General features: G+C 35.8%; 2 protein-coding genes across 3 annotated transcripts; both read right to left on the bottom strand.

Moving 5' to 3' along the window:
* Positions 1 to 14,887: 14,887 nt before the first annotated feature.
* On the bottom strand, positions 14,888 to 16,247 carry LOC131162506 (uncharacterized). The gene has a single exon (XM_058119073.1). It carries the CDS (start codon positions 15,953 to 15,955, stop codon positions 15,167 to 15,169), a length of 789 nt encoding a protein of 262 aa, XP_057975056.1. The 5' UTR covers positions 15,956 to 16,247; the 3' UTR covers positions 14,888 to 15,166.
* An 8,546-nt stretch (positions 16,248 to 24,793) lies between these two features.
* On the bottom strand, positions 24,794 to 63,655 carry LOC131162611 (GPN-loop GTPase QQT1). Of its 2 annotated transcripts, XM_058119222.1 has the most exons (13): positions 63,346 to 63,647; positions 61,413 to 61,484; positions 35,737 to 35,893; positions 35,555 to 35,599; positions 35,375 to 35,454; positions 34,998 to 35,072; positions 34,710 to 34,813; positions 34,423 to 34,579; positions 34,224 to 34,311; positions 26,120 to 26,192; positions 25,908 to 26,038; positions 25,145 to 25,247; positions 24,794 to 25,037 (listed from the first exon to the last, which is right to left on the bottom strand). In XM_058119222.1, the coding sequence occupies exons 3-12, from the start codon at positions 35,826 to 35,828 to the stop codon at positions 25,187 to 25,189; spliced, it is 906 nt and encodes a 301-aa protein (XP_057975205.1). In that variant the 5' UTR covers positions 35,829 to 35,893; positions 61,413 to 61,484; positions 63,346 to 63,647; the 3' UTR covers positions 24,794 to 25,037; positions 25,145 to 25,186. The 2 variants fall into 2 exon arrangements, with proteins under 2 accessions (XP_057975205.1, XP_057975204.1); XM_058119221.1 differs by lacking the exon at positions 61,413 to 61,484 and having other exon boundaries at positions 63,346 to 63,655.
* Between the last annotated feature and the right edge of the window lie 8,434 nt (positions 63,656 to 72,089).

Here is a 72,089-nt window from a genome sequence, read left to right as displayed (position 1 = left end):
TAATTACCCTCACTTATGGCGGAGGAATACCATGGTTACATACAATGTCTCAGGAGACTACAATAACCATACAAAACTCTCCCAAAGACCATCCATATCCTAAAATTAGATTCTACTGACAAACCAAACAAACCTACTCTAAACACTATACATATATGAAAAAAAACACTTACCTGTGTTCTCATACTGACCTGTCTAGCGTTGAACCTCTCTGAAAAATTGTGGATACTTCTGACGTAATTCTGTCTCTAATTCCCATGAAACTTCCTTGACTACGTGATTACGCCAAAGTACCTTTACTAGCGGAATCCTCTTAGTACGTAGTTCCTGTTCCATATGGTCTAGAATCTAAACTAGTATCTCATCATATGCCAAAGTATCCTTGAGCTCCAAAGACTCGTAACTGATCACATGCGAAGGATCCGGAACGTACTTCCTTAGCATGGATATGTGGAACACGTCGTGGATCCTAGACAGTGCTTGGGGTAATGTTATCCTGCACGCCACCAGACCAACTCTCTCCAAAATCTCGAATGGTCCGATGTATCTAGGGCTTAGTTTACTCCTCTTTTCAAATCTCATCACCTCTTTCATCAGAGCAATCCTAAAAAATATCACATCGCCTATCTCGAACTTCAGCTCTTGCCGGCGTGTATCCACATAGCTCTTCTGCCGATTCTGTGTTGTTTTAATCCTTTCCCTAATAAGCTTGACCTTCTCAGAGTTCTGCTGAATGAGTTCTGGCCCCAAAATCTACTGCTCACTAACCTCATCCCAGTACAATGGAGATCGGCACCTTCGACCATACAGTGCCTCATACGGTGCTATCCCGATACTGGCTTAATAACTGTTATTGTATGCGAACTCAACTAATGATAGATATTTAATCCAACTACCCTCGAAGTCTAGTACACATGTCCGTAGCATATCCTTTAGAATCTGAATAGTCCTCTCAGACTGTCCATCGGTCTGTGGGTGAAATGTCGTACTGAAAGTGAGTTGAGATCCCAATACTTCCAGTAGGCTTTTCCAAAATCAGAAAGTGAACCGCAGGTCCCTATTTGAAATGATGGACACAGGCATCCATGCAATCTGACTATCTCCTGAACATAAAGTTCTGCCAGCTTATTCATGGTGTAATTGACTTTAACTGAAACGAGATGAGCAGTCTTCGTCAGTCTATCAACAACTACCCAGATAGCTTTCTGTCTATGAAGTGCCGATGGCAATCTTGATATGAAGTCCATGGAAATATGCTCTCACTTTGACTTAGGAATGAGAAGTGGTTGAAAAGGTCCTGCTGGCCTCTAATGCTCGGCCTTCACCTGATGACATATCAGGCATTGCTCTACAAAACGAGTGATCTCTCTTTTCATGTTAGTCCACTAGAAATATTCTCGTAGATCCCTGTACATCTTTGTGCTCCCTGGATGCACTGTAAGGAGTGAGCGACCTTTTACAGGATGGTTCATTTAATCTTAGCGTCATTCAGTATGCATATCCTGGTGTGAAATCTCAACACCCCATCATCTGAGACATTGAAATCTGCTCAATCCATTTTGTACTCCATTCACAATCTCTACCAGCTCTGCATATTTTGTCTGAGTTGTCCTTATCTTTTCCCGTAAGGTCGATTGCACTACCAGGCTAGCAGTGAAAGCCTGGTTATTTCCTTCCACTAATTCCATATCTAACCTTTCCAGGTCCATCCTGATCCGATGCTGACCTACAACTGCTGAGACTGACACATCCATTGATTTCCGACTCAAAGCATCAACTACCACATTAGCTTTTCCTGGATGGTAGCTAATGGTACAGTCATAGTCCTTTATCAACTCAAGCCATCTCCGTTGCCTCATGTTCAACTCCTTCTGGGTGAAAAAGTATTTAAAACTCTTATGATTAGTAAAAATCTCACACCTTTCACCATATAGGTAGTGCCTCCAGATCTTTAATGCATAAACTACCACTGTCAATTTCATGTCATGCATCAAATAATTCTTCTCGTACTCTTTGAGTTGGTGAGAAGCGTACGCAATAAACTTTTCTGTCTACATTAAGACACACCTGAATCCTTTATGAGATGCATCACTATAGATTACGTATCCACCATCTCTTGATGGAATGGTCAACATTGGGGCAGTAACTAATCGCTGCTTTAGTTCCTGAAAACTATGCTTGCACTCACCATTCCACTCGAACCTCATGTTCTTCATCGTAAGTCATGTCAGAGGACCTGATAGTCTAGAAAATCTCCTTACAAATTAGCGGTAATATCCTGCTAAACCCAAGAAACTTCTAACCTCATGCATGTTTTTCGGTATCGCCCAATAAAGTACCTCCTCAACTTTGCTTGGGTCCACTGAAACACCTTCCCTGGACACTATATGTCCTAAAAATGCAACTTGCTCCAACCAGAATTCACATTTCTTGAGTTTAAAAAACAACTTATTTTCCCTAAGTACCTAAAGTACCAACCTCAAATGAGCTGCATACTCCTTAGGGCTCCTTGAATAAACCAGAATGTCATTGATGAACACAACCACGAGCTGATCTAAGTACTCATGGAACACCCTGTTCATCAAGTCCATAAATACCGCAGGAGCATTGGTTAATTCGAAAGGCATAACCAAAAATTAGTAGTGGTCATACCTAATGTGAGAAGTCGTTTTTGGTACCTCCTTTGTTTTAACCCTTACCCGATGATACTTGGATCAAAGATCGATCTTGGAGCCCATTGGGGTAACGGATACTTGTTCTTCACCATCACTTTATTAATTTCCTTGTAGTCGATGCACATCCTCATCGACCCATCATTCTTCTTTACAAACAACACTGAAGCTCCCTAGGGTGATACGCTCAGTCTGATAAACCCTTTGTCAAGTAGTTCCTGTAGCTGCTCCTTTAACTCCTTTAGTTCAGATTGAGTCATTCTGTATGGAGCTTTAGAAATAGGTGCTGTCCTTGGAATTAAATCAATGGCAAACTCCACCTCGCAATCAGGAAGCAATCTCAGTAAGTCCTCTGGAAAAACATCTGAGAACTCCCTTACCACGGGGATATCTTCCAATTTAAGTTCCTCCCTCAGTGCTTCTTTCACAAATGCTAGGTACCCCTAGCATCCCTCCAGAAGTAGCCTCCTTACTTGAATGGCTTAAGTTTGTCAATGCTAGAATTATTTTTCTTTAAGTGCAACCCAATTTTTTTTGCTTCTTCATTTCCTCCTTTTGACAACAGTAAAAAGGGCCATAAAAATTATAACTTTAGGCAATGGGTAAAAATTAATTTTATACACAATAAGTTTGGAAAATTTTTGAAAAATTTTGGTAGCATGCCGTTTGAAAGTAGGACATTCCAAAAAAAAAAAAAGTATAAAAATGACCTGTTTTGATCTAATAGTTTATCCACAACTAGGTAAATCAAACAGTTCCAATATGAACAAGATATAATACATAGGTGCAATTATCATCATGCAGTAGATATGAGAATTATGCATTGCAAACCATAATCAATTTTCATAAAGTCTATACCAATAAAAAGATATCAACAATTATATTAGTTGTTAGACTTTTAAAAATTACTTGAAACTCCCCCTAAATTTATGCAAACTATGAAATATCTAGGAGGCATCTCTAGTATGCATGAGACCTAATTCACGTCTAATTTTTATGAACCTATCTTTTGGAAGTGGTTTAGTGAAAATTTTTTCCCACTACTTATTGGTGCATACAAACTCAAGAGCCACATTTCCTTTCTGCACATGATCACGAAGGAAGTGATGTCTAATTTCAATGTGTTTAGTTCGTGAATGTGAGATAGGATTTTTAGAGATGTTGATTGCACTAGTATTATCACATTTAATCGGTACTGTATCGTAGTGCAACCCAAAATCCATAAGTTGTTATTTCATATAAAGAATTTGAGCACAACAACTTCCAGCCACAATATATTCTGCTTCGGCTGTGGATAAGGCAACTAAGTTTTGTTTATTAGAGAACCAAGAAATGAGAGATTGTCTTAAATAGTGACAAGTTTCGCTGGTACTCTTTCTATCAGTCTTACTACTGGCAAAGTCAGCATCAGTATAACTCACAATCTCAAAGGTAGTATGCTTAGGGTATCATAGTCCTAACTCTATAGTTCCAACTAGATACCTAAGGATTCATTTAACCGCTATTAGATGAGATTCTTTAGGAGCAACCTAAAACCTAGCACACATACACACACTAAACATAATATCAAGCCTACTAGCAGTGAGATATAGAGGACTGCTAATCATGCCACGATACAATTTCACATCAATAGGAATCTTTTGCTCATCCTTATCAAGTTTAATGGAAGAGCTTATAGGAGTACCAAGAATTTTACAATCTTCCATATTAAATTTCTTTAGCAAGTCCCTAATATATTTAGATTGACATATGAAAGTTCCATATTCAGCTTGTTTAATTTGCAGCCCTACGAAGAAACTAAGTTCACTCATCATGCTCATTTCAAATTCACTTTGCATGCATTTGGCAAACTCATTACACAACTCATCATTGGTTGCTCCAAAAATGATATCGTTAACATAAATTTGAACAAGGAGCATATTATCATTTTTGGATTTGATGAAAAGTGTAGTGATAATCTTGTCACGGGTAAACCCATTTTCTAGCAGAAAACCATTAAGCCTCTCATACCAAGCTCTAGGAGTTTGTTTCAATCCATACAAGGTCTTAGACAACCGGTAAACATGATTTGGATATTTATGATTTTCAAAACCAGGTGGTTGTTCTACATATACTTCCTCATTAATATAACCATTTAGAAAAGCGCTTTTAACATCCATTTGAAATAATTTAAAATTTTTAAAAGCAGCATAAGCAAGTAGCATACGAATGACTTCTAACCTAACAACATGAGCATATGTTTCATCAAAGTCGATCCCCTCCTCCTAATTATAACCTTGGGCAACTAGTTTAACTTTATTTCTAGTTACTACCCCATTCTCATCTTTCTTATTTCTGTATACTCATTTGGTTCCAATAATTGTATGATCATTAAGCCTACGAACTAGGGTCCACACTCTGCTTCTTTCAAATTGATTAAGTTCTTCTTGCATGGAGATCACCCAAGACTCATCTTCTATAGCTTCTTTAATACTTTTAAGTTCTTCTTGGGACAAAAAAGCAGAATGACTCACTAGGTTCTTCAAGGAGGATCTTATGGCTATACCACGGGATGGTTCACCTATGATTCTAATCTATAGGACGATTCCTAATAAATTTTCAATCTCTAGGCAACTCCTGAATTTCATTTTCATTATCTTCAGATGATTTATCATTTACTTCTAAATTTTCATTTGCATTGTTTTCAATAGATAATTTATCTAAGCATTTTTTAATATCAATATCATCTTCATCATCTTTCTTAGAAAATAGATTAGATTCATCAAACACAACATGGATAGATTCAATGACAGTCAATGTTCTTTTATTGAAAACCCTATATGCTTTACTATTAAGAGCATAGCCTAGGAAAATGTCTTCATCAGATTTAGAGTCAAATTTCCCTAGATGTTCATTATACCTAAGCACAAAGCATTTACAACCAAACATATGAAAATAGGAAATGTTAGGTTTATGGTTGTTCCACAATTCATAAGAGGTTTTATTAATTGACGGTCTGATAAACACCCTATTCATGACATAACAAGCAGTATTTATGGCCTCGGCCCAAAAATATTTAGGTAAGTTATGTTCATTCAGTATGGTTCTACCCATTCCTTGTAATGACCTATTATTTCTTTCTACCACACCGTTTTGTTGAGGGGTCCTAGGTGTAGAAAAGTTATGTGATATGTCCTCTAGGTCACAATAATTTTCTATGCCTTCATTCTTAAATTCAGTGCCTCTATCACTTCTTATATGATTATCTTATAGCCTTTTTTATTTTGAATTCTCCTACAAAGCTTGGTAAACTGTTCACATGATTCATTTTTATGTGAAAGAAATAACACCCATATGAATCTAGAAAAGTCATCAACAATGACAAAAACATATGATTTACCACCAAGACTTTGCATAGAAATAGGACCAAACAAATCCAAGTGAAGAATTTCAAGTGGTCTAGTGGTGGATTTAAATTTCTTTTTCTTAAAATTAGATTTTGTTTGCTTACCCATTTGACATGCATCACAGATTTTGTCTTTTACAAATGACATTTTAGTCAAACCTTTTACTAATTCCTTTCTTACTAGTTTTGACAATAAGTCCATGCTAACGTATCCTAAGCGCCCGTGCCATAACCAACTAGCTTCATTTATTGCAGAAAAATAAGTTACTTGTTGTGAAGCTAAGTCATCAAAAGTTGTAGTGTAAACATTTTCATGGCGATCTGCAGCAAAAAGCACTTTGTGATCTAATTTATTTTCAACTATGCATTTATCATTTTCAAATGATACCTTATATCCTTTATCACACAATTGACTTATGCTCAATAAATTATGCTTCAGCCCATCAACTAATAAAACATTATCAATAACAAGGGAAAGATCCTTACCCACCTTACCTAAGCCGATGATGTGCCCCTTTGCATTGTCGCCAAACGTCACATATCCTCCATCCTCGGGAATGATTGACGCAAATTTTGCCTTGTCGCTGGTCATGTGCCGTGAACACCCGCTATCCAGGTACCACCTGTCCTTAGAGGAGGATGATCTTAAACATACCTGCAAAATAGACTAAATAACTGATACTGGTCCCCAAATTTTGTTGGGTCTATGGGGGTTTGTAACTGGATCACCTTTAACAACCCACACTCTTCTAATTTTCACATGCTTATTCCTAAGTGGGCAATCAAATTGAATATGCCTGATTTGTTTGCATTTAAAACATTTCTACACTTAGGATCTTTAGGTGGGACTTGAGATTTTGATTCACGCGTGAAATGTCTCAAGTAAAGATTATGTCATCTAACATTCCATTAAGATCAAGAACCTCTTTACTTAGAGAATTTCTTTGAGCACCAAGTAGTTTTCAAAATTATGTTTGCCCTCGGTGAATTTAAAATTTTTTTTGGAGCTATTCTCCAATTTCCTCTCAAGTTCAGCAATAGTCACATCTTTTTTTTTTTTTCAAAATAGAAGTATGAGAGGTTTTTGCAATACTAAACAATTTTGACCAATTTTCACATTTCTTTTTCAAATCATAATTTTCTTTGGTCATTTTACTCAACAGTTTAGATACACGAATATATTCACATTGTAATTCTCTAAATGTAGGCATGTAATCAGAATCACAATCATCAGATGAATAATATGAAGATAATGAAGAAGAGGACGATACCTCATCACCGTGTGCCATCAAGCACAGATTAGCAACCTCTAAGTCACTGCGGTCTGATTCTGAGTCACTGCTACTTAATTTATCCCATGAGGTGTCTACCTTCACGACTTTCTTCTTTTTCTTAGTCTCCTTTTTCAGTAGTGGGCAGTCTGACTTGATGTGCCCAACTTTGTTGCAATTGTAACATGTGAGAGCATTTGATTTTTCTTTTTTTTTTACTAGACTCTCCATTCTCATATGCAGACTCCCTATATCTTTTGTATGACTTTCTATTCTTCCTGAAGAATCTGCTAAATTTTCTAGTTAGCATGGCCATATCATCATCAGTGTCAAGTTCGCTGCATTCACTAGATATGTTAGTAGAGGTTTTCAATGCAGTCACTTTCTTCGCCCTATTATGTTCATTAACTCTCTCATTTATAGCTAATTCATAGGTGATCAGGGAACCTATCAATTCATCTAGAGTGATGGCCTTAAGGTCTCTACCCTCAGAAATTGTCGTAGCCTTGGCTTCCCAAATAGGAGGCAAGCCTCTAAGGATCTTCCTAATCATCTCATATGTGGGATAGATCTTACCGAATGTATGTAGTGAGTTTGTTATGTGTGTGAATCTAGTGTACATGCTCTGAATGGATTCACCTACATTCATCCTAAAGGCCTTATATTCACTAGTCAACATATCTATCCTACTATCTTTCACATCCCCTAGTACCCTCATATGTGACTTCTAACTTATCACAGATTTCTTTTACAGTAGAACATGCCATAATTCAATTAAACTCATTTACATCAAGACTACAATACATAATGTTCATAGCAGTGACATTCAAACTAACAGCTTTCATATCCTCATCATGTAACACCCCGACCCCGAGGGGCCTGGGATATTAACTTTTTACTACTGATTTACAGCGGAAGCAAAATAAACTCAATTTTTATTAAACCAGAGCGCTAATTATTCATGTTACAATCACTTATTTCAAAAGAAGAAAATTACACAAACGTAAATATCTGAAATCATACTAATGTTTCTAATTAATCTTTATTTTTCTAATCCCCACCCGCATGCTTGCTAAGCCTGATTTCTGACATGTCCTTCAGAGTTATCTGAAATAAAATATGATTGGGGTGAGACGACGCTCAGTAAGTAAATAAGATTATTATTAGTGTATGGTCAAAATGAGCTTTTAAAGAATTTCGTAAAACAATATCTAATACTATAACTTCAAAACTGCTTTTAGAATAAACATAAATTTAAAAATTCCTGCATAAAACTTTTTCATCAATTTTAACAGTAAATTTTTATAATCATATACTATAACTGTTAAATTAAACTTTTAACTTTAAAACTGTAAAAATATTTAATGATAAACATACATATACTTTTCCTTGTACGTTTTCCTTAGATCGTCATTTAAGCACCAAAATGATCCTTTTCACGTAAACTTACACTTTTCCTTCAAATCATCAGTAACTTTGTACACGTAATTAAATATGTATAAACATATATTGTAAAAACCACCCTTAGGCCTGTTTGCCGTAAGTCATGTTTACCCCCATGACTGGGTTGTGCGGTCCGAAGACTGGACTTAGCTGGCTGGCCGACCAAACTAAATCAACGTACGTAAACTTTAAGTGAGATTTTCCTTATTAAGTCCTGGACTTAAACCAGGTGTGCACTCAGGAGAAATCCACTAACATAAATAACCACTCTGTAAACAGTGTGGGTGCACTCTGATCCGTATAAACTTTAAGCTAACTTTGAACTTTCGTTGCCATAAGGGGTTTGAAAATCATCTTATTATAATTTATGCAATTTAAAATAATATCGTGAAAATCTCATCTTTACTCATATTTACATAAAAAAAAATGTAACGTAGAAATAAACTCATGCCACACAATTTTTGTGTTAAAAATATATATAATTTTATTTTTGAATAGAAAGAAATGCTGAAAATTTACCCGAGGGGATTGGAACATTTCTTAACCCAAAAATAGATGCAAGTATATTAAAGATAGAACTGGTATAATTAAATATGCGTAAAAATAAACTCATGGAAATTTTGTGGAACTAAGTAACATAATTAAAATTTACGTATAAAATAAGTTCGGGTATGAATTTAAAATAAAAAGAAACTAACATAATCAAAATTTACTTACCTTCTTCTTTTACCGTGTGCTACGAACACAATAATTATCTTTAAGAAATGAGATCGGAAAAAGTAGGTGATTGAGAATTTATTCAAAAATTCTCTCTCCACCACAAATTCTTTCACTCACTAATCCTTCTCTTCCTTGGAAAATTGTTGTGAAAAATGAAGGTTGAGAGCTCCCTATTTATAGGAAAATTTTGGGGAAGAAATGGAATTTGTAAAAGTGTGGGGAGATGGGTGAAATTATAATTTTAAAAATTAAAGAATGGGCAAAGGATGGGCAAGGTATGGGTTGAGTATGGGATGGGGATGGAGGCCATGTGGGAGTGCTTGCCACCATTCCCATTAAATAAATTCTTAATTAATTACTTACCTAATTAATTAATCAATTAGTTAATTAATTATTTTATTATTTTATTATTTTTCTTAATCATTATTATCATTGTTATTACTTTTAAACTATTTTTAGTATTTATTTATTTTATTATTTATTTTTGAACAAGAATTTAATTTAAATTTTAAAAGCTCATGTGGGCCCCACATGGTCTTGTGGGCCCCACACAACTTCGAGACCCGAATGGATCCTACGTAACTCGAATAACTCTTATACGATTTTATGCATCCTACATAGCTTTGAGACTCGTGTAAACCTCCATACGGCTTCGGGACTCATGTGGGCCCCACACAGTCTTGTGGGCCCCGCATAGGATACCTATATTATTATTATTTTATCATATATTTCTACAAATTATATCAGTTAAAACATTATTTTATGTACTTATTTACGTATATAAACAGTGTCTTGTGGCTCCGGGACTCATGTGGACCCCACATAGTCTTGTGGGCCCCACATATGATACCTATATTATTATTATCTTATTATGTATTTCGACAAATTATGTCTGTCAAAGCACTATTTTATGTATATATACTTATTTACGTGTACAAATAGTGTCTATCCTGTTTATCCTATGAAATTCCATTTTGACCAGGCCGACCTCCAGGGAGCGACTAAGCCGCAATGGTCTCTGAGCACTCGCTAAGACAAGGTCTTTCTTAGGCATCAAACATGGAATCAAGGATCCTATAGAAAAACACTTCTGTATTGATATTAACTTAATGACTATTTTTATTATTTTATTATTATTGTACTTTAATCATATATATATATATATATATATATATATATATTTTTTTTTTGGGTCATCACACATCATCATATTCTTCCTCAATTTTAGGAACTCTAGTTGTACCCTCTATTTTCATAGGAACATAATTTATTTAGAGACGATCCTCCACACCTTTCAATCTGTATTTTGGAGGTAAATGCGCATCCTCTGTTTCCAGAAGGTGTCATTAGCACCACTAAAAATCGGAGGTCGTGTGAAAGATGGTCCCTCAAGAAAAGGGGTCACGAAGTTATGAGCCATATAATATCTTTTTCAAAATAACTACTCGTCTATGCTATGTGACTCTGATACAATTGTTAGCTTTACCATGATCTCAAGAGGGGAGGTGAACTGGTACATTTTAAAATTAATGCCCTAGGTCAGTATCCTAACAGCAGTATATTCACAACCTATGGTCAATCTAGTGCAAGTAAAGTAAATCAATTATAATATGTACTAGAAATTAAATAACACAATTTAATTAACTACGCATGCACCTGAAAGCAGTAACGAGAAGTGACATGCAGAAGTGTTATTGAGGTTCGGCAAATTGCCTACGTCCCTACCTTGGCTAACAAGTACAAAGATTACCACTATAATGCTCACTTAAACGGGTGGAGCAGAACCTAAACAATCAGGTCAATTAGCATAGGGTTGACCTTAACCTTTACAACCAATCCTTATCGGGTTGGATTACCGTCCCCTCAGGCCACGTCTGAAAACACAACAGTATGTTCACAATAATGAAATTGGTACATTGATTATACTTTCATGTAAAGCAGATATGTACCTAATATAAACAATCACATACACCACCAAATGATATAATGAAGTAAGCTCAATGTGGTCTAAGATGTCTACTCTCAAATATTTGTGCAAGCGTTGCTATCAGTGCGCGAGAGTGCAAATAATGATCTTTGTATCACACAATATATTCAATCACAATGTAAAAACAAAGATATTTGCCACACTTCAGATATCTCAACAAATGATTTTTCTCAACATATATGCCTCAAGAGATGTATAGATTTTGTTTGCAAAAGGACTTGATCTCTGTGTTCAAAAGATAATATTGCTCAAGGAATATTGCAACAAAGATCTTTAGAACATAAACAAATATCTATCCAAGAATTTTTCTCAAAATGAAACACACGAGATATTTGAAAATGATTTGAAAATATTTTTAGCAACCAAAATCGAATGAGAACTTTTTAAGATATTGCAATGATAGTGCAATACTCAGAAGCTCAAGTAAAGTCTTCTTAGGAAAGACTTATTAATAAAGTCTCCTAAGAAAACTTGAGGTCTTGCTCTCAAACAAGATAATATCGATCAATCACAAATTTGAGAGAGCAAACCTATAGGACAAAAACACTTACTTCACACTTACAAACGAATTTTTGGCAATATGGCAAGGTAAGTATGAGTGTGGGATGCTTGGAAGTGAGTAAGAAACGTTTTGGAATTCAGAGAATTTTTACTAATCAAGTTTTCTAATCTGATGCTAATCATTCCAAATGCAAGGGTATACATAGACTACCCTTTGATTAAAGCCGTACAGGACACATAGGGGATTGTTATAATTGTTTTAAATCATTTTAACCCAATTAAACCTGTTTAAATAATTTAATTGCGGTAAAAATAATATGGCAACCCGAGAGCACTGGTCAACCGAAGGTGAGGTTCGGTCGATCGAGTGTCCAAGTTCGGTCGATTGGTTAACAGGGTTCTAAGGCGATTTTTTTTTTCCGGGTAGTTCGGTCGACCGTGAGGTTTTGAACTAAGTAGTTCGGTAGACCAGACAGTTGGCCAAACACATGTGGGAACTCAGTCGACCAGGTGGTTGGTTTAAGATTTAGGCGCAGTCGACAATATAGTCAAATGTTTGACTCGGTGGAGAGTTCGGTCGACCGATAGAAATGTACTTATGAAGTATGGTCGACCGAACATGCATATCAAGTGCATTTTGGTTCTATTTCCTTATGTGATCACCATTTCCATATAAACATATATATATATATATATATATATATATATATATATATATATTTGTGCATGTATAAGTGTCCTAGGGTCATTCTAGGTCTTTTTCGTTTTGAGCTTACTTATCATATCATGCAGGTGATGCGTATAATTATTACAACCCAGAACCTATTTACTATTACAGATTCATAATGAATAATGAATTTAAATATAACATAAACAAGGTCTTCAAGGCCTCCAACTTCTACTTCTTGTGCCATTATTTTGATTTTCCAATTGTATACCTGCACATATCTTTAAACATCCATCAAATACAACAAGTATTTGTCATTATCAAAACTAGGTGTGACCTATAAGGTAAACAACTAGTCCTGTGGAATAGTATCGGATTGGCTTAGACCTAGTTAGGAAAGTTAGGTGCACCATCCTAGTAAGATGTAGGTTGAGATCAGCTCCGCTAATTGACCTGGTTGTAAATGGTGACGCTTCGCCCTTTAAGTGAGCCGTAGTGGAATCCTAGTACTGGTGAGCCAAGGCAGGATGTAGGCACAATTGACCGAACCCCGATAACATGTCGTGTGTGCACTGTTTATATTTCCTCAATTTATATTTCCGCACATGTATGTTATATTGTGAATGTTAGGCATAATTCAATTTTTGTACGTTATATTTATCTGCGCATATTGGAACTGCATAGATAGACCCTAGGTTTGTGTAATACTAGTTGTTGGATTAGTTGAACTTAGGAAGAAAGTTTAAAATTCTAATTCACCCCCTTCCCCTTCTTGGGAATACACCAAAGCTAACACATTCTTTCATACTTTCATTTCAAATTTCACTGCATTTCCACACTCTCCCCTATGTCCTTGTCGGCTCTCAGACTCTGCCCCTCTCTTCGACTCTTAGTCTCTCTCCGTCACTCGACTCTCACTCTCTCAATCAGGAAGCCTTCTCGTCAATGTTCTAAGCTCTCAGCAGCTCGCCGAATCTGCCTCTCTATCAAACTCTTAGTCTTCTCGCCTTGCTAGTTGCTTTCTTCCCTCTGCCCTCTGCGCAGGCAGCGCATCTATGCTGCACCACTAACCGTCAACAACCGGCGGCTATGCCTCCCTTCCTTGCCCTCTCAACTCTTAAGTAGCTGAGGACCTAAGGCACCACCGTGCTTGGCTTAAATATTTTGAAAATCGGTTAAAAATCGAACAAATTGTAATCGAACTGCTGAATGTTCGCTTCTTCATGGTGTTGAGAATTTCACTTGTGAGTTTGTCACACATTGAAAAAAGTGAGTGGATGATAGGTGCTTATATACATGATTAGGTCAAAGACCCAATAGACTTAAGCATTTGGGTCAAGATGGTGTTCACCTATGTGTATCAAGCACAACTATGGACTCCTCCGGTGCTAACAAGTGGTATTAAAGCCGATGGTTCGTAACTTTAGGTGAGTAACTGGCTTGAAAGATGGATCTGAATAGGGTCAAGACGTGGGAGGTAGCATTGGTTCGTAGGCCCACATGGAATACAATCTGAAACACGTAAGGTGTGACGCTAAGGTCCACTTGAGCAATTGTTAGAAAATTAGTCCCATGAGGGAGAAGATGACTTCCGTTCAAGGGGAAGCAGTTGGAAGTCACAAGTGAGGGGGAAATTGTTAAGAATTCCATTTATGAGTTTGTCCTACATTGAAAAAAGTGAGTGGATGATGGGTGCTTATATACATGATTGGGCTCAAGACCCAATAGGCTTAGGCTTTTGGGTTAAGTTGGTGTTCACTAATGTGTATTAAGCACACCTATGGACTTCTCAGGTGCTAACACATGGGATAACACATTCGGTTCGATTTTGGTTTCAGTTTGAGAAGTTCAAAAGCCACAATTTTTAGTTCGATTTTTGATTTGACACATAATCGAATTGAATCGAACCGATTACACCTATAACATTTAGGGTATCTTTCGATCAAAGATTTTACTTGGAAAAAGGAAAGAAAAAGAAAAAGGAGGAGGAAACTTATTTTTCATTATATTTTCCTTCTATACTATATACTACTTAAAATGAAAATTTATTTTAATATGATTAAAAATATGAAAAAATATATATTAATGATGTATAAAATCAAAATATTGTTCATATATTTGATATATTTTTATTTTATTTTATTTATTTTTCTTGATAATCAAAGATAAAATATTAATTTGTTAATATTTCTCTTTCATTTTCTTAGTATTTTTCAAATTCCAAACAGAAAGAAACACGAGTTTGTTGAAGCTCTTTTATCTTTACAAAAACACCCTCAAACAAACCCAACATTTTATGCGGGTCGGACCCTCACCCTTATCCAACCCACCTTCGTGCCACATCATTACATAATTTACAGCCATTAAAAAAAAAAAAGAAAAAAGGAAAAAAACTGTCCACTGGGGAGGTTGAATTTCCAACATCACCCAAACCCAAACTTACATGTTCAAGAGAAAAGTTTAACCAAAAAAAAAAACCAAAAATTAAAATCAATCGTCGTCTTCACACCACCTTCATCTTCACTGCCGGCGTCTCCGGTGCGCATGTTCCGGCGAATTGTCCCTCGTCCCTGCTCTTTTATTTCCACCTCTTGGAGAATCCAGCTCTACTCCGCCGACGTGACTCACCACCCTCACCACCCTCTTCTTCTCGCTCATTCTCCTTCCGTACACTTTCTTCTTCACCGCCTTTCCCGAACTCTCCCCGCTCAACGTTGGCACCAAGTACCACCCAAACGAAGTGCATAGTATCGCCACCGACCGGCCGAACGCCGCCATAACCACCAGAATCAGTATCACCGCCGCCACCATGTAATAAGAAGGCCGCCTCCACTTATCCATCCTCACCATCTCGCTCCACGACTCGAATCCGCCTCTCTTAATCCCATCGCTAATAACCTTCTGCTCCGGTTCGGGATCTTCCGGACGCCGGTCGGCAGATTCGATCTCGCCGGCGGGGGAATTGGTGGGGGGAGGCTTCTCCGGCGCCGGTTCCTGCTTCTTCCTGTCGCGGAGCTTCACGACAATGGGGACGCAGTCGTTGGAGTCGGGGACGGGGTAGGCGAATCGGACGAAGGAGATCTCGTCGGAGCCGATCTGCGCGTAGATTTTCTGGCGCTTCTCTTCGAGATCGGCGAGGAGGGCGGAGAATTTGTCGAGGCCGCGGCGGGAGTAAGGATTCTTGGAGGCGTCCCTGGATGATCTTCTGCAGAAGCTACTGCTTCTTCTCGAAGATTTTCTCGGACTCCATTGCTCATTTTCTTCTTGGTCTTCAGGATGGAAAGCGCCGCAGAGGAACGGATTCAACATCTGGAAATGGACTAATTTTGGGAATTATTTGGGAAATTATTGGTCGGATGGGTCGTGTTCTTGTTTTTGATGGGTTTATTGATCGAGAGATTTTGAATTTCAGGGAGGGATTCACGAATCTGTCTCTCTTAAAGGGAAGGGCATGTTTGGGGGATTGAAATAGTCAAATGGAGATTAGAAAAATGAAGTGGTTTTGGAAGGTTCTATGAAGTATTGCCTGATGTGTGGGTCTGACTTCTTGCGGAGGAAGTTAGTGTACGGTGCCACATTTTGATTCTGTCCAAACGCCCCCTAAGCTAGAACGAGAAAATCACTAGGCTGATAAATTAAATCAATTGCTATGACTTGGAAGGGAGACTTTGAAGCGGTCCATTATTGCTTGATTGACGACGATATACTTTTTTCTTCTTTTTTTTTTGGTCTAATATTATGATTAGTAACCAAAAAATGTGCATAAAGAAAAATGGTCATTATTAAACTAATATAATACGCATTTTTTATAATAAAATTAGGTCATTCGTGTATTCTAAATTTGTTATTTTTTAGATTAGGTGAATATTATATTATTATTTTATTATATATTTTTACTTAATAGAAAAATAAACATTTATAAGACATGTTTTAGGAATTTAATTGATCAACCAAAAAATAATTATAAAATGAAAACTACTTTTTTTTTTTGTGTGCAATAGATAATAATTTAACATTTTTATCATTCATCGAGATGTGTGCAAAAAGTTAGAAGATAAAGAGTAATTTAGATGATTTCAACCCATTTAATAAGAAAAAGTGGTTTATGAGTTCTTTTTAGAAACTACATAATTTCATTCGAGATGATGCAATGGGTCCTTTAAATTTGCTACAACATGAGATGAGAAGAGCAAGGGTCTCTTCAATTATGGAAAAATATTTTATTTTTAATTTTTAAATAACTATAAAAATATTATCTTATTTTTAAAATTTTCAACATTCATTAAAAAGTTTAAAAAAAATATTTAGCTTCTTTCATAAAATAGAAAATTAAAAAATATTTTTTTGAGTCTTCAAAAACTCATAGTATCATAGAAGAGGAGAAGGGTTATATGGTGGTCGATATGTCCTCATGTTTGTATTGTTAAGTGAGTTTGTATCCATAATTTAAAATTTAAAAATATAATTAATTATTCAAAATGTTATTTAACCTAATAATTTCTTATGAGGAATAATATTGTTTTTGATTTATAAGTGATATTCTGAGAGAGTAAAATAAATAATGGGATGTGCCCAAGTCTGTTTCCAAAAATAAAAATAGAAAAATGTAGAGGGCATACTGACGCAAGCTTAGCACATATCTTCTAGACAAATTATCCAATCAGAATTACCATAATATTAAGGAATAAATGAAGGTGGCAGAGTGGGAGGGACAGCTTGGGGGCTCTCAACTCCCCAGAGAGACAGACACGTGGAAGTTTTAATTGTGACACATAAGATAAGAACCACATCCATCTCATCATATGACTTCCAGTTCCTTTGATTTTTCTCCCTTTTTCTTTTTCTTTATCTTATTTTTAATTTTAATCTCCACGTCACTTTGTTGACGCCGACGTCACCATTTAATACGACTGTTCATGACAAAATTATACTTTTAAAAATACGATGACATGACCGATAAACCCAACCTTCTAACAGCACAAAATAAATTTTTATTATTAATTTATATAACTGTGTGCGCGCTGCCCGTTCTTTTAGTTTTTATTTTATTGTTATTATTATTTTTTACAGTTGACTCTTTAGGACTCCCACAACTCCTGCTGCTCCTGGTCGCATTGCATGCCTATTTTACGTGCTTCAATTTTTTTTGCAAGTAATATGATTATATGCGTCATTCATCGGCTGAAGTGTCAAGTCCGAGTTGTGATTTTGATAATTCTAAACTCACGAATTTGATACCTTTCGAGAATTTATCTCGATAAATTATTATGATGTGTTAATGGAAGGATGATTTTTTTTTCCCGAAATCTGGTGCGACAACATAGTATTCAAAGTGATGCGATAGTGACTAAAGTCTCCAAGTTATTAAAAAAAAATCACTGTATGTAATTTATAACATTTACATGATGTATGGTATGCTCTTATAATTTATATATATAAAGTTATGTGCATCGATACATATAAAAGAGTTTAAAGCCTATGGTACTGAAAAAATAATTCACTCACTTCTATAAAATGTTGTGATTGTATTATTTACTTGTCGTTTTTATGGTTATAATGAAAGTGGAAAGCATTGTGAACTCGATAGGAAATTTGAGCAATATACTCATTATTTAGGAGTAGCTTTATTTTATTTTTTTAGCATTGTATATTAGGAAGCTACTTGCTCATTGGATGATTTAGGGAAATCTATTTCTATATATCCTTGTTTTAAGCTAAGTGACTCGTTGAGAATTTTCTTATGTCATTTGGGTCTTTTAAGTCTCACTACGTAGGGTGGATCGTATAAATCTTTTTCTGTCAATTCATACTATCTAAAGCTTTTTTTTTTTTTTTTTACAACCAAATTCAAAGGCATTAAATATTTACTCACTATCTTATTTCATGTTATTTTTAGTTATATCCAACCCTTTTTAATGCTGATACAATAACTAGTTCACTTTACCTCCAGGGTGTGGTTCAGGTGGTAGTGCGGGCTGTGGGAGTGCCTCTCACGAGGTCAGGTGTTCAAACCCTCTCGAGTTTGTTTTCACCTCTGGATTCCTGAAATTTATCTCCCTTTGGAGATGTGGGGTCGGCTTCAAGGGGCGCAAGATTAGTCACGTGGACCGTAAAACGAACACGTGGAAACTCGGTGCGTAATCTAAAAAAAAAAAAAAAAAACTAGTTCACTCGTCCTCATTGGTGCCCTATTTGGCACGAGTTTCAAATATAAATCTATTGTGATTTGATAGTCTCTTCACCCTCCTCTGGCCACATTCTTAAAGCTAGACATTACTCTTTCATACATATCCTTAATAATATATGTCAATATACTTACTGTACACTCTCTTCTTTTATAAGACCCACAAAAGAAATTCTCTAGGTAATTTATCGTAGACTTTCTCTAAGTTAAGACAAACCATATGCAAATCATTCTTATTTTTTTCTAAACTTTTTCATTAATATTTTTTTAGAGATAAAATAACTTCTGTTGTCCATCTCACAAGCATAAAACCAAATTGATTATCTAGACTCTCATTTCAAGTCTTATTCTTTGTTTAGTCGTTATCCTATTCCATAGTTTCACTGTAAGACTCGTAAGCTTAGTCTCGTGATAGTTATTACAATTTTGAATATTACATTTGTTTTTGTATACAGGTGTTAATGTGTTTTAATCTCCTCAATTCATTTGACATATTCTAGGTTTTTACAATAGTATCGGATAAATCAGTTAAATATATACTTCTATTATCCTTTTGACATTTCCAAACTTCAATTAAAATGTTATTTCCTCAATTTTTGCGTTAACAGAAGTCATTGTCTTTGTGACATCACTTATAGCTATGTAGCCAAGACCCACTTATTTTTAATCCGTCTCATCATCGATATATTATACATAGCAGTAACAGTATCATTCACCCTCATATATATATATATGTACATATAACGTACATGTTTCATAAAAAAAAAACACGAATGATCAAAATTTGAGATTTTTATATTAAGAATTTTAAATTTAAATTCTATAAGGGATTGATAGCAAGTAATTTTGGGATGTGAGATGAGCAATCTCATGTTAGTGTAAGCTTTTCATTTGAAAAGTGTGCATGCAGTGATTTACTTACTCCTTAATTTACTTGGAATTAGACACGAGTTTCAACCATACCATGTCACGATTTACCTACTACTTTTGGAGGTCTTGAAGAAAATGATAATCCTAAGAGAACATACCTCATCCGAGCTATACATATATAGAAGTCATTTTCAAAGGGATTTTACGTAAGCAAAACATCAATCTTGTCATCCTCGTTTAATAATTACTTTATGGTATGATTGATTAATTAATTATAAAATCTAGTCGTAAATTATATGCTGTAAACAAAATTTCAAAACGAGTGTGAAATCAGCTCATTAATTACATTTATATTGTTTTTGAGGGTATGAATTTCAGACTTTAAATTTAAATTTGAGTAGATTTGAAAAAAATTTAATATAATTTTATATTATATCTTATTCAAATCTAATACGAATCCAAGAATAAAATCTCTCCTATAAGTTGAAGGTTTATTTTAATTTATAATACTTCAGAGTATAAAATTTAAAATTGTATAAATTTAATTACAAATCTTATTATAAAAGGGATATATATAGTTGTATTTTGTAACAATAAACTTTTGGGTAAAAGACACTCACATTTCTTAAGGTTGGGTAAAAAAACAAAGACCTTCGCTGAGGTTTCAAAAATATCACATATCTCCCATGGGGTTTGCCAAAAAAATACGGACCTCTCCTAAAAAACTTGTCTTTTTTGTAAAATACATGCAGAGGTTCTTGTTTTTAAGACAAACCTCTAGAAAGGTCCTCACGATTTTTAAAATTTTTGAAATATTTGGGAGAGTCATCATCCTTTTGTCAAACCGAATGAGAGGTTAGTGACTTTTGTCCTAAATTTTTTTATTTATTTGTGTTAAAAAAATTATCCAAACTAGGAGCGAGAGATTACGAGACTAATTAGATTGTTTCTTTATATTTAATTTTATAAAAGTAATTAAATCTTTAAATTATGGTGGCACACGAATTAGGTAGATGCCTCAAGTCTTATAAAATGGGAAATGAAAAATATGAAAGCATGCCATAAACAAAGATTCAAAATCATATAAATTATTTTGGAATGTAAAAGCAAATTAAATATATACTCTATTAGTGATTAGTATATAAAAATAAAAATAACCCGTTGACGAATGTAAGGGTATTTTCCGATATATTAATTTTAAATAATAATAGAAAATTTTGAAAGTTTTAACCAAGAATAAAAATAGTTATTTTATTATTTGCTTTATATTATAAGTCAAGTTCGATATGCGCTAGTTAAAATTATATAGTCGGTTTTTCGTATGATAAAATTGTATGTGAGGACATGACTCACATGAATTTATTTTCTAGATTCTTTTCAATTTATAAAAACAATAATTTTTTAGAAAATTAAGCTTTGTACTCTATGAACAATGAAGTGCATAAAATAAGTACATATGGGTTGATTTATAAGTAGTTTATAAGACTTTCTTTAGAAAATTAACTAATTAATATAAAAAGAATTTCAAAAATTGAGATAACAACATAGAAGAATGTGAGTCATGGTTTCTAGAAGATTCATGTATCAATAAATCAACCTTGGTCATTTTATTTTAAGAAAAATCACCTCTTAATTCAGCCATTCATATCTATATTGGCTTGATACTGAAATACACAAACAATATATGCCTAGAAAGATAAGAATATGTTTTTTGTCGTTGACCCAAAATAAATTTTCAAACTCATAATCAATATGTCTTTCAAAATAGTAATATAATAATGTTAGAATAATATTATCATCGATAGTCTATTTTTCTTTGGATAAAACGATGAATTATCTCTTTTCTTCTTTAATCCTTTTGCCTGCATGCACGAAAAAAATTAAGGGCACAAAACTACCATTTAATACATTAAAGAATAAATACAAAGAACTAAAAAAAAAAATCATTAAGAATGCCTATTTTATTATATTTTTCAAATTTTTTTCTCAAAATAAATATTTTTTTTTGGAACTAAAAAAAGTTAATATGTGTAATTATGTCATCTTTAATATATTTTTCAAATTTTTTTCTCAAAATAAAATATATTTTTTTGGAACTAAAAATAGTTAATATTTGGTCCAATTTTTGGCATTCTCTCTTCAAAACCCATTAGGGGGGGTAAAACTACCAACTAATACATTAAAGAATAAATTTAAATCACATTTAGTTTGCAGAATCCCTATTCGCCGGAATAAATTAATTTTAATACATTAGTTACAATTAATTATGCAAATAATTTTGTTGTTACTATAAAATAAATAACAATATAAAACATCTTATGAGTCCATAATCAAGAATAGACGAGGAGTAACTCTTTCCAAATTTCATCATGAGGACATCTATTCTTTTCTTAATACATGTTAAACGAAATAACTAGGAATAGGAGTATATACGAAAATAACTATTCCCTCGATTCCCAAAATTTAAACTAAATTCCATCTACGTGCTAACAATGCTCTTAAGGGTATTTCATTTGAGAAGACCTAGAGGGGCGCAGTTAACTTAATTAGCTGCAGCCCACAACCAAACACTGCACTTGTTTGAGTTACCAGTAGAAGCTTTTTTAAATAAAATAAAATAAAAATTGTTCTTATTCAAAGTTGGAGAAGGTAATTGGAGATAAGATACGTATAACATGACTTGGGTGGTAAAATGGGGAATTAGGGTTTCAAGTCAATTTTTCTAGAAGCAGCATGCATGACTTTAGAACATGGGACCTTACACATTCATAGATATATGGATATGGGTTCTTGGGTGTGAAAGCATTTAGCAAGAGGAATGAGAGTATCAGCAATTAACGTAAGACAGAGAAAATGGATGCTTTTCCCAGAGTCATTAAGAATTCTTGAATGTGACATTTGTTGATTTAACACATTTTTAACAGCAGCCACATGCCCCAAGGCACCCACATATATATATATATATATATATATATATAGAGAGAGAGAGAGAGAGAGAGAGAGAGAGAGAGAGAGATACTTTCCATCCTTTGATTATTAATAGCAACGTGATAGGATACGTTCCATCATTAAATATGCTTTGATTACCAATAGTAACATGATAGGATAGTGGGGGCAGTGATTGCCAGAGGATTGGAGGATTGGACATTATCATCCCTTCTGAAGTGCGGATCCGCATGCTTGTTTTTGTTTTTCGTTTTTTATTTTTTATTTTCAACTAAAAATTAACATTATGCGTAAGCTCAGCTAGAAAATTGTATGTAGATTAATTTGAATATTTTCAATACCACCTGTAAAATAAAATTTAGATTATTTTCCAACAATCACATCAAGAGAGAGATAGGGTAAACAGTCCACATTTGGTTAAATCACTCTTACTTACCTATCATACAATACAAATAAAGGACACAGGATTGTTTGAAACTAATTATAAAAAAAAAAATTTGAAAAAAAAATACTTAATTTTTAAAATAAAAAGTAATTTAAAATAATTTTTTTAAAAAATTAATACTTATTTAAGTGTAAACCAAACATTAATTATTGACACATACATAATTTAAGTATTTTTTATAATAAATACTTTACCTTTGAGACTTTCCAGTGGGGCTAGATTAAGAGAGGCCTGTTAGCCCAGGCAGATGGAGTAACAGGTCTCCCTAGCTGGCCATGCTCTGGCTAAGACGGCAAATCAAAAGCTTAAAAAAGTAAAAATAAATTGAAACATCTAAACTTTTTCTCATACTCATGTGTTAATTCATTTCATGTTATAAAATAATATTACTTCTATTTTCAAATTTCTCATCCTTCAAAAAAAAAACAAAAATACTTATTCCATGTCTCTCTGGTGTGCTTAAACAAGAATGGAGTCTTTGCAGTAACGAGCAAGTTTCTTTTAACCATTTTTTATTCCTGGGGAATGAACTGATTCAGAACAGAACAAAAAGCCCCACTTTCTTTCGTCAGTTTCTGTCTGCCAAACACAATATTGCAATTTCACTTGCCCCCCCTCTCCTCTTCCAAAAATATATAAAAGGCTAAAAAATTATCTTTAGCAATTATTAAGAATATTAACACATAATTCACTCCACACATTTTTCAAAAGAAAGGCTAAACTATATGAATATAGAATTATTATTATTATTATTATTATAATTAAAGATGCGAGTTAAACCAACTCAAAAACTATTTAGTCTTGACTTACCCAACTTGATTCAATTCATTGAAGTTCCGGCTGATATGACTCCATTTTATATACATATTAAGGTTATTTTATAATCAAATACAACTTGATCAAATTGGATTTGAAATTTAAATCATCATCATCTCATATAATCTGCCTCCAAAATAATTTTCTAAAAAGACGACTTCCACGTGTCTCATTTTTCAAATGCAAGATATGTAAAGAGTGAATTTCACTTTTTTTAACATCAGGGTTGTTCAAATTGGTACCCACTTAGGCATACAAGCTCGTGAAAGGCTGAGCCACTCAAAATCATTTCAACCCAAACATGATTAAAATATCAACCATGGTTTTTATTGGTCAAGGGTAATGATAACTCGATAGGGAAAGCCAACGGAAGAATAGAATAGGAAACTTTGAAGAGTTGACAGTGAGATCCCTCAGTCAAACGCGGCTTAGCATTTCAACAGTCAACGGACGCCGCAGGATCTTAAATTCTTAATCCACATTTGTATATATAATAATATAATAACGTAAGACACTCACCTGCAAAACGTGCCCCCCACTTTGAACCAGCACCACGCGCCGCCGCGCTAATTCAACATTTACACCAGCCTTCCACCGGATAGAGCTCAGCTCGTTGTGCCACGCAGCCTGCACGTCTGTTGAATGACTTGACTATCCTCAAGCCAGGGACAGCTTGACGTCCTCGTATACCTCTGCACATTGCACAACTGAAGTGGTGCCTTTTGTCACAAAATACAGAATTTTTAAATCCTAGCACTTGTTCAGGATTGATTTTTCTGGGTATTAAAATAGATAATGCCTATACGAGTATAGAACCATAACTCTGTTCAGTTGTGCCTGTGTGGGCGAGAGAGAGAGAGAGAGAGAGAGAGAGAGAGAGAGAGAGAGGGTCGACCAGTTGAGATGATCAGAATCCTTCCAAACTGTTTTAAGTTACAATTCTGCACATGCATTAAATAAAATTTCATTCATTGTGATCAGAATTACACAACGTTGCCACAAAGTTGACACATTTGGTAACATCAGTAGTTCCCCTTTTTAACAAGAGCTTGCAGTCTTGAAAAAGATTGGGGGATTGTGAAGCCATGAAGCTCTGCAGCGACAAAAACTCCGTTTTGTGTGATACAATTCTGAGGGATCATACAGAAGAAATGATGAATGAGAAGAGAGAGGCCATTTAATAAACTAAAACTTAACCCAGAAAACAGAAAAGATAAGAGGACAGTTTAATGCTCACCAGTGTACTGCAATTCATGGAATTGGTTTTTTCAAATTCCCATCAGTCACTATAATCAAATTTCTCATCATCTTTCATATACCTCTCCTGCACTGCAGCCACTGTGATGGCTCCCGTTAAGAAAAACTCATGAAGGTTATTACAATCAAGCTCCGCAAAGAGGAGAACCAAAAGAGATTTCATTAGCGCCTTTATCTTGTAAGCTTCTATGCAATGCATGAAAGACCATTACATTTACTGCACCTCATAAAAGAAAATTAAGCATTCGAGGGTAATAAGTACTGCATCATTTTAAATTCTTGCTGAAACAATATGCAAAAGAGGGATTCTCCTCTGCCTATACAGTTCTGTCCTCTATTATCCTTGCATAAATGAAGGGCTCCCTTAATAATAATAATAAGGCATTTTTCATTTTTATAGAAGCCATTCAATCCTCTGGTATGCATAGGCGCATAGGACCCAAGCTTTACATGCTTAAAATTCTGACATGTAATATCACAAAGACTAATACCAATTAAATGATGATTTTTAAATGAGACTTTTATCAATTATGAATCAAAATCTTAAAGCAAGCATAGCACAGGTGCTATGCAACAGTGCATGGCTGCGAAGCCAAGGCCATATATATATATATATATATATATATAGGGACAAGCAAATCCTCAAAGAATGCAGTCCATGGGACAAATTTACACACAAACCACATTTTAAACATAACAGGATGGGAGAACACCTAATTGAAAACAAAAGATGGAAAGGATATCTGTAATAATCCCAATCAACAGGACCAACGGCAATTTTGCTGAACTCAACTGCGCTCCCTTCTAGGCCAGCAAAAATGTAACCATTGCTCCTATCTATCATCTTCACAAGATTTCCTACACTCTCTTTATCCTGTAAAAGCACATATGAGTGAGAACGAAGGTCAACTAATCAATATAAACTTACGAATTACATGCAAAGGAATTTCTGTGCCTGAATATCCAAGGTTGTAAAGTTAACAAGACCATAGTCTTCTATCACGTCACAAAGCTCCTTTGTAAGCTTTCTGCAACAAGAAAAATGCAACTGCTAGAATAAAATAATTTTCAAAGTGCAAAAAAAATGAGCTCTCTCACTATATTCAACACCAAAAACAGAGTAAAACCAGCTTGACGACAGTCAAACAAGGAACAAACTTGATAACCAATATAGTGCTATTAGTTCCAATGGGCATCCAGCATGAACAGAGCACAGTAATTACAAAACAACATGATCTCCAGCAGACACATTCTTAAGAACCTGAATTCAAATAAGAGTGACAAACTCATGAGCCTTGGGTATGGCTGAATTCTAAATTGGCAGCATACATTAATCATATGAGGCTAGGCAACATGCAATGACCGATGTTAGTTCTTAACAACTGCTTGGACAGATTTCAGGGATTTGCAAGTCTCCCCACACATACAATTTATAATAAATTATCCACATAACAAACAAAATAAAAAGTAAATAAAAATATAAAATTACAAATTTTTATTGCTAGCCTCATAAAGCAATAGCAATAATGAGAAGATAAATATAGTTCAGGGAAAAAGTTATCCAAGATAATTTTGAATTGACTATCCTACAACCCCTAATAAAAAATCAGTAATATCACTGCAAAACTAATATACTTGAATTTTTAGGAACTGCTCTGAACAAATCTTTTTCCCACAACAATATTGACCACAATATGTGGTGTAAGAGCCCCTCAACTAAGCCTCCTGGCTGCATAAGCTGCTACGCAGTTTTAAATTTCTTCGGAAGTGAGTTTTGTGATATTACCTTCAATGGCTGCCTCATCAAACCAGCACCGAGGAATTAAATTCCAGTTTCAATGGAAATCTTGAAGGTTTTAATTTATTTATGGACAGAACTTTATACTTGCTGAAGTTTCAAACTCCCTGGAAATTTTAATTCCGATTTCAAGAAACAACAGAAACCTATAGCAACTTATGGAAATTAAGAATAGAACTTCGGGAACTGTTAAAGCAGATGATTGTATATACTTTAGAACCAAAGTAGACTGGTCGAAATGTGTATTTTTAGTATGTGAGGTTTATAACTTACATCTTGCTCATCAAGCAAAGATGATAAAAAACATTCAAATCATTAAAAAACTCATCAAACATTTATTTGAGATAACTGATTATTAACATAATATTTATTTATTTATTGGTAGAAATTTAACCTAACATTTCTTTATGATAAAAAAAAAAAAAAACTTATTACTGAGTTTGATACTTATCGTGTATTATGATCTTAATCATATGATTCAATGAAAATTTTGGGGGCCTTTAGAAATATATTCTGTGGGACAGGTGATAAATCACACTCAACAAGATATTTGTGTCTACCATAGGCGTAAACATAGTGTAGGATCTTTGTGATTATATAGGGTTTTTATGATTTAAATATTTTACAATTATGTGCTGGTCTAACTTTTAGTGATTTGATGACTCAAAGATGGAAATTTCTCATCTCTTTGCAGACACCATTATTTTTTGTGGGGCAGATCCTCAGCATGTTCTGAACTTAAGATGTAACCTTCTCTATTTTGAGGCAATCTCAGGGCATAAAGAAAATCTTGGTAAAAGTAAACTTAACCCAAGCAAGGGTGTGCCTGATGGTTCTTTCCTTGCAGCAATTTTGGGCTGTTAGATTGGGGTCTTACCTACAAAATGTCTTGGGCTTCCCTTCAGAGCAAAGTACCAAGACAAAAAACATTTGGATCCCATTTTTGAGAAATATATTACCTGTCAAAAGATGAAAGACACCCTCATCAAGAGCAGTCTCTCAAATTTCCCGGTGTACTACAAGTCCCTCTTTCCCCTCCCTTGCTTGGTGGGTAAAAAAGCACAATGGATTTTTCTTTTAAGTATCACTTGTCAAATTGAAGGTTGTCAAACAAACGTTTCATTCAGGGGGTTTAGGCATCAAATCGCTTCGTGCGTTCAACAAAATTTCATTTGGAAAATGGTATTGGAGATTCGTGGAGAAGAATATCTATTGGAGAATGATCATTGTTGCTAAATATGTGCTTCAACATAATGGTTGGACCTCCAGTGAAGCTCATGAGCCTTGAGGAGTTCAGGCTTGGAAGTGGGACTCGGAAGGGTTCGCATAATTTCTCCTCTTTAAACAGCTTCCTGTGGAAAATGGAGGTAGCAATAGTATCTTCATCTAGCATGATATTTGTTGTGGATGTCTCCTCTGCGCGCCCTTCCTAGCCTATTCGGCTTGGCATGGGACTAAAATGCACGAGTCATTTTGCTTTTTCATCTTGATGGATAATGGAGCTATGTGGAACATCCCTCGTCAGAAATGCTAATGAGTACGAACTTGATAACTATTATGATTTTCTTGCCCAAATTTAAATTTTAAAGTACTGGCCCCTCTTACTAGAAGGGGCAGTCAGGAAGGCTCACAGATGATGCTATAGGGGTGCAACACCCTAGATCTATTTTCAAAGTTTTTTCTTTTGTTTCCTGAGCGTCAGTGCCCATTTGGAAACCCCCTTTTGGGCCGGTTGGGGAAAGAAAGGGGCCAATGCTTTAAAATCTCAGGGGGGGAAAAAACACACACACACACACAAACAAAAAACATTACACAATGTTAAACAAGGATAAACCCCTTTTCAGCCCCTTTCCATCATGATTTATCAAGCTCTTCAATTTCGCTAATTCCCTTTGTCCCTTCAACTTTCGACTTTTGCCACCATCACTTCATTCCTCTAAAATCATCAACTTGAAGCCCATTTTATCCGAAGTATCTTGTGCTTCTAAGTCCTTCTTAGGAACCTCCTCCATGGATATAGCAAAATTCAATCCCTTCGCTGTAAATTGTTAACCAGATCATCATTATCAAAGAAAGAAACAACCTCAAGTCCTTCCAATGGGGGTAGATGTACATAAGATAAATCCACAATCCCTTTACAAAAATCCAAAATGTACCCATATTGTTCTCAAATCTCATCCAACAACAGCCCCCCAGCACACTCAAATCACTAATACCATCACTTTTTGAATCTGAGAAGTCCCCATTTCTTTCCCTCTTTTTCTTTACTTGCCCCTTAACTACACCCAGTCTCCTTAGCATGCGAATCTTCCACTCTACTAAGCTCTCCTTTGAATATCTCTTTAATAACTTTGCCGCTGACTCACCAGATTTTTCTCTCTCATCTTCGAACATTTCCCTCATTTCAGTAACTTACAAGCCACCCTCTGACAAGCATAAACCTTGTTTCCCACAAATTTGTCGTAGTTAAGACAAAAATCCATTAGGCTTCCTCCCCCCCCCCCCCCCCCCCCCACCACAAAAAAAGAAAAAGCAACTTCAATTTTTTTACTCTTTTCCACACCACTTTCTAATCCCTCTTCTAAACTTGTTGCCCTTTTTATCACCGCAATCTTGTTAAGTTAAGAAAAAACCATCAGACTTCCTCCCCACAAAAGCAACGTCTAATTTTTTACTCTTTTCCACATCACCTTCTAATCCCTCTCCTAAACTTGTTGCATTTTTATCGCCGCAATATTGCTTCAAATCTTCTCTTCTGCTAATCTGAGTTTGTTCCAAAACTCAAATCAATTCTACTCATATTTTGGAAATCTGTAGATTGGGAATGTAAGTACTATCAAAAGGTACATCGTCCTCCTTCCCAATTCTCGGCTCCTGGAATCTAAGAATGGGATTTTGCACCAGCCCATTTTTTATTTCCAGCAAGGAAGTACCTGGACCACTAATATCCAAACCATAAGCTTGACTACCACCATGGTCCATCTACACGAAGCCAAAGAATCAGATCCTCCCTTTAAGCCCACTTCATATTTTCCTAAAAATGGGGCCTGATCAAATAATTTGCCCAATTTATTAAAAAAAATATACCTTCTTTTTCTATTACTTTTGCCAAACCCAAAACTAGAAAAATACTGCCTGACCCATTCCTCTTTGCAGTCTCTTCCCTGAATGCAGCCCTAACTGCTTCTGAGAAGATTGCTGCTCCTGCCAAAACCCTAGCTTCCTTGCTATTCTGGTCAAACAATTCCCGTCATTCTACGATGGGTCCTGACTTCGAAAACCCAGGTTTCTTCAACTACATAACACCTCCACATCTAAAACACCGATCTTCTCTCCCACCCATCTTACCCTGATTACTAGAGAAGATTAACTACCATGACCCACGCCTTCCCCCTTTTTACCTTCCAGCAGCACCTGACTCCACGATCAGAGACCTGAAGGGTCATCAGCAACTACAGATTCAGATTCCTTACAAAATTCCTTTGCAATCTTGCAGAAATCATTTGCAAAGATTCGCCAACTCTCACTCTTTGTGCCACCAGAATTGAGCACTAACCATTTCCTTCCTTCCCATTCCAACCCTAACTCCATAAACTTTCCTATCTTTGTCCACCTAATCATCATCCAATACGGCGTGGTGCCCTTACAGAAACTCCAATACCCCCTTTACATGCAACCAAACACTAACAAGCCATCAGCAAATCAATAAACTGCCTCTTTAGAAAGCCTAACCCATCTGTCGTGCACCACGTCATTCTCGACCACATGTAGAGAACAGAACTCCCCGACCTCATTCAAACGCAAATTGAAGAATTTTCCTTCGATCTGGATTGACCAATTCAACAAGCCCTACTGCATAAAACTCCATATTGTCAAACACTAGAGAGGGAGAGAGGATTGTTTCACAAGAGGGAAAGAGAAACTTTTTGCGAAATCCTAGCTTTCATATCACCGTATGCTCAATAGGGAAAGAATTGCCACATACTCAGAGAATCGCCATATGTTGAGGAAAGAAGAACCTTCAAGCCTTTGAGATAGAAGATGCTACCAGGCTTCGACCCTTCGAATGTCAATGAAGGCTTCCACTTTGGGCAAGTTCTTAGATCTTACTACTAACAACCTTCGCAAAAAAAGGCCCAACTCTTATTAATAGATGTTTCTTGTGCGAGAACATCGATTATATCCTCCTTCTGTGTCTATTGATGAGTAACTTTTGGAATCTAGCTCTTGCTATGATTGGGCAGCACAGGGTTACAGACAAGACAGTTGAGGAGGAGATTTGGACCTAGAAGGCAACTCTTTCAAGCAAATAACAGCTATGCCTCTGTTTCCTCACACCATATTTAGGACCATGAGGAAAGAAAGGAACAGAAGGGCCTTCGAAGGGTAAGCCTCATTGCTCACCACGCTGAAGGATAGGTGGCTGACCCCTCTTAACTAACAGATTTAGTGGCTTGTATATGCTAGATACCTTTAATGTTTTGGTACTATACTGTCAGCTTTCCTGTTTTGCTCTACTTGTTGTAAACAGGTGGCACCCCCGTGGTGCCCTTCAATAAATTCTCTTCTTTCATTGATAAAAAAAAAAGTCAGATTCTATAGAAATTTTATATGCATGCAAATTAACAAGCTAAAGCATTGTGAGGTTCAATACAGAAAACCTGTATTGCTGCTTCTTTCCTGACAACCAATTATTACAGCAATTGAATTAAATGAACAAGTTGTAGAATTCCACCTTATTTTCTTATACACTTCCACCTTATTGCTTCCCCCAAACAAAGAAGTCATAGGTTCAAATCAAGGATGCATATTTTTAAAACAAGGAGGTAATTCTGCAAACATCACGCCCTCTTCAGGCCTTGAATGTGATGTATTCTGCAAACATCACGCCCTCTTCAGGCCTTGAATGTGATGTAGAAGCCTTCTGCACTAGATGAGATGTCAGTCTCCTGTTTATTTCCACCCTTCTTCTGCCCCATTACTTCCATAATTTTGAGATCGAAGGTAGAACGCATATAACTTTACCATATGTCATCATGCTCTGTTGAGCTAGATACCATTAAGTTGTAACCTTTTTTAAAAAGCAAAAAAAAAAAAAAAAAAAACGACCTGTAGATTAAGAATGTACAACCTGGAGAACAAGGTATATCCTTAGAAAAATCTGGAAAAACCCAGACTAAAACAGAAAAGGAAACCAAAAAGCAAAAAGAACAAATCAAAGCCAGCAATACCTAACAGACCCAACAAATATTGCCAATCATGCTGAATATCCAAAAAACTCAACACCCCCCCCCCCCCAAAAAAAAAGTTCCCATGACCCACAAACCAAAGAGAAGCTAAATATTGATTCTTCCCCCAAACCAGCAAATACAACGACTTCTTCCCTGAAAAAATATGTGCATTGTGTTCCATCCACAGCCCCAAAACAATGCAAAGAAAACACATTTCCATGGCACTGCCCTTTCCTTTTTCCTGCCAAAACTGCACACGACACTGCCAAAAAGTCCTCTACTGTCTCTGGACAGACCCAACATTCGCTGAAAAAACCCAATAACTACCCTCCAGGCAAACTCCCATCGAATTAAAAAGACACAACGCGGACTCCGAACAGTTAAAACAAAGCACACAAACATCTGGAGAGAGAAAGAGCCTTCAAGGTCTCCTAATCTGCAACAAGTTATTGGAATTGATTCTATTAAGCGCAACCAACCAGAGAAAAGCCTAGATTTAAGTGTGACTTCCAAATGGATTTATAGAAAGGAAAAGAAGAATCAGAACTAGCCAACAATTCACAAAAGATTTGCAAGAATATACCCCTAAAGGATCTAAAGACCAGGACCAGCTATCCTCTTCCAAGAAACCCAACGATTATTCAACAAGACAAGCAAAAAAACCAACTCTTCCATCTCCTATCACTCAAAGACCTCCAAAAGTGAAAATCCCAAGAAGGTGGACCACCACCTAAATCAACAATGAAAGAAAAAATGGAACTATCTTACTTGGCATAAAAAAAAAAGAGACAAGGAAAAGAGGTGGAAAAAAACTGCATTCCCCAGCCGAAGATCTGTCCATAAATGGATTTTACAACCCCTATCCAACAGGAATCTATTATAAGGAATGAAACGGGGATAAATCTAGGAGATAGCTTTCTACGGACTTTCCGAAGAAGATCTAGATCCCTAATTAGTATCCAAACCATTCTCGTTTATTCTATACTTAACTTTTTACAACTCTATGCCACAGGAAAGAATCCTCCAGCGGGAACCATCAAAGCCATTTTAGCCAGTAGAGCCATGTTTCTAGACACCAAGTTTATAAGACCCAAACCACCATACCGTTTAGACCTGCACACCACCTCCCACCTCATCAAATGATTCCTATTCTTCTACCCTATTATCAAAATCTTAACCCCAAACTTCCAATATTTCAAGCTCTTTCCTTCACCAAGAAAGTGTTTAGAAGAAAAGGTGACTCCTTTGCTCAAATCTAAACACTGGACTTAACTGATCACCTAAAGTTAAACAGGACTGGGATTTTCATGCAGAACACAAAAAATTTACATCAATAAGAGTTTAAATGATTTGTAAATTCACATAGAAATGAGCTTAAATGAATTTGCAAATTTGCTGCTAATACCCTACATCCATGATACTGCAATTTATAATGTGTAACTAGAAATCAATAGCTTCTAATGTGAGTGCAAACAAGCCCAACTGGTTATTGTTCACATATTTGTATCCAAAATAATTGTTTCTTCTTATTTAATTTGGAGTCCAAAGACAGCTCATTTATGATTTCCCATAGTTGTAATGGATGCATCCACTGATCTTTTTGACAAGCATGTTTAATAGTATAACACTAAAACACCTTAAAAAGAAATCACAGGAACAGTGCCTTTGCACACACACAGTAACCAGGGTGTCCACAGGGCTTGTCAAATTGATCCATTAAGCCTGATCTAGCATTTGTGCCTCATGCATAATTGCAGTGTGTGCGTGCATACACACATGCATGCGTGTGAATCAGTGCGTGTGGGATCTCTATGCAGCAAATAGCACAACCATACATAATATCAGATACCAAGGAATATCAAAATGGCAATAATCATATAAAATGTGAAAATAATATTGAATAACAAAACAATTAAAAAAAAAAAAGTTGTAGGCAAGTGGTCAAATATAATTAAACATCAAACGCACAGTACATAATGAAAGACTAGCGTATACAACTTTGCATAAAACAATTTGGCCATACAGCACACCTGTACTTAGCAGAACGAGAATCCTGATCAAGATGATACTGCAAATAAGATAGATCTTGCGCATCGGTATAAAAATCAAGATTGAAAGCTGCAGTGCAAACCAAAAGAGTGATGAAAAATGATAAGTGGTATTCAAAGCTTGCAATAACATTAAATCCGCCGCAAATTAATATCTGAGAATGGAAGGCTCCAATAACACCTAGCTTCCCATAGCTTTCAATCAAATCAATCTTAGACAGGACATTGATGTGAGGGAGTTCCAAATGAAGCATGGTTGATAATGAAAGCAGCAATGCACTCACATACTTCCCAGGATCACTGCAAAGATGGGCATCAATTAAGTGCATTGCAGTCAACTGCAGGAAATGAAAAACCAACTGAGATTCAAATGATCTTTTACGAGATTCCAAAGTAGCATCAAAATAATGAAGATGAACAATCTCAGACAACCTCAATGAATGACAATGAAGAAAAACACGATCATACCCTGAGGTTCAACTTCTTTATGAGTTTCATGATGGCTCTCTTAGCATTTGAATGAAGGAAAAATAGTTCAACTTGGCCAGGAAAGTCAAAAAGAAGATAGTGATCTACCAGGAAAATGCACTGTTAGCTACTTATATCTTCAACAAATTTTGATATAAAAACAATATTTTCTTTAATTTGGATGGAACAAGCAGAAAGCAATTCACTCAAGTTGTCTACATCAATTACAACCCATGGTCATAAATGAATCTAACAAAACTTGGAAAAAGGTGCAGCCTAACTACCAACCTTTAAGGAGGGGTTCCAACTTGGACTCCAGCCAGTCAATGTTCTTCTCTAAATAATCCATGCAATACACAAGACCTACAGACATCAAAGAAGATCCTTCAGAAATAACACAAAAATCAATTGAGCAAATTCAAATTATCCTACATAAAATTCAATTTGAATCTGAAATTCCCATGAGATAGGTTGCACTTGTATGATGCTCACCCATTCAGTCAGTCCACATATATTATTTCAGTGAAAGTATGAGCTATTACAGAATGGCAAAACAAGTAAACTGCAGCAATTTTATGTGAATATAGGTGCATTGGAAATCTCGGCATCTTATTATTTGATTAAAAGAAAGTTTCAAAAAGGAAGGGGTTTCAAAGTAGCCTCACCTCCGTTGGGACCAAGGGAATGCTCATTCATTACATCACTTAGCTTAATGAGATCCTCAATATTCACAGCACACCCATACCTTTGTCTCAAGTCAAGAAAGAACTAGAAAATTGCAATCCATAATACTGATCACATGTCAGAGAACATCAACACTATAAAATATTTAAAGAAATGGATACGGCAATTGATCATTGGCAGGATCCAAATTTATAACAGCGACCTTCCTGCATGACAAATATGAAGTATTCATGACAGAATAAAGAAATTTGCAATTTCCTTTTCCTACTCTATTTTCCTCCATTTTATCACCATCCAAGCAACAGAAATCAAAGTACAGAGAGAGAGAGAGTAAAAAGAAGACCTTCCAATGAGTTGGAGGAATTGAGACATTCCATTGCAGTAGGTGGTCTTGCCTGAACCTGGTGGACCTATCACGATCTGACCAAACACCATCCTTGTTATCTTTCAATTGGCTGCTTGCAGAAAGTACCAAAGAGATGCTTTGGTAATCCAAGAATCTGTAATTCATAGGAAAATTAATAGAATGTGGAAGATACATCCCCAAATAAATGAAAAACTTAGGTTATTTTGTATAATGTCGAAATCATTAAAAGAAACAAAACCCAAAAAAAAACAACAAACAAACAATAAGAAAAACTGAAAAGGAAAACTAGAACTAGAAATGAATGACTTAAAACTGTTACATTGTTTGGTTGTGTTCCTAAAACTGGAGGAAGAACACTCAGAACTTGTTCGTTTGGCTATTTTCAATTTTCCTATTTTCCTAGATTACACAATAATTTATCATAATTGCTAGAAGACTTGGAATTCCACCAACATTTTGCACTAATGTCAAGAGTACTGGAAATGTGTATACGAGAGAGAGAGAGAGAGAGAGAGAGAGAGAGAGAGACCCACACACTGCGGCCACACATATACTTAATATGCAGACAATTACCCTATTACACTCACACACTTAGGGGGTTTTGACTTGAGTTATGCTAAATGACCTTCAAAACTCACTTTCTTGAGCATTTTATGTCCATAAACAGGATTAATATCTCACAACAATATTTTTGTTTTGGTTTCTACATCAAGATTTTTGAGAATATAAGATTACAGTACCTAACTTAACAGCCATATTCTAATATTATTTCAATAAGATTACTAGAATATCTGTAATGTGTAAAGATAATAATATCAGGTAAATTCATGTAATGTGTATATGTATATATAATAATAGTAATTATAATAGTATTTAGTAATATCTTTTAATAATGATAATCTTAATAAAAAAACCAATAAAGATAATATTAATAATAATAATTCTTATTACAATAAAATAAAAATAATACTAATAATAGATTTTGATAATTATATTATTTTAGTCATTAATATTAGTAAAAATAAATAATATTTTTCACAATAATAATATTTTATCAGTATTATTGTTGTTGTCGTCAGCGTTGTCGTTGTTACTACTGCTACAACTATTACTGGTGAACAAGAACTAGCAATTTTGCCCAAGAACAATTAGTGGTAAGTCGGATTCCCATGGGAATCTAAAATTACCTAAGAGGTGGTTAAATATCCATTTGTGGGGGCATCTTGCATTCCCAAGGAACCCAACAAACTGCCATGTAGGACTTCAATGAGTTCCCACATGCCGCATCCAACATTTTAGAGAACAAAATATCATGAAGGATAACCCAGGCCAAACATCCTCTTATGGCCTTTTGATAACACCCCTTCAGGCTTTACTATAAATATTAAATGGTTCAAACTTGCACAAAAGAATTCAACACAACTCAAAGCTACTTTTTTAAACAAATCAATTAGCTACATTTGAGAAGAGAGATAAGAAGTACAATTAGCTCCATTCAACAGTTTTTTCTTGCATCAAATAACAATCTACCTCAATACCTCAATATGTTTAGTGCACTCATGAAATGCATGATTATCAGAATGTACTTTCTTCAATACGGCAAGAGTACAAACAAGTTCTTGAAAAAGATGCTTCAACCACATCAAGTGCACAGGTAGTATGAGCAATTGCAGTATACCGCTTTGTGCATAAAATCAAGCACAAGCAGTCTATTTCTTACTTTTCCACAAAAATAAAGTTCTCCAAGTAATATATAATATCCAATGGCCAAAAGAGGAGAGAGGGTCATTGGATTATTTACAACAAATATTATTTTCTGACATTTGATAGTGCACTATTCATCTGTGGGGTAATAATCACCACTCAAAAGTGGTAGTGCAGCATCTCTCACAAGTACCTACAGCCATCCAATATTGCTTAATAAGTTCTCAAAAAAAAAAAAAGGCTTCTCTTAGGTGCTCATGCTATAAATACTTTTATGACTACCAAACAACACTTATTATAAGTGCTTACCATTAGTGACAAGTGCAAAAAAGGCTTCTTTAAGTGCTACTAAACAGCAATAAAATATCATCCACATTCTTTGAGCCACATACTTTAGAACCTCGGGCTCCTACCCCTGGAAATACCACCAAGGTCCATAATCATGCAGCACGATCTCCTTGCACTCAATGGATACCAAGATCTTGTCAATTCTTGAATACATTGCCACCTCTCTATTGTTTGACCAACTGAATAATATAGTAACTGCTTGGAACACAGTGTGTTTTGGGTCGTCATACAGGACTTGAAACAAGGTATGCTAGTTAAGAGGAATGTGGTTCTTGGAGGGGTATGCTTAGTCAACATGCCATTTTGGATCTTTGCGCTTTAACCACTTATTAGGGTCAATTAATTGGCACACTATGTAGGATTGCAGAAAGTTTTGAATTATTTACTTAGGAAGGAAAATAGAATATAGAACCCATTGTTCTTACTCAATTAAATTATAAAAATTATAAATAAATAACAATTAAATATTAAATTAATTTATTTTTTAACGAAAATTAATTAGTTAATTTTTAAATAATAATACCATACTACTAAGTGCACAAATTTATTGGACTCTCTAAATAAAGAAAGTAATATAAAAAGTTAAACTCTTTAATTATAAGTCGTACTTAATAAGTTAATTTCTGTAATTATAAGTCGTACTTACTATGAACCCTTCTCCAATTTCAAAAGTAATTGTTGGCATTCCTTCTAGGGTGGGTAAACCATCCAAGAAGAAATTTACTTACTATGAGCTATAGTCCCTCTTTCTGTATGTCTGTTCGAATACATTATACATCCACCATTTCTTTCCCCCCCCCCCCCCCCCTCCTTTTTCTTTTGGAGAAGTAAAAGAAAATTTATTGAAAAGGCATCAAGGGGAAGCCAGCCGTGGTACAGCAAAAAAATCAAAGATTACATTATAGTCATTAACAACAGTCCCACTATGCCAGCTATTGACTGCAGTAAACCAGTGCTCTTTGCGGATCTGGAATGCTGTGGTTGAATTTTTAAACACTCTCCTAGTCCTCTCTTTCCAAACGCACCAGAAAATTGCAAGGGAAATGAGGGATATACCCTTTCTCCTCTCTTTTGTGGCCCAAATCCCTTTCCAGGCACAGAGTTCCACCAACATAAAGTTAGCAATAACCCATTGTTGTCGAATCAGAGTCAACACCATATTCCAAAGATTCCTGGTTTAAGTGCAATGGAGGATGTGCTCAACTAATTCTGCATAAGCCAAGCAAAGGGGACATCTGTTGGCAAATAACAGACCCCTTCTTTGCAAATTATCGAAAGTCAAGATCTTACATGTGTCGCCTCCCAGGCAAGAAAGGAATGAGCTGTTTGTCTCAAAGGAATGAGCTTTCCATAGAAGGATCTAATAGTAAAGATCCCCTTCTCATCTAAGGTCCAAACCAGAAGATCAGTGATATTATGGTGCTGGAAGCTGTAGAGAAAGCTATAGAAGCCTGTGAGCAGGTTGAGTTCCCAATCTTCCATATTTCTAAGAAAGGGGATGTTCCAAAAGAGCCCCTGATCTGAGGTCCGTAGGTGCTGACTGAGGCAGACATCTTTGTCACAGGGCAAGTTTGTAAATGGCTGGAAATAGGACACTGAGGGCCTGATCGCACCACGCATCATGCCAAAAATAAATATTGTCCCATTCCCCACCTAAAATGTTATATAAGAGAAGAAATCATTCCAGGCTTTCCTTATGAAATTCCAAACCCATAACAGTGTGGGTCCTTTGCTAGCCTGGGAGATCCAATCATTATGTTCAAGCTCATATTTCACAGCAATGATTCCCCACCAAAGGTGATCTTTCTCAATCATGGATCTCCACAAACATTTCCCTAAAAGGGCTTTGTTGAAAATGTGGAGGGACTTCAAACTCAAGCCTCCTAAATGAATGGGTTGCTTCACCACTATTTGAAAAAGTGATTTGAATTTCGCCCTGAAGCCACCACCCCCACCACCCCCCCCCCCCCGGCGCAAGGGGGGCCGAAAGAAACCTCCTTTGAATTCCTTTTAAGTCTCTTGGCAACTAAAGCCGGAAGGGCAAGGAGAGACATGAAGTAAACCAGGAGATTTGTCAAGGTATTTCTACGAGAGTGATACAGCCACCTTTTGACAAAAAATTCCTCTTCCATCCAGCCAGCTGTTTTTCAATTTTTTCAATAATGGGGTCCCACACTCTCTTATCTTTGAGTTAGGCTTCGGGAGGTAGCCCAAGGTAGTTAATAGGGAAAGTTCCCATCTTGCAACCTAGAAGGCCAGCAATGAGAGGCCCCATCTACAGTTTCTCCAACAGGAATGATTTCACTTTTTCCAAGGTTAATTTTCAAACCCAAAACTGCCTCAAACCTTGCCAAGATACATCTTAGATTCAGAATGTGGAGAGTGCCATCCTCACAAAAAAATGATAGTTCATATGTGAACAGGAGGTGTGTGACCTCCATGGACTTTTCATGCCTACCAACTCTTAAGGCTTTTGATTAGCCCTTCTCTGGTAGCTTTTTCAACATGAGGACCACAATGAACAAAAAGGGGGATAAAGGGTTCTTGTCTCTGTCATCTAAAGGAGTGAAAGAAATCAGTAGGGTGACCATTGATTAACATTTTAACACTGAGAAACTTGGTGTGTTGATGCAATGAGCGATCCAACTGCACCATCACTCCACAAAGCCCATTTTCCTATGAGTATAGAGAAGAAAGTTCCAATTAACATGATCGAAGGCTTTCTCCATGTCAAGTTTCCACACCACCTCATTTTTCTTTTCACTCTGAGAAGTATCCACCACCTCGTTAGCTATGATTGCTGCATCCATGATCTGTCTTCCTGCGACAAAGGCATGTTGATGTTGCCCAATGACTTCCAAAGTGACTCTTTTGATCCATGTAGCAAGGACTTTAACAAGGATCTTATAAGTACTTCCTACCAAGCTAATTGAACAAAAGTCCTTATTGTTGGTTGCCCGGGTTTCTTCGAGATCAGTGTAAGGAAAGTGGCAATGATACTGCTTATAAATATACCCAATCTAAAGAATTCCTCAAAAAGTGTTAACAAAATCCTGCTTGAGCCCACTCCAGTTTGATTGGAAGAATGACGCCCATCTGGCCCTGGCACTTTGTCTCCATCGCATTCTCTTATGGCATGGAGGATTTCCACTTCCTTAAAAAGTCTCTCAAGCCGCTCTGCGGTGGAGGGGCTGATAGATTTAAAGTCAATGTTGTCCACTACAGTTCTCCAGCTTTTGGAATCAGAGTAAAGAGCTTTATAAAAGTAACAGAATCCCCTTTTGATTTCTTCTTCCTCAGTTAAGGTGTTCTACCCAATTTCAATGCTGGAAATGGTTTTTAGTCTGCAATTGGTATTTGCAGTTCCGTGGAAAATGTTAGTGCTCTGATCTCCCTCTTTGAGCCATAAGGCGTGCAGCAGGAAACCCTCGCAGAGTCTCTATCCACCTTGCGCAGCAGGAAACCCTCATGGAGTCTTCATTCACTATTGGCCGCAGGAAACACTTGCAGAGTCTTAACGACTTCTCATCCTGCAGCAGGAAACCATAGTTCAGTTTCACAGGAAACTTTGCCAGTCTCTCACTCAGCAGAAGGAAGCCTTCTTTTCTCCCTGTTGCAGGCTTCAAACCCTCCTCTCTCACCATCACAGACTTTGCAGCACTCTTCTCTCACCATCGCAAGCTTTGCAACTTCTTCCCCGACAAATCTGGGTGCAACTTTTGGCAATCTGGATCTCAACCCCTATCAATTCGGAACACCATCAACACTCGAATTGAGCAGGATCACAGTTTGGTGGGGGGACAGCAACCTCGGTAACTATGGAATAATCCTTCCATAATGGAAAATCATCGAACTCAACTCATCAATAAATGATCAAAATTCCCTTATAGCTCAAGTTACTCTGCTACAACCCTTTCATTCCTAGATAAATCTGACAAAATCACCTCCAGTGCACCATCAGCCCCCATTTGGCCCTCACCAACTTCAGCTCAACCTAAAGATCCCTCCAAGACTCTATCCTCCACTGGCCCCAGTACACCTATTTGATTCTCCATATTTTTCAAGCAAGCAAGAAACTTAAGTCCTCTAACCTCGGAACCCACTTTATTGAATAGTCTATCGGCCCAGATTCTTGAAATCCCTCCTGCAATCCCCACAGCTCCCTTAAAAACTCAGTCCACCCTTCTGTCACACCAAACAGAGTTGATGATCCTGCTAGATATGTCTTTCATCTCAGTATCTCAGATGCAGACTACATCTGGTTTCCACTTCTTCAAAAGCCCCTTGACCCTCCTTTTGTCTGGATTGTTAAGATCCCCCATATTCCATGATAATAGCTTGCACTTCATGGTTTATTGTTAAAGAGAAGTAACTCACGCACCCATCCCATCCCTCATCATAACCACCTCTTCCTCATAATTGAACCAGCAGGCTCGTCTTTTGATTTCACTCCCTCCTTTAACAAACTAGTGAACATGTCACATGCGTTGCACATTATTTTATCTGAATAATAGTGTAAAATATTTTTATAATTTTTATTAAATCTTAGATATATTTTCAAAATAAAATAATAATATATTGTCAGAATTTAGTTCAAATATATTAAAGTATGACTATTCAAAATTATTTTTATAAAATTAATAATTTTTAAAAAAATTATAAATACAAACATCAAAATGGGATAGTATTATGACATTGTGTAAATACAAAGATGTGAAAAATCTTAAAAAATATAAAATACAATATGACAAGAAGACTCTCTCAAATTATGAAAAATATTTTATTTCAATATTTACATATAATCATTGGCAAAAAAAAATTATTATAATGAATATATAAGTAACTTTCATAAATAAGCAGATTTTTCATTAATTTTTATTTTATAAAATTTCAATACATGACTTCTTCCCATGAAAATATTAGTAACTTTATCACAAACTCCTAAATTATGATTTGCTACCTAAAATTTTAATTATTATTATTTTTTGTTTACTTATTGATCAATAATGAGTTTTGTAAATAAATTTAAATTTTTGTTTGGAAGGTGCTTGTACGTCTACAATTTCATTTCTAAAATCTATCTTTTAGAAATTATGATATTATTTATCTAAATAATGCTAGAGACTTCACAATAATTTTAAAAGACATTAGAGGAATTTCCCTATTTTATTTTGGGATGTACATTTTATTTAACATTTATAGTAAGATTGCATTATTTCATTTCTTGAATGAAATGGATTTTTTTAGCTCCAATCCTGACCTATTCAAAATAAAAATTTTAAAAGTAGATTTATCTAATGTTATTGAATTAAAATTTTTCATAAATACTTATCGTACTTGTAAAACATAATAATATTTTTTTACAACAAATTTTTTGCACTATTTGTACTCTAATATATGATATGTATATACATTGTTAGATAGAGTTTTTTTTTCAGGTTCAAGCTTTAACATATCTGAAATAGATTTTATAATTGTACTTTGGTTGAGTTTTTTTTCTCAGGAATGCTTTGCAATACTCTTAAAATGTAGGGTAATTTTTGCCATAAAATACTTTTATTAAGTTATTATTATAGTATAGATATAGATGCAGATATCATATATATAATGGTAGTTTATTTAATTTTTTTAACTAAATTGATTTTTTTCTTTAAGTTCAAACATTAACTTTTAGACGTGATCTAAATGTAAGTTTACCTAATTTTATTTGAATTACTTTCTATATACATGTGGTCTTACTTTCAAAATATAAGAATATTTTTGTAAATTAAATAATTTTACACTATCCATACTTCTATACATATTATAAAAATTTACTTCTTTTTTTTTGGTTAGGAATGTTGCTCTTATAGAAATTTATTCTTAAAAATAAGTACTTTTGCCCACAAACTGGTCTACAATTATGTCTTTTAGGCGCTCATAGTCTTTTTTTGTCAAAAGATAAGGATACTTTTGTCCATAAAATGATTTATACTGTTCGTACTTCTATCCATAGATGTGGTCTTACTTTCAAAATATAAGAATATTTTTTGTAAATTAAATAATTTTACACTATCCATACTTCCATACATAGTGTTAGGGATTTATACTGAAAGACATGTTTTATGTAATAGGTTTTAATATTTATTAATAACTTCAATTATTCCATTTTAATGAGAATCTTTGTGAGCAATGTTTGCCTGACATTATTTATTTAATGATTATGCATATGTGTCTTTTATTCTATATAGTAGGTGATCTAGTATGTAGAGTACGACTTATATACAGAAGATTAGATCATTAGTTCTTATAGAATATAAGTTTATTGTTCACAGTCTTAAATGAAATTGGACACACCATTGGTAGGACTGTAACACAAGATTTTCATAGGTCTATCTTGACTATTGGGAATGGTACATTCCAACTCCTTGTGCTAGTACACTTTGTGTGTATTGAACAAGACCGTCTTGGGGTAATTGTTTTTATACTGACTATATAAAACAATTAATACCTCATGATTATTATGAGTGCTTATGCTCTTAATCCTGATATGATTATTAGACACGTGCATATAATGTTTATTACTTTGATTCATAGAAGAGTGAGATTCTTTATGGGTCAAAATACTCAATGAGTTAGGTGATGACATTATGTTTATAGTGAACATTAATTATTGATGGAATCCACGTTTTTGGTATCGAGATTGATGATACCCCCTTGAGGAAGCTTGTAAGTTTTGATTGTGTCAAACCCTGTAGGTGGATTCTAAATCTGGCACATCAAATAAGTAGAAGGGCTCAGGAAATTAATATGTCAATTAATTAAATTGTCAGTAATTTAATTTAATAGACGGGTATCTGCAATCTTTACGGGGGGAGATAAATAAGCATTTAATAATAGGAGCTCGATATTTAATTTCGAATATGACAGGGAGTGCAATCATAATTCTTTAGTGGTATGAATTATAATTAACGTAATTAAGGATGAATTTGAGTCGGATTAGGAATTCTTAATTACGTGGAAAGCTCTAGTCACATTTGCCCAGAGGCCCCTGTTGTAGCCTATATATACACGAGCTCCATTCAGCAGCTAAAGGAAACGAGCAAACTCTCATAGAGGCAAACGTTTTTGTGAGAGAAGAAAACACTAGCAGCCGCTTACGAGCCCACTCTCTTAGAAGCAAGGCATGTTCAAGGAATATAGTAGAAGATTCCTGGTCGTCTTCAATAGCTCATTTTCGTACTTGCAGATTCGGGATCAAACCAGACAGATCTCGCAGGTATAATCCTAATCACGTAATTAGGGTTTGCAAGATCAAATTTTTTTTTGTTATTCGTATGCGCTATAGCTGGATCTTAGGGCTATTCCGCAAGTCCCTTCACATAGTATAAAAATTTGCCCTTTTTTTTTGTTAGGAGTGTTGCTCTTATAGAAATTTATTCTTAAAAATAAGTACTTTTGCTCACAAACTGGTCTACAGTTATGTCTTTTAGGAGTTCATTGTCTTTTTTTTTCAAAAGATAAGGATACTTTTGTTCATAAAATGATTTATACTGTTTGTACTTCTATATATAGTATAGATTTTTCCAACCTCCATTTTCACCATTGCTAGTCTCCTTCCACCTCTTCTCTAAAATAAAAGTAACTCCATCACCTCCTTCTTGAAGCCTTCAACCAAAACATCCAAAAATTTCCCAATTCACTTGAATCCTGTCATAACCCACCTGCACACCTTCCTATCAGGTTGAGCTTCCTCCATTCCCTCATTGCTGCTAGGATTGATCATGTCGAGGGCTTTACACAAAATTACCCCTCCCTCCTGCTTATCCACTAGGAGAACATTGGTACAATCTACTCCATTCAAACCCACCAACCTCTCTACTTGAATTTAATTGAGAACTCCTTTCTCTATATGGTATAGTGTTTTGAATTTTAGGCTAAATGGAGAGGATGGACCAGCTTCTAAGTCTCTTTTGTAAAGTATTCAGCTTAGACAGGGGAACCCACTCTCACCTTACCTATCTATCATTGTTATGGAGGCTGTCTTGTTAACCAAGGATAGCTATGGAGGTTGATTTCACCAAACGGGTTTGAAGTGGGGGCTTCTAGGTTGGACAGTTGGAAGGTGGCACGCCTGCTTCTAGCAGATGGCATGATTATCATTTATGTAGACCCTTCGAGATTTCTTAGATGCATCTTTCATCTATATCAAGTTCAAATGTAAATGTAGCAAAAAGTGACTTATACCTATGTAAATGTTTAGGAGATGATATGTTGGTTGTTAATTTTTGGGTTGCGAGCATGATTTGAAGTTGCACAGTGAATTTTTGGGTCTCCGATACCATTACAAACCTAAGTCGGTAGGAAAAAAATCCACAACCATAGCAGGTACTACCGTTACATGACAACCACAATGCAATGGCTACAAGACTATTACATAAATGTGTGTGTATTATTTTTGTACTATTTTTGTTCTTTGGAATCTTATTTTCCCTTTCATGAATCAATCTTGACAAGCTATATGAAACAAGGTGGTTCAACATTATAATAAGGATGACACTGATACTATTAAATTACCGTTTTACCTAAAAGCTTAAGTTATTAAATTGTGGGCCAACAATACACATCAAGCCTTAATGCTCCCTAGCACATGCAATGCGATTGCACATGAAGAGATAAATTAAAGGACAACAAAACTAGAACCTAGGACCTCCTAGCAACCATGGCTCTAATACCATGTTAAACAGCCACTTTACCTAAAAGCTTAAGCTGTTAGGTTGTGGGCCATACCATGTTAAGCAACCACTTTACCTAAAAGCTCAAGCAATTAGGTTGTGGGTTGACAAACTTAACAAATACAAAATTATATATTTTTTGTAATATTTACAAGATATGCATTAATTAACAATTTGATATGAATCTTGTTTTGTGAAAAGAATATATATAATTATTTTGATAATATTACTAATTTTTTATTTCTTTTCTATATTGTTCAACTTCAACCTTCTTTTTGTTTTTGGTTTTTGTCAGGTTCAAGTTGTCAATACTTTATTTCTAGTGATGCATTTTATGATTATAATATCATAATTTTAAAGCCCAAGTTAAATAATTGGTCTAAAAAATTATTAGATTTTTATTACTTTAACTCATAGAACAATATTCCTTTTGGTTGTGTTAAGGAGTTGGAGAAAGTAAAAGAGACCATATTGTTAGCTAGGAAAGAATAAAGAGACCTAAGTATGAAGAGGGGTTGGGCCTTGGGCATGTGGTGCATCTCTCTAGTTGGAAAATGGCTTTGGAGGTTTCCCTTGGAGACTGATTCCCTTTGGCACATGTTAATTAGAAGCGAATATGTTTGCATCAGATGGATGCACAACAGAGGGAGTCGCTATGGTTCTTGTCCAAGTCCTAAATTCATTTCTCAGACAGCCCACTTGTTCAACCCTCTTACTTGCTTCTACGTTGGTAATGGAAATCTCAATCAATTCATGGAAGATATTTGGGTGGAAGAAGTTTCCTTGGAATCACTTTTCCCTATCTCTTTAGACTGTACCAATTACCTAATTCCCTGATGATGGAGAACCACCAATGGAGAACTTTTGATGTTTATATCATAGCTATGATTTTTATTTCATTTGGGAAATTTCCCAGTTATTTTAGAAATTTAGTTAGTTTGTTATTTTGTATGCTGCAAGTACTTCGAGGTTATTTTGTAATTTCTCATTTAGTTGGGTTTGTTTTGTATATATTTGTTTTAGCTGTAATTTTAGATGTATAAATACTTTCTTTGTAATGAATGAAACAAATAGCTATCAGATTTGAATCGGCATTCCCAGTTTTCCCTCTCTCCCTCTCTCGTACAGTTCTCCCTATCCTCTCCTTCCATCTTCCTCATCCTCCTCCTTTCTCTGTATTGTTCTGTCTAGTCTCTCTTTCTTTCTATTCTTCTCTAGTTCTTTGTCTGCCTTTTATGTCTCTCTCTGTTCTTTCTGGGCTCTACTGTTCAGCAGCTCCTCTTTATCCTCTATCTTCTCCTCTTTTCTTCTCCTCTACTTCCTAATTCTCTCCCATAATTTTCTCTCTCCAATTTCTACTTCTCTCCGTCTCATTTGGCTGCAGCATCTTGCTCCACTCTTCTTAACTTTTCTTCTTCTCTTCCTTTGAAGTTTCTCTCCCTCAATTATCTTTCTATTACTGTTTCTATATCTATCCTCCAACAATTTGTTACTTGTCTTGTCACCCGATTACTGATTTCTACTCTTTGAAGGGGGGCTCGCTCTTGGGATTTTCAATTTTTTTTTTTTCAGAAATTTAGAGACAGGTTGTTGACTTTGCTATTTTTTGGACTTTGAATTTGGCTCCAAGAGGGAGGCCAATGTAACTATTGGGGAAGGATCCCATCTTACAACCCAGAAGACCAGCAAGGAAGGTCCCCACTTGTTCTCTCCAATTGGAATGAGCTCACTTTTACCAAGGATCACTTCAATCCTGAGACAGCCTCAAACCCCAACAAAATGCATCAGAGGTCGAGGATATGAAGGGATCATCTTCGCAGAAAATGATGGTATCATCTGCAAAAAGGAGATGAGAACTTCAGCAAGACTTCCATTTTTTACCACCTTAAAACCTCTAAAGATCCTTCCTTTGGTAGCTTTCATCAGCATGAGGCTTAGCACCTCCATCACCAAAATACGCAGAAATTTGGACAAGGGGTCCCCTCGTCTCAAACCTCTCAAAGAGCAAAGAAATGAGAAGGGCAGCCATTACAAGCACTGAGAAGCTTGGAGTTTTTTATGCATTGTGCAGTCCAACTACACTAAGCTCCCAAAAGCCATTTTCTTGAGAGGATAAAGAAGGAAATTCCAGTTGACGTGTTCAAATGCTTTCTCCATATCCAATTTGCACATTACTACCTTTTTCCCTCCTTCAAATAGGCATCCACCACCTCATTAGCAATAAGGTCAGCATCCAAATCCTTCCAGGCACAAAACCATGCTGATACTGACCAATCAAAATAAAACAGCCTTCTAATCTCTGTGGGAGATCAGCTACCAGCACGTGTATCACCATGTTTACTGTTACAATGGTAGTTGCAAAAAAATTAGAAATGATTCAAAGGGACTTTTGCGGGCAGTGAATGTGGAAGACAAGAATTTTTCACCCGGTTAATTGTAACAGCCTGCATTTGAGAAAGCTGCTATCGTTCATTGTGCACTACTAGCATAGTGGCTCTGGAGATTTCCCAGGCAGAGTAGAGTCCTGTGGAAGAAGGTTGTCATAGCCAAATATGGTAGCACAACAGGTGGATGGTTCTCCAACAAGGAAAGTAGTTCTTATGTGGTTAGTGTGCAGAAAGACATCATGAAAGACAAAGAATTCCTAAGTTATAGGCTTTGAAATTGGGAATGGCAAAAGAATTGGATTTTGTCTCATTGCAGTGATACACCAGAAAACATTCCAGCCTCGTCCAATCTGTCTACTAATAAACAATGTTCATAAAATGGATCTGAAAACAAATCCTGGGCCAGTTCAACCAAATGACACCAACATGATATCAGTATAAAATCAGAAAATATGTGGAAAAAAATCTAAAGAATTGCTCATATCCATTTGTATTAGTAGTGTGCCAATCAATTTAAAGCAGTGAGATTTCACGGCAAAAGGAACCAAATTCTATGATTGAGACAACATTTTTGTTGGATTACCACTTTACCTTCAAGCTTAAGCTGCTAGTTTGTGGGCCAACAATGTACATCAAGCCTTAACACTCCCCTTTGTGTGCAACCATTGCACATGGAGAGAAGCAAGTCATAAATAACCCCCATCACATGCAATAAGCTAATTTATAACAACCAAACAATAAACATGGGCAACAAGACTAGACCCAAGACCTCTTGGCGACCATGGCTCCAATAACATGTTAAAGAGTACCATTTTACCTAAAAGCTTAATGATGCAGAACAACAATGAGAAATTACTGCCAAAACAGAAATTAAAAGAGAAATAGATAGGAGACGAGACAACAAAGGAAAAGGAAGAAGATAAGATGAGAGATATAATGAGGGGAGAAAACACATGTTAATTTCAATTTTTTAAAAATTTACTAAAAATTGCGTCTTACATGGCTTTCACACCCTACTTACAAGAAAGCGTGAAGATTCATCAAAATTATAATTAAACCCCTAAAAGACACCTCTTTTACATATAAAAGCCCAAAAACACTGTAAATGTGCAAAATTGGGTCAACAAGTACACGCCTCCCCATCCTACACCATTTAAGTGCTAAGCTGTGGGCCAACAATGTACACCAAGCCTTAACAAGTGTCTTTGGAGACTCCCAATTTCCCAGGGGAGGGGGGCTTCTCACCTACAATGGCAGTGCTGCAGCACCATCTTGCAGCAGTGGCATGATTTGTAGCAGTAGACCAGCAGCAGAGATGAACCACAGCGCAGTTTGTAAGGCTCCCAATTCCCAAATGAAAGGAATGAAAGAAAGAAACACTGAACTCAGTTTGATCCGGTTTACCCAGATGGCCTGTTTGCGAAGTTAATCCTGTTTTTTCAAGTTTTAATTCAATTAATAATATTTAATATAAGCTAGTCATTAGACACACGCAATATGTGTAACATGTCTTCATTTTAATTTTTGAAACTAATCGGTCTTTTTCTTTTTCTTTTTACTTTTATGATTTATTAGATTATTTTTTTATGTCAGTAGGCAAGGTTTGAGATTTTAAAAAGTAGACACCAGAAAAATGAAGTGCATAGGCAGTTACAAACAAATTATACGTTAGTTGTGGATATTTAGGTGTAAAATATTAGTTATGGATTGTTTCTAGGATATGTATTATTGTTTAGTATTGCCATTAATTTTTCTATCCATATAGTACTTTTACAAAAATATTTGAGGAAAATAGAAAGTGGACGCCAACAGTAAGGTTCATCACAGGTACGAGTCCAAGGAAACAGCCTCTCTATGTAAAATCAGGATGAGGGTAAGGTTGTGTACACTGTGACAACCCTCCTCCAGGGCTGTTCATGGCTCAGATACCCGAACCGATGATCGGTTCGGAGATTTTCTGAACCGAAAACTTGGTTAACCAACAGCACAACTGACAGCACGGTTAACCAATGGTTCAGCGTGGATGCCTGATTTGAACCCAATAAGACTACCTTTTATATAATCAAAAATATAAATATTGATATTTCAAAATAAAGAGTTTGCTTCTAGAGATAAATTGAAAGTAAAAAAAATCTATTATTGCTGGGAAACAGAGAGAAGAACACAGAAAAGGAATTTAAACACTAAATCGACCTACAAAAAGAGGAACATAGAAAATGGAATTTAAATCCACCTACTAGAAAGAAAATAGAAAATGGTATTTAAAATAATGAACTTGCTAAAGAAAAATTGTTGAGAAAGGGAAGAAACGAATGGAACTACAGGAGGGCAGCAAGAGGCGATGGACTGCGGAGAACACAAGGGATAGTCCGGCAGTGATTTGGAACAAAGGGAGGGCATCTGTACTGGAGCTTGGAGGAGAGAATGAAAACTTGCCAAGAGGCAGCAGAAGAGAAATCAGAAGGGGGTGGACGTAACTATGGAAGGGTGGCGGTTGGTGAGGACAGCAACGAGCGATGGCTGGCGGAGAACAATGGAGGTAATCCAGCAGAGATTTGGAGCAAAGGGAGGGCAGCTTTGGTTGGGGCTTGGAAGAGAGAATGAGAACTTGATAAGATGCAGCAGAAAGGCAACCTATTCATGCTCTAGCTACAGTTTGAGAAATTGAGTTTTTTTTTTTTTGAGTTTTAATCTGGAATGCTCAGCCACACACTATAATTATTTTAAAAACTAAATACAACAATGGCAACAACAACAAGCATGAAGTCCCACTAGGTGGGGTCGGTTACATGAATCCTTTTGCACCAATTCATCCGATCCAGAGTATTTTTCTTTATTAGATTAAGAGCTATTAAATCCTTCCTCACTACCTCATTCCAAGTTATTTTATGCCTACCCCTACCCCTTTTCATGCCAGAAACCATACTAACTCACTCCTCCTCACAGGTGCTCTACTACTTAGCTTGCGTTTCAAATGCTCAATCCATCCTAAGTCACCCCTCCCTTATCTTCTTTCAACCGGTGTTATGCCTAAATTATTGCATATATGTTCATTTATTACTTTATCTTTTAATGTTTAAAGAACTCATCCACCTTAACATACACATCTCGGCAACTTTCATTTTTTGTACATGTTGTTTCTTAGTTGCCCAGCATTTTGAACCATAAAGCATAACTGGCCTTATAGCCATCTTATAAAACTTTCCTTTTAATTTTAACGATTTTCTACGACCACACAACACACCTAACGCACTCCTCCATTTTACCCAACCTATCTTCATTCTATGTACTACATTTTCATCAATTTCCCCTTCACCTTTCATAATAAATACAAAATATTTAAATCTATCAATGATATTTATCTCTTGATTATCTAGTTTAATCTTCCCTTTGTTGCTACTCCTTACATTACTAAAATTACATTTCCTATATTATGTCTTATTCCTACTTATCCTAAACCCTTTAGACTCTAATGTGGCTCTCCAAAATTCTAGCTTAGATTCCACTTCGTTCCTACTATCATCAATCAACACGATATCATCTACAAACATAATACACCAAGGGATCTCATTTTGGATATTCATAATAATTTCATCAATTACAAGTAAAAAATAAGGACTCAAAGTAGAACCTTGATGTATACATTGTGTTTGGAAATTCTCTAAAATCTCTTTCTACAGTCCTAACGCTAATCACTACTCTGTCGTACGTATCCTTAATGACCTTCGTATATCTACTGCAAACTCCCTTCTTTTCTAATACCTACCAAAGAACTTCCCTAGTTACTCTAGCATAAGTTTTCTCTAGGTCAATTAAAAGCATAAGCAAGTCCTTCTTCTTTTCCCTATACTTTTCTACTAAACTTCTTAAATGATAAATAGTTTCTACTGTTGATCTCCCATGCATAAAACCAAATTGATTCTTTGAAATCTTCATTTCTAATCTTATTCTATGTTCAATTACCTTTTCCCATAATTTCATCGTATGACTCATAATCTTAACTTCACAATAGTTATCACAGTTTTGAATATCGCCTTTGTTTTTATACAAAGGTACGAACATACTTTTCCTCCATTCTTCTCGCATTTTCTTGATTTTTATAATATTATTGAATAGATTAGTTAACCAAATAATTCCTTTATCCCCTATACATTTCCAAACTTCAATTGATATTTTATCTAATCCTATAGATTTTCCACTTTTCATTTTTTTTTTATGTCGTCTTAACTTCAAAGACTCTAATTTTGCACATAAATCTCCTATTTTTAATCTTCTCTTCATTTGTCACTTCTAAGTTCAATCTTTTATTATGGTTTTCATTAAATAACTTGTCAAAGTATCTCCGCCACCTCTCTTTTATGCCTTCTCTAATTAAGACATTATCATTCTCGTCCTTTATACATTTGAAATCACCTAAATCTTGGCATTTTCTTTCTCTAACTCTAGCAAGTCTATAAATGCCTTTTTCTCCTTTTGTAAAGTATATAAAGTATCACAAGCTCTATGTTTAGCTTCATTGATAAGACTTTTTTTGCACTTTTTCTTGCTTCTTTATATTTTTCAAGATTTTTGATATTTCTACATTTTTTTTCATATTTTATACCAATTTCTTTTTGTCTTAACGGCTTTTTGGACTTCTTGATTCCACCACCAACTTTCTTTTCCATCCAAGTATCTTCCTTTGGACTCATCTAAAACCTCTTTTGTTATCCTTACGATAGAATTTGCCATTTTATTCCAAACAATATTTGCATCAACTTTATCCCCTGCTATCCAATCACATTCTTCGTTCATTTTATCTTTGAATTTTACTATATTATCTCCCTTCAAATTCCACCATATAGTCCTCCTGTGTTGATTTATGCCTCCTTCTCTTCCATTTTTTAATATGTATATCTAATACTAAGACTATGTTGTGTAGCCAAACTTTATCCCCTGCTATCCAATCACATTCTTCGTTCATTTTATCTTTGAATTTTACTATATTATCTCCCTTCAAATTCCACCATATAGTCCTCCTGTGTTGATTTATGCCTCCTTCTCTTCCATTTTTTAATATGTATATCTAATACTAAGACTATGTTGTGTAGCCAAACTTTCACCTGAAATAACTTTATAATCCTTACAAGATAGACAAGCCCATTCTTAGTTAAGAAAAAATCTATTTGGCTTTCATTATACCCACTCTTGAAGTTATTTAGTGTTCTTCTCTTTTTATAAAGCAAGTATTCAATATAACCAAATCGTAAAACATGACAAAATCTAAGATTGTATCACCAGCCTCATTTTTATCTCCATATCCATGGCCTCCAGGTATCCTCTCATATCATATATTATCCTTGCCAATGTGACCATTCAAATTAGTTCCTATGAATGTCTTCTTAGACATTGGTATCCATTATAAAATATTATATACATCTTCCCAAAATTGTCTTTTCAGATTTCTGCCAAGCCTTTTTGGGGAGCATATGCACTAATGACGTTCACTATCTCCAGGCCTAAAACTATTTTTGATTTTAATGATCCTATCCCCTACTCTTTTAACATCTACTACATCATCTTTTAGGTCTCTATCTACAATAATACCCACCCCATTTTTATGGTTCTATTTACCAATGTACTAAAATTTAAATCCTGATTTTTAAATTTCTCTTATCTATTTCGTCTCTTGAAGGCAAGTTAAGTTAGTTTTCCTTCTAAACATTTTTCCACTATTTCCATGCTTTTTCATATAAGAGTCCCTATATTCCAAGTCTCTAATCTTATCTTAGTTTCTTGCGCTAACTTATTAACCCTCTCTTTTTTATACTGACCCGATCTATTCCCTTGATCTAGGTGAGTTTGGTAAAAATTCATGATAATAAGATCTGAAAAAGTTTTACGTTGGCTATCAACTACCTAACACAACCCTGCTCCTTTATCTGGGCTTGGAACTGGCTGTGTACAAAGAATTTGTGTTACACGGGCGAAGTAAACGTTTGCATTTTTTTTTTAGCAAACTTATTTCACATAGACAATTTTCTAAGTCACAACCTAGTAGAAACCACACACATAATACAATGCATTAAAAATTTAAAAGCATGCAATTTTGGGTGTGAATCCAAGCTAGACTAAAAGTCCATGCAATAGTACTTTTTTAAAAAGTTGTTATATTCCAAGACTTGCAAATGAAAACACAAAAGTGCATATATTAAGCCTACAAATCCTAAACCCAAAATCACCATAGCTAACCAACTATTTGAAAAAATTATGAATAATAGTAATAAGAAAAGAAATAACAAGAGAAGAGAAGATTTCAGCGGTGGCTAAAATTAAAAAGGTTAAGACAACTACCTAAAAAATACCCTTTCACGCAGGAAATTTGATGCGGTTGCTGAAATTAAAAGGCAATGACAACAGATTGAAAATACTACAGTAAATACCCCTTGGTGCTGAAAATTTGATGTGATGGCTAAAACGGCAAGGTTGTATACTAGGCAAAGTTGGGAGCCCCAATAGAAAGGGCAATAACAATACCGTAGTAAGTATCCTTTGATGTTGAAAATTTATCGCCGATTAACGAAAATCAATTGAAGAACATGGAAAGCAATAAGGGATTGCAAGAATTCTTCAATTCAAATTCAAGATTCGTGATGGAGTTGATTAGTCAACAATGTTGACAACCTCTCATGCAATTCACGCCACCTCACATTGTCATGGTCAGAGCTGCTGGTACCTGAAGGTTTTTTTCCAGCACGATCTTAAGCGAAAATACACAATCTTGCGGATTTTTCGAAAGCTCAAGAAATCAATTTTGCAAATAAGACAAACAAAGGATGTTGGCCTGGATATGCGTCTAGAGGGGGGGTGTGAATAGACGTCTTTCGTGGATATACAAGTTTTTCTACAATCACAAAGTTTTCTTGGCAAGAGCAAGGGTATTATATCAAAGTATAATAGCAATAAGTGAGCAAAACAAGAGAGAAGGGATAAGAGAAGCTTAACGCAGCAATGTTAACATGGTTCGGCACTGAGCCTACGTCCACGCCTTGAGACCAACTCAAGGATTCTTCAAATCCACTATGTAACCCTCCTTCCCGGGGGAGAAGCCTATACAAACCAGCTGCTCACAAAGAGCTTTAATAATGGTGCCCACCTAGAGTCACCTTAAAATGGCTCACAAAGAACCTTCCAATACAATAAATTTGAAAGCAAGCAGACACAATGTAGAATGCTCCTTTTTGAGCTGAATATCTCAATATAAACCTCACACTATTCCCTCTTTGCAAATGGTGTGTAAACAAGAGTAAAGAGCAAGAGGGCAAGATGGCACAAAGTGAAACCCTAGTATGAATGCACAATAATTGTTCTCAACAACCAATTTTCTTAACTAGTTTGAAATAAATGCATAAGACTCATTTTAAAGGCCAAAGGGATGAGCTGAGCGCTGGAGAGCCGTTGGGCATTAATTGACATAAGACAGATTGAAAACTAGCCGTTTAAGCGCATTTAATGCAGTATGCAGGCCGACATTCGTCGATGAGGTCACAACTTCGTCGACGAGTCCCATATGTACCTTCGTCGATGATGCCCTGTGTTCGTCGACGAACCATTGGTTCTGAATTCAAATGGGTCTCGGTTTCTTTTCGTCGACGAGTACCCTATGTACGTCAACGAACCACTACATCGCCTTCATTGCCGAATCCCCTATTTTCATCGATGAAGATGCTCTGAACTTTTAGGTGATCTCGGTATCTTTTCGTCGACGAGCACTCTGTGTACGTCGACGAACCACACATTATCTTCGTCGCCGAATCCCCTGTATTCGTCGACGAACATGCTTTGAACTTTTTAGGTGGTCTCGGTATTTCGTCGACGAGTACCCTGTGTACGTCGACCAGGTACCTTGTTACGTTCGTCAATGAATCCCTTGTATTCGTCAACGAACCCTTTACTTATATTGGTTCAAAAATGTTCAGACTTTAGTTTTATGTTAAAGTAAAGGTTTCATCTTGTTCAGAAATAATGTTTAATCTATTTTAAGATGCCTTGGGTTGATAAAATATGTTTGAAAGTTGTTTAGACATCTTATGCAGTTCAATTGACTTGATATGCATGTATGAGCCTAGTGTCTATGTTCTAGCCTATCAAGATCTAAATGCATATGCAATTTGCCCATCTCTTGCTAATTACTTTTGAACAGCACCATACGCAAGGAATTACAATATCAACCTTCCTTACTCACACACACACCCAACCAAAAGCTTGTGCTCGCTATATAAGATCCATAAATACTTTGGTTGAGTGGTTAAGTTCCGGATATGTCATATGTTGGACTTTGTTGATGGTCATTTGCTCTTTGCCGGTTTGATGCATGTTTAACCCTTATGCTTGCTTTGGAACTATCCTATATATCTGAACTAGAGTAGAGGAAAAGTGTCAGTAACCTTAAAGAACTACTTATGGATTGTTGTCATCAAAACAAAGCTTAGAATGAAAGCCCTTAGCCACTAGGACTAACAAGGGAAATGACTATAGTTAAAGGAAATTGAGACGTGGGCTCAAAACAATTGAGAAATTGTAATTATAGACAATTTCTAAGCAATTTTAGGAGGATGTGCTCGAACAAAAATAGAGAGCCTTGGCCAGCAATATTTGCAACTAAAAACCAAAGAAAGCATTCAAGCTCCAAGAATGCAACAGGATCCTGACATGGATGCCGAGGTATGGACACCAGGGCGGCCGAAGAAATGTCCGAAGGGAGCAAGATCTTCGGAAGACCTGGAGAGACGGAACCAGACTCCAAAGATTCAATTTCTAGGCTAGGAATGATGCTTGCAAATTTTCTTGTCTCTTATCTGTATTTGAAGGTGGAGTAAAGAAGACTCCAAAGATTCAATTTCTTAGCTAAGAACAATCCTTGCAAGAATCAATTCTGGCATTAAATTCTGTCTTATTTGCCTTTATTGGCTACTGTGTAGTTGTCATCGCCTGTGATTTGCCCCTATCATCATTACAAGGCTTGTTGGATTGAAGTTCCTTGCATTTTTCCGGCAACTTCTCTTCTATCTCCATCATCAGAGAATGGCAAAACAAAACAGAGATGAGGAGGAGCACCTACAATCAAACAATGTGTCTTCATGTTTTAATTTTAAAACATTATATATTTAGTTATGTATTTATATAGTATTATAAATAAATATGTATGTATTAATTTAGTTAGGGTAAGCACCAGTTTGGAACCAAAACAAACCAAAACCAAAGCCCTATAATCCCCCTACCCTTGCAAAGCGGAGAAGCCTTGTGGCCTCAGGACACCCTTTTTTAGAAAGTGGACACCAATGTGGGAGAATTTTTGGATTCTCCCTTGCACTTTTAGAGTTGCTCAGCAAGTCTGAAAATTTATTTGGCAATAAACCAAATGGACATTCCTAGTGGAGGAAGAAGGTGTGGGGTACCACTCCTCTATGCCTCTTCTAGTGTAAATGGGCAGAAAAAAATAACAAGGTATCTAATGGATTGTCAAATAGGGGTGGGCAAGAAAAATTGAACCAAACCATAGAACTGGACCAAAAAATTGGTCAACCGTTATTTTGGCTTACATTTAGTTCAAAATTTTAAATTTTTTCAGTTAATGATTTGATTTTGATTTTGACAATTTCATTAACCACAGTTAACCGAACTGAACCAAAATAATATAAATATATATTAATAATTAAATATATAATATTTATTATATATTATTTAATTTTTAAATAATTTAACATACAAGCTAATGCTACAGTAGGAACCCACTATCCCAAAAGAAAAAATCAAATCTCAAATCTCTCTTTCAAACTTTCCCTACGCATGTTATTCTATACTATGGTACAACCTTAGCCCTTGTTCCTCTTCAATCTTCCCCAAAGCCCAAAGAAAACCCTAGTCCCCACAGACGCAAACACATAGTCACCACTCTCGACCCACATAACTCTAGCTACACCACCGCTCATCAGCTGTCGTTGCTTGTCATCACCCATTGTCGCTTGTTGTCACCCACCGCCTGCATCGCTCACCGTGGCCAATTCGCAACCCATCATCGGCAAGCATCACTCGCAGATCTAACAAGTTTGCACTTTGCAGCAAAATGCAAACTACAAACTATGGTACCCTCTCTCACTCTTTCTCTCTCGACAATGGACAATGACCATGGTTCAAGATTCGTCCGCCATTGCTCATCAATTTCGGTTTGACGTTTGTTTTGTGCTCTTGCAGGAAGGTTCAAGCTCTAGTAGAGCACATTAGCAATCAGCATAATAGCACTGGACTAGATCTCATGAGGCCTTTATTCTTGGCATAGATTTTTTTCATTGGATATAGATTTGCAGTATTTTTCTTGTCATGAACAGATCTCATTTTGTCCTACTTCTTCCTTGAATGTTTAATTAAATTTTATTTACATTGTTTTATTATTATAATGAAAAATTATTATTACTTGTTATTGTTTGGATAATTATGCACGTAATTATTCTGTTAATATTTGTTGATGCAAATTCCATCAATTTTGGTGAGTTCAAAATTTCAATTGAATTTAACGATTCATTTGGTTAACTGTTTTAAATGGTTCGATTTCGGTTCACATTTTTTGGCAAATCGAAACTTTGATTCGGTTTAATGGTTTGGGGGTCATGGTTTGGTTAAACAAACCATGCCCACCCTTACTATCAAAACACAAACTATGGAGTAAAAACATCAAAACTTTTCGCAGTCCCTTTATCTAGATGGAGGTTTTTTTACATTTTTTATTTCATTGCATAGCTCTAACCTTTTGTACTTAGGCCTGCAGCCTAAGTACTTAGGCACCCTCTTGGTGCCCTATATTATTTATTTGTTTGCTTATCAAAAGAAACAAGTGCACATGCATTTATTTACTGCAATTTTCTATTAAAAATAATACATGATCACTATTTGCAATACAACTTTTAAACTAATTACAATTTATTCAGTAAATAATCTAATTAGAACATTTGTTATAAATTTGCGTTGGTTGAAATTCATGCAAGCAAATGTAAGCCAACTATTTGCAGATCTCATTATTTTTTTTTTTTTCCTGTTTCTTTTCATAGTACTATAGTAGTTAAAAGCGCGCTTAGGCGCGAGGCGCAACGAAGCGACCAAGCTAGCGCCTCATCCTTCTTCAGGCGAGGCGACCTTCACGAGGCGCAGGTAGGCGCACTGATTATTCAGGCGCAGTAAGTCGCACCTTGAAATTTTTGAAGCTGATAAAAAATAAAACGTAGCCAAACCCAGCCCCAGCCCTAGCCCTAGCCCTGCATCTTCGACCCTTTGAAGCAGCACGAAACCAGCAGGAGAAGTTTGTCTTCGACCAATCAATCCTTTGAAGCAATACGAAACCAGCAGGAGCCCTTCGTCTTCGATCCTTCGAAGTTCAAACGAACTAGCACAAGGCTTTCGTCTTTGACCCTTCAAACCAACTAGAGCCCTTCGTCATCGAGGTTCGAGCCTTCGTGAGACATCAGGCTGCTTTGTGAGTCATGTTAAGCCTCTAAGTTAATATTATGTAATGTGTAATTAATCATGTAGTTTAATGCAAGTTTATACTTTATAGTTAATATATAACATTTTTTTACTGAATTTTGCTTCTGTTTTGTAATTTGTTTGGAAATGCACACTTTTCCGAAATACATTTATATATAACAATTTTTACTGAATTTAGCTGCTGTTTTATTATACCTTTTTCTTTTGATATTGAAGATGCTTTTGGGCCTTCAGCTTGGCAATTTTATTTCATTTCTAATTTGAAGCTTGAAATCTTGCAAATCTCTAGGGGTGTAATTGGTTCAGTTCAGTCATTTTTTAGCAGATTCAACACCTAAAACAAATTTATCGGCTCTGATTTTTTTTTTTTTTAACCAAACCGAACCGAGAGAACTTAAAAACCAAACCGATTAAATCTTGGTTCAGTTTGCTTTTGATAATGAGTATGGGCCTCTTGTTGGCATTTTGCTGGGCCTTAATTATGCTTGTTAAAATTAGAAACCAACCTTACTAAAATTATGTCAATTTAATCAAAAAATTTGCCCAATGAAAATTTTATTCAAACAACTAAATATGTCTTTTAAATAATGAATTTTTGAATTGATTTTTAGGAAAATTTTAAAAAAAAATAAAAATGAAAATCAATTTGGAATTGGTATTGCAAAAATGAACTGAAAGTCATCAAGAGGAAATCAGTTTGGAGGTTAGTCTGAAATCGGATTGACTCTTGTTTCTCTAGGAATTCAGTCAGGTGATTAGATCCAAATGGCATTTCATTTTTCGAATAATTGAAAATTAAATTCTCAAAATCAATTAGGAAAACCATGGAAAGCCTAGGTTAAGGATCAAATCTGATGGAGTTGTTCCCATTTGGGGTTCGACCTAGGGTAAGGTTACAGCGTGAAAGAATTGCAAGCCAAAAATTGAAAATAGAGGTAGAAGAAATAGAAAATAAAATAAGAACTGAGAGGTAGAGTCGTACCTGTGCAGGAGAGCCAGCAACCGCGGCTGCAACAGGCGGCAGTGGTGGCTGAGACTGGAGACTTGTGAAAGGCTGGAAGCGGCAAAAAACGCAATCATGCGTAAGAGAGAGACAGAGAGAGAGATCAACGACTAGGTTGAGCAGTGCTGACTGCACGACAGCGGTGTCACTGCCTGGGCGACGGCACAGTCTGGTGCGCTCAGGGACGAAGGCCTGTAAAGGCTTTGTGTTGAAGAAAAGGAGCCGTGAAGAACAGAGAGGTTGGCGAGCGGCAGAGGTGGGAGGGTGGGTAGGGTCTCCATCTTACCATCTTAGGACTTTGGGGCTTAAGGTTTTTCGGAAGGGAAGGGGAATGCTAGAAAATGGAGATGGAGATGGACACGGAAACTTGGGATCGACAGTCAAGGGCCGAGTGAGGAGGGGTTTGGTTTGGGTCTTAGAGTAAGCCAATTAGTTAAATAAAATAACAAAAAAATAAATATAAAAAATGTGTAAGTCACCACACTACATGGATTTTATGTAAATGAAGAGCATACAAGACCACATGTAAATATTCATGTGAAATCCTTAGAAAAAGTCTTTTTCCTCTAAAAACATGCAAGTCATGTGCATGGGTCTTAAAAAATGATGCAAAATTTCATGCAAAAGGATACATTATTTTTTGCAAAATGCACCCTCCCCCCCCCCCCCCACATACAAGATAACATGAAAAAATGATTTTTTTTCTTTTAAGAAAGAAAAACTATTTTATATGCAGAATATACACATAACTAAAATGAGACATTTTTTATGTTAAAAAAATTAAATCTTCATGCTAATGGAACGTACACGAGCGGAAAAAGACGCACTTATCAACATGTGTTGGTTCGCCGAGAGAGCCAAAAAGAAGAGAGTAGGGAACTTGAGTGAGGGTGCGGGGAGAGTGGAAGAGATATAGAAAGAGAGTTAGTAAGGGAGAGAGAGTTGGTAAGGAAGAGATAAAGAGAGGGAAAGAAAGATAAGGGAGGGAAAAGGAGAGGGTGAGAGAGATAAAGGAGAGATAGATAATGAGAAGGAGAGAGAAGAGTTTGAAGGTGAAAATCTGGGAGAGAAACCCCCAATCCCGTAGCCCTCTAGGGGATTTATAGAGCATAGAAGATAAGGAAGAGTAGGAGAGAAAAGAGGGGAGAAATATTTTTTTCCCAAATTTTTTGCTAAAAAAATGGAGAAAATTCAGCCAAAATCTTTGGGCTTGAAAAATTGAAAGAGAGTCCCCAGGCAAAATGGCACCATTTTGGGGATTTTTCCTTATATTTATATTTTTAAAAATATTTTCTAATAAAAAGCAATGTCCCTTTAAAAGGCATGGAGGGTGTGCAATTGGTCGGTCCGGCCAATTAACCAAATTATTTCGGTTAACTCCACCCCATAACCGAACCGACCGAATTGGTCTATTAAACTGAACTGTTCCCAACCGAATCAAATTGCCGGGTAATTCATAAAAATAACATTAATTATGAGAAAAAAAATGTCAAAATTGGGAATAGGTAGCCAAGTAATGCATGGGAATGATAGTAGGCAAAGCTTGCGAACATGAAAATAAGGAAAAATTTCATCCGCGTTATTGGTAAGAGCAGGGAAGAACCGAAGAAGAAGAGAACAGGGCACTGGACTTTGGGTACAACAAAAGTAAGAAAACAAAAATATAAAATATATATATTAAAAAGGAACAAAACTCAAATTCAATGAACATTCAAACAAATATGAACAAAGAACACAAAGAAACCCATTTTAAAGAGGGAAACTGATCAACATGAATATAATAATTTGGACGAAATTTTCTCTCATACATTTAATCAAACACACTGTGCTCATCTTAGGGTATTGTAAAATTTCAATAAACATCAAACTGCAAAGACTTTTGACTTTTGAAAACAACGGAAAAACGAAAAACCTGAAGGACGGAAGGTCCGAAGGAGTACTGCGAGTCTGCGAGAGTGCGAGCTGCGAAGTTGGGAAGGCGGAAGCCGAAGTCCGAAGGGGAAGAGTGGATCTGCCGATCTGGAACAGGAGGTTCGAACTCGCCGTCGCCGACTTTGTGCGAACTGCGAAGTGGGAAGGGAACTCGGAAGTGAAGGTGAGGCTGAAGAGAACTGGGACTGGTAGTCGGGAAGTGCCAGGAACTTGGGAAGGGAAGAGGGAAGAGGGAAGAGGGAAAAGAGGCAAATGGGAAATTGGGATTTTGGGATGGCCGAATCCCGAATGGAACACTAGATCCCAACCAAGCCTAAAAATTAAAATTATAAATAATATAATTAAATATAAATTATTAACCGAATTATAAATTACTCATAACCGAACCGAAAATCGAATATCCGAAATTACCCTATTCTAAAACCGAACCGAACCAACTGAACTTCATCGGTTAATTCAGTTAAAACCAAATTATGCTCACCCCTACAGTCCACCCTTTTTTAAAAATAAATGCACAAAAAAAAAAAAACATTGTCATTATGTACGTTTGGCCACCAACTAGCTCCCCACTTTTATTTTAAAATTTCTTTATTATTATTTTGTTTTTTCTTTTTTTTCCTTTTTTTCTTTAATAAAATAATAATAAATTAAAAAATTTTTAAAAAGGTAATTTCTCGATTTTCACATCAAAAATCCAAAATTTCTCTAAGTTGCTCTTAACCCTTTCAGCTGCTCCTGATCACCCAGTATGGTAAAAATTGGTCAAAGATGAGTAGAAGCTCCCAAAACAGGCTAGGCAATTTTCTTTATTTTTGTGCCAAAAATTTAAAATTTGTCTAGCTCGCTTCTAACCCTTTTGGACTACTCTAAATCACCTGGGATGGTCAAAATTGGTCAAAGAGGAGTGAAAGCGCTTGCAATGGGTTGAACGATTTTCTCGATTTTTGTGTCAAAACCTAAAATTTGTTTGGATAACTTCTAACCCTTTTGGACTGCCCTAAATCACTCGGGATGGTCAAAATTGGTCAAAGAGAATCGGGAGTGCTTGCAACAGTCTGACGATTTTCTTAGTTTTCATGTTGAAAATCCAAAATTTGTCTAGATCGTTTCTAACCATTTCAGACTATTCTGGATCACCTATGATGGCCAAAATTGGTCAAAAAGGAGCAGAAGCGCCCAAAAGGGCTAGGCGATTTTCTTTATTTTTTGTGCCAAAAACCTAAAACTTTCCCGAGTCACCTCTAACCCTTCACACGATTTTGGATCGCTCAAAACAGTCAAAATTGGTCAAATATAAGTGGAAATGCCCACAATGGGCCGAGCAATTAGCGCCAATTTACGGTGAGGGATCTAGTCACTCGATCTTGACAGTCAAATAAAAAATGACTATCGACACTTCAGCTCTTGGACGATGATGTTTTACTAGATGACCACAAAGGGAATTTTTTCTTCCTTCTCTTTCTCTTTAGTTAAGTAATGCACAAATAAAAAACGGTAGCCATTTTCATAATGCTTGTCAATAGAGATGCTGGTAGGCTGATCTTCCTTAGAATGGTCGATCCATCACTTTATCTATGCACAAATGTACTCCCAAACCATGTTCTTTGTGTTATATACTCCCACAACTCTGTTGTGGATTCTTAAAGAGTCAAGTCGCTCCTGCATGTTTGTGATTTTCTTTTTGTTTGTTGATTTATTGGTTTATCCTTAACTTGTCCAAATGTGTAGTATACTTCTATGCTTTGGTTGTGATTATATAAATTATGGTTTAAATTGATTGCCTATGTTTTATTATTTTTTATATAATTGTGATAGCTCCAATACATTAAAACTACACGAGCTCTATACCTAGATTCTCACCTACTAGAATTATGAGAGGAATAGTAATGAAAACCTCTATGAGTAACCACCCTCTATATTGGTCTCTCAAAGTCCCTCACTAAGATTGAACCGTGTCCACTAAAAGTCTTTAATGACTAAGGATGGGGGGACCTTGCTAGTCAATGGCATTTGTAAGGATAGTCTAGGAGTCTTTAAGAGTTTCAAAAAATAGAACCAAAACCCTGCAATAGTACCGTAAGCTTCACTTTACCGTAGTATAGAGCTAGCAGCTTGTACCATGTTTAGGAAACTAGAGCCTTGCTGTATCATGTATTCAACTAACTCTTTTCTTATTCTTTGTGTTTGGTTTGTTGTTGTAATCCATGTATAGTTGCAATGTCCACATTTAAATTAGCTACCAAGTCTTAAGAACTGAAAAACTCCATAGAAGAGACCTTGGAGTTGAAAAGAAGCTAGATTGTCAAAGGTGATGTTTTACCTCAAGATCATCAGAGTGTCTTTATAGATAGTGTCATACTCTGTGAGCAGAATAGTGAAGATAAAGAATTGTTAGCATACTAGAAGAAGCTATCAACAACAGATCAGAAACTGTTTAGGGAGAAATATGTCCAAATTGTAGATGTATTGAGGATTGAGGTACAATAGGAAGCATTAAAGGCCTTTATCCATCACTAGGATCTTGCATATCGATGTTGCACCTTTGGGGTCATTAATCTCATACCACTCATCAAGGAGTATGATGAGCTACTAGGAATTCCTCTAGTGAACCAAAGTCGAATATACATCCATAACCCAAAATAGGTAGGAGTGAAATCAATATCCAACATATTAGAGTGTAAGGCCAGATTCATGGCTAACTGCACCATTAAGAAGGGAAAGGCCAAAGGTTGGCTATGGAGTGACCTAAAGATTGACTTTCAAGCTCACCTAAAGGATTAGGACTCTTAACAGAGACTAAAGATCTTGGAACTAGTTATCTATGGTCTTATAATGTTACCCTCCGCAATCCAAATGATTGATAGAGGAGCTACCATGGTTTTTGTAGAGGCTACTAGGGGAGGTGGTAGGCCAATTTCAGCTACATTAGTAGAGGCCTTCATGACACTCAATTTCTACTATACCAAAGGTAGTGGGGTTCTCAAGTGCAGCACCCTAATGTTAGTTTGGTTGGTTAACTATGCCCTATTTCAGTTAAAGATTTTTAGGAAAGTATACTAGAGAGAACATAATCCTTTGGAGGAATTCACATACTATGCCTAGTGGAACCACCGATGGAAAGGTGGGAAGAAGGATTGGTTAAGTAAGGAATCAATTTTATGGGTAGCAGCCTAAATGCCTCCAAAATCACTATTAGTTCCATGCATTCCCATGGGTCACTTTATTCAAAGTTATGGGTTGCATTGTTTATGCCCCATCCTTAGCACTCCAACAGATAAGATAACATCAGTTCATTTCCAACACCACAGGACTTGCCTAGTTTCAATTTTTCTATGGAGATTAATCCAACCTAGGAGAGTTTCGAGAAGCCAAAGCTGATGGTATTACCAAAAATCCTTAGAAAAAAGGGAATGGTTCATGGTTGACAACAACAAAGAACCTGATGTGACATAGGAATAGGGGCAAGGATTACAAGGTCCCCCGGGCTTATGGACCAAATAAACCTTTTTCGAGGCCTAACTATTTAGAAGACTATTATAAGGAGTTTTGGGCATGACAAGAGGTTTATTACCAAGAATGGGAAAGCAAAAGGTGAAGATTGAAAGAGAAATATGGATATTGTAAGTAGAAAATGAGTTATTACGAGAGCAAATTGTAGAAGAAGCACAAGCTCGATTAGAGCTTCAACATAAGGTTGGTACTATATAAGAAAACAATAAGAGATTAAACAAAAGGAAAAATGGAGTTAGAGGAAGAAAATAAAGAGCTAGCCAAAAGGGTACAAAGAGAACAAAAAGCAAAGGAACAAGTAAGGGCTATGGAAAATATGAATCAAATCTTGAGAAAGGAACTGAGGAAGTAGGATTTGGAAACCATATATTGGAGGAATTCATTTTCAAAGCATGATATATATGCATCAATGTGTAGGACCTCAAGATACAACAGCAGGATGAGCATAGCATTACACGAGACTTTCTTATAGGAGGCCAAAAGGGTACAAAGAGAACAAAAAGCAAAGGAACAAGTAAGGGCTATGGAAAATATGAATCGAATCTTGAGAGAGGAACTGAGGAAGTAGGATTTGGAGACCATATATTGGAGGAATCAGTTTTCAAAGCATGATATATATGCATCAATGTGTTGGACCTCAAGATACAGCAACAGGATGGGCATAGCATTACACGAGACTTTCTTATAGGAGGCCAAAACTAAGGTCACATATATGATGGAAGTCCACCATGCTATATGGGAGTAGCTGAGTTCGCTAGACTTTTTGTTACAACAGGCAGGAAAGATGGCTTAATTGTATCTAAAAGTTGAAGGAGCATGGAATATTTTACACCTAACAACCGCCAATACCAAAGTTCGGGGATTCCTGTCAGATGCCTTGAAGTTATTAAAAGAAGATACCAACATATATAAGTTCAATAAGGCTAGGGAATTACCAAGTAATGAAGATTGAGTGATGACTCTAGGCATTCTCTATGGGTTATAAAATTCCTTTGAATTCATGATAGTGAAGTAGTTGACCCTCGTGAGACGAGATCACCACATGGTCTACAAAATTACTACAATGGACTAAGATACATGGTTAATCATAATAAATGTGATTGTTTTCCTTTACATGTGTTATATGTATGTGTGTGTGTGTGTGTGTGTGCTCTATTCTTTTATTTGTTGTGCTATTTTTCATTTAAAACAAGATTTGGGCCAAATTCCTCTTTTGAAGAAAAACCCGCCTATCGCTCGGGTTTTTGTACTCACCCGATTAAGACCCAGAATGATGGACACACAGAAGCATCAAAATGGAGAAGGATCAATGGATAGAAAGTTTTAAGCACTAAAGAAATCTCTAGTATAAAAGTTATATTGGACTAAAATCTCTGAACCTGGAGGAAAATCAATCAAGAGATTCCTCCTTAGGTTCCTAACACCCCCAGCACCAGCCCCTAATGCATTTACAGTGGCTGAGTTAACTATGAATGACCAGATGGCCTACCTAAAAGAGCAGTTGAGAACAGTCCAAGGGATACAAGACTATGGAGGGAGTGAGTTTGAGGATTTGTGTTTATTCACTGATCTAAACATGCTTTCCAAGTTCAAGACCCCATAATTCAAAAAGTACAATGGGACATGATGTTCAATGACCTATCTACAGATGTATGCAAGTAAGATGGTGATGCATGCAAAGAACCATTAATTGTTGATACACGTGTTTCATGAGATTTTGTTTAGACACGTGCTCTAATGGTATGCTATGCTCGATAAGAGTAGGATACGGAGATGGAAAGACCTAGCCAATGTCTTCATGTTATAGTATAGGTTCAACATTGACATAGCCCCCAGTCAAACATAACTGTAGGTTATGGAAATGAAGAAGATCAAAAAATTATGAGAATACGCACAGAGATACAGGGAAGAGGCAATGTAAGTGCAACCACCCCTAGACAACAAAGATATTGTGGAACTATTTGTTGGCACCTTATAGGACATATACTATGATAAGTAATTGAGCCTCAGTTAGATAGATTTTACAAAAGTCGTGACCATAGGTGAAAAGGTGGAAGTAAGGTTGAAGATGGGGAAGCTAGTGGACTACGTCGCATTGTATATAGGAGAGTCACACTTAAAGAGATTCCCTTATAGAAATAAGGATAGGGAAGACGAAGAAATCAGTCTAGCAAGCAATGGGAACGGCAAATAATTACTTTACTAAACACAGACCCCGACCACCTACCCCTTAACTACCTATGCACCTACCAATCTGCCCTCTCCTATCTACTAGCCCCAGGTAGTGAACCCTCAGATTGGCTTATCCGGCCAGTCAAACCTATGCCAAGAAAGATTAGCACCCATGTAACGCCCCCAGAAAATATCTACTGATATAATAATAATATTCATAATAATACACCATCATGACATCTCTGATACCATACTTTTACATTCCCATTTTTCCTTTCTTTCATTTTTAATTACAACACACACACACACACACACACACACACACACACACACATATATATATATATGATAATATAAATATTACATGAGCCCATTCATTGCCCGCGGAAGCAAAAATAGACCTATCCATAACTGTACATACCAGAGTACTACCTCTCAATCATTACTATACCATGTCCTTAGACAAAACTATAATCCAAAACTCTAAACATTTATATACGCAGATCCAAACTAACACTTACCCAATCTGTAACATCTACACCCTGTCCCGGAGCTCCTAGGTTTGGGTACCTGGTGATCCTGAAATGTTGAAAAATTAACGGGATGAGACATCTCTCAGTAAGACAGAATAAATAAGTGCCAGTGTGTGACAATGAGTCTATATATATATACGTATGATTCATCTCTTAATTACTGAAATGACATAGCAATTTAAACTATACTCATACCTGTACAATTTCATATCGCATATTATTTTTCAGTTCATAACTTGGCTTAAAAGCCCTATATATATAAATTACAAGTCACATGATGTGTACACGTATAAATCAATTGCTGAGATTGGGGCGTTTCGTACCGCCGTCCCCCAATCAGTCGTTCATATTCAATTCACAATTCATCACATACATTTGCTATGATACATATCAACATTTTCTGCATGATTGAGGCGTTTTGTACCGTCGTCCCTCAATCAGCTATTTATATTTATCACATACATATACCATGATTCATATCACACATTTTCTACATGATTGAGGTATTTTGTACCCCCGTTCCTCAATCAGCTATTCATATTATGCTCTCACTGAGTTTGAGGCGTTTTGTACCACCATCCCTCAAACCAGCCAATCATCACATACATTTGCTGAGTCTGAGGCGTTTCATATCGCCGTCCCTCAGACATACCATTCATACTACTACCATGACAAACAACGTTATGTTTCGGTGAGCATTTTCGTTGTGTAGTTATATTTGCAATTTGGGTTGTCCTAAGCATAATTTGTGCATTATCATTATTGTTATTACATGTTTCATAGTTTAAGATTATATGTTTCATGTTTTATAATTTGTCTGATTTAGGTTATATAATTCGTGTGTAAGGTAAGGGTTTCTAAATGTATTTGTAAGTGGTGGAGTTACAATTTTCCAATCATCCGCATGAATATAACAAACTATCATACCACAACTCTTGTGTATAAAAACAATGTCATGCTAATGCTCTGTATTAAACCCTTTCTATAACTCTGTTAAATTTTATCATATCGTATCTCTATATAAAATATTGTCATATCACAACTGATCACGACACTGGGCTTGCTATATTGATCACGACATTGGGCTAGCTATTCTGTCACGGCATTAGGCTGGGTGTACTAATCATGGCATTGGGCCGGCTATACTGTCATAATATATTGAACAATATCGTAATTTTTGTAATATTCATAGCCTTATAAAATTGTTATCAAACCATGCTTGTTCTGTGCAATCATAACATAATTCGACATACTTATATACACAGTAAAAATATTTATTCTCATGCCACACAATTTGAATAATAATTCATAATATAAAAGCTATCTGGGATAACTATATTGTTAAAAATAATGGTATAATAACCAACAAGGTTTTACTCAATCCCAAGATACTTGTTTCCCATAAACATACTTATAACCATAATAATCCAAAATTCCCATATGCCTAACCCTTTAGAAAATCACGTAATAACATTTTGATATTTAAAATATTAGTTTTAAATGGTTAAGCTACAGAAAATAAGCTAACCTAATGTATTCCCCTTACCTGATTCCTGGAGAAATGCCCACAGGGATCCTAAAGTAGTGCCTACGGCGTTCGCATAAATCCCTGTATTCACACACCCTAATTAATCAACTCAACCTCAGAATAATTACTATCCTAACATCCCTGGGCTCACACGCTCCCATTAACTGATTAAATTCTAAAGAAAATGTGGGTATGATCCACTTTCCATATTTAAATTTAATTTCTAACATATTTCAAAACACCAATATGATCAAATCTCTGCAATTTAACCTAATTCCAAAATATTCCCCAAAAAATTCTATTTAATCAAATCCCAACAGTTTAATTTAATCTCGGGAATATTTTCAAAAATCTAATATAATCCAATTTTGCAGTTTAATTTAATCCTAAGAATATTTCCAAAAATCTAATATAATCAAATACTACAATTTAATAAATAAACCATAATTTTCATACCCATAAAATTACTCAGAAATTCATATACAATATTCCAGTAATTATATATCATGATTTAACTGGGTGAATTTCTAAAATAACTTACATAATTTGTACTCCTCACCTTAGCCTTGGAGTGGTGCCTAGGATCGCTAAACAAAAAATTTGGTCCGATTAAATTGATAAGGATCGAACCTGAGACCCTGTGATGGTGTCCAATCATCAATTTGGCTAAATATTGGGAAGAAATTGAAGAGAGAGAGAGAGAGAGAGAGAGTGTGGGTTTACCTTATCCCAGGAGTGGTGCCTACGACGCCCTGATCATAAATCTACTCCGGTTAAAATGTTGGTGCCCGAGAATGGAAACCAGTGATATTTTTCGTTCTTCAATCAGCCGAGAATCGGAGAAGAAATTAAAGAAAGTGGGAGAGTAGTTAAGAAAAGGAAGAGAGAGAGTTGGGTGCAGGTGTAACCCTCGAACCCGAAACTAGGGTTCGGAGTATTATTCAAAATATATCTCCGATATATCTCACCTGTATCTGATAT

The sequence above is a fragment of the Malania oleifera genome, chromosome 8 (assembly GCF_029873635.1).
Source record: "Malania oleifera isolate guangnan ecotype guangnan chromosome 8, ASM2987363v1, whole genome shotgun sequence".
Classification (NCBI taxonomy): Eukaryota; Viridiplantae; Streptophyta; class Magnoliopsida; order Santalales; family Ximeniaceae; genus Malania; species Malania oleifera.
This window is presented reverse-complemented; position numbering and strand designations above follow the sequence as displayed.

Excerpts from the sequence above, each read along its gene's own strand:
- LOC131162506 (XM_058119073.1), bottom strand. The coding sequence starts at position 15,955 with ATGTTGAATCCGTTCCTCTGCGGCGCTTTCCATCCTGAAGACCAAGAA.
- LOC131162611 (XM_058119221.1), bottom strand. The coding sequence starts at position 35,828 with ATGGTGTTTGGTCAGATCGTGATAGGTCCACCAGGTTCAGGCAAGACC. Across the intron at positions 34,814-34,997 it reads GTTGGAACCCCTCCTTAAAG|ATCACTATCTTCTTTTTGAC; the intron begins GTTGGTAGTTAG and ends TTTTCCTGGTAG. Across the intron at positions 26,039-26,119 it reads TTACAACCTTGGATATTCAG|GATAAAGAGAGTGTAGGAAA; the intron begins GCACAGAAATTC and ends GTGCTTTTACAG.